Here is a 72,089-nt window from a genome sequence, read left to right on the forward strand (position 1 = left end):
ACAGGTAAGATGAAAGAAGATGAGGATCCTCTTGCTTACATTCAGGACATTCAAGAACGTTGGAACCTTGAAACCCACGAGCCGTGGGAAAAAACGGTGGCATTATTTTACCACATTTTATGTCAAGGGTTTCCCGAGTAAGTACAGAGGCAAAAGAAGAAGCAAGTGGGAATGGAAGCAAAGCCATGGGCTGAGATACCGTTGACAATAGTGCATCACTGTCAGCTGTTGCAGGAGAAAAGTTAGAAGAGAGATGAGGCTAACAGACTTGAGGAACCTAAATTAGTTCAGAAGAAATTGTCAAAACATACCACAGAAGGGGAGGTATTGACAAGTAGAGAAGGGCTGGGAGAACAGCAAGCAGTGAGTACATTGCATGCGAATAATCAGCATCTGATGAACAAGGAGGGAATGATTTCATGCCACGATTTAGAGGCATGGGCTATATAGGAAGGGGTGGGTTCAGAACGCGGAGAATCAGAATGAGCAAGGAGGGTTAAACCAAGGGGGATTGATCAGATGGGCTCCTCCTGTATGTTGGACTTGTGGTATGACAGGGCACATTCCGCCTGTATGCAGTAAGCAAGAGAATGTACAGAAAGGCCAATTCTCAAGAGGGGGAAAGCTTGTCTTCCAGCATATAGCTAACAAATTAGGGTAGGGTTCAGCCAAGATCAGACAGTGTATCAGGCACAAGTGCTGCAAATGCAACAGGCACAGCAGCCACAACAAGCATAAATGAATCCATTTCAAGGGCCATCACAGCACGCACCTTTGGAGATATAGCAGAATGCAAACACAGGACAATTATTGACACTTTGTATAGGGGGTGTCACTGTGGTAGGAGGGAATCCCTATACAGGTACAGGGGTATGTATGTATGCACAATAGGACAGCTCACAGGGCGACTGGATTTTTTCAGTACTATCAGTGACACCAGACCCCCAAGAGGAACTGAGGGTTGATGTGATGATAGGAGGCAAATCCTTTTCTTTCCTAGTAGACACTGGGGCTACTCGTTCATGTATACACAAAGGATAATATCCAATGTCAGGAATTGCCATGAATGCTCAAGGATTCTCTGGTATTACGAGTCGAGTCCCATTTACTGATGAATTACCGGTCTCTATTGGAGAATGTGATATGCCTGTTCCATTGTTGTATTCACGGCAGACACCAGTTAACATTTTGGGAAGAGATTTTATGACAAAACTTAATATGACAATGGGCCTCATTACGAGTCCGGCGGTAACCGAGGCGGTAAAACCGCCTGGTTACCGCCGGACTGTATTACCATTCTGCCTGCATGATTCCCGGAATTACTGGGGCATTACAACCCCGGTTTTCCGGGAATCACTGAGGCGGAATGGTGTTAATCCCCATTCCCATTGAGCCCTATGGGACTCAATGGGAATTGGGATCATGGAAACACAGGCAGCATCTCGTAATACTGCCGGTGTTTCCTCGTCCGCTTGCAGGAGTCGGGATCAGGCGGTACAGAAACAACGGTGGCGGCAAGTTTACCGCCACCGTTATTCCCAGATCGCCTGATTTGTAATGAGGCCCAATATCTTTTACTGACAAAGGGATAGTGTGTTCCACTCGTGGAATAAACTACATGAACATGGGTGAATTTATATTGACCTTCACAGGGCAAGTGGATCTGCGAGGCACACCAATAGAACCAGAGGTTTTTCTTTATGGGGTGAACATTTTGTTGACTTGGTTACCTGGCTTAGTGCGAAGGACTATGAGGATACCTGAAAAACTCTTTTTTAGACCAGAGATAGACATGGACGAAGAGGGAGGACAGACAATCCCTCTATAATTAGGTGCAGCCATAGTATGAGCGGAAATGGCGATGCTAGAAGGAATGGATGATGAGGGTAGACAATGGAGAACAGTGATAGCTATTGAAGAGGGGTGCAGGCTGACTGACACTTCTGATGATGACATCTTTAGAGTTGACTCAGCAGATGATGAAGAAGTGTTCTCTATGACCATTATATATTGGATTAGAATAGAGAAAAGGGAGATCCCACTGTGAATGGCTACAATGTGGCAGCGGGCAGCATTTTGTGACCAAGACTTGTAGAAGGTGCCAAGTGTCTTATGGACTACCGGCCCTTATAATGTAGGCCTATTAACGGGATTAGGGGAAGTCAAAATAAAGCTGAAGCCATGGGTGATTTTACCTCGAGCAAGACAGTAGCCCATGTCTCGAGAGGCTGATGAGGGCATTGTCGAGACTATTTCAGCACTGATGGAACAAGGTATTCTGGTATTCTGGGGAGGGTCGTGGAGATTCATATAAGATATGATACCGATTAACCATATGGTTCAAATCCAGTGACAATACTATGCAGTATCCCAGTGGAAGACTTGACTTCATTTACATTTCGCCAGACTCGCCTGAAGAACAGTAGGCCTACAGATGGACCTAGGCAATATGGATTTGAAAAGTGCTGTGTTACAGTACATAGATGACATTTTAATTTGTTACACTACAGAAGATGAGTGCAGACATGACTCAATTCAGTTGATGGCTATTCTAGCAAACAAAGGATATAAGGTAGACAAAGAGAAGTTATAGTACTGTCAAGAAGATGTGTTATACATAGGACAGTTGACTTCACATGAGAGAAAGAAGGTAACACCTGATAGAGCTGAGGCGATCATGAAAACTCCAAAACCTCACACCGTAAAGCAGATGCAACCGCTTTTGGGGATCTGTAATTATGTGTTTGGCTACAGTTTGTATACAAGACCCCTATTGCAGGCTTTAAAGAAAGCACAGGTAGGCAAGGAGACAATTGAATGCACTGAGGAGATGGAGGAAGGATTTGAAGAGTTGAAGAGTTGAAGAAAGCAATATGTACAGCACCTGTTTTAGGAATTCCCAATTATGCTGAGGAGTTTTTCTTATTTTTGCACACAAGTGGGACAGTTATGACATCAGTGCTTACACAGAGGACCACATTAGGGCAGACACCTCTGGCATATTATAGTGGGATGCTAGACCCAGTTATGAAGGGACACTTTCCTTGCAAACAGTCTTTGTCAGCCCCTGCATTCCTTCTGCTACTACTTCTGCTTTTTTGTTTACTTCACTGTCCCTGTATATACTCATATTTGTATGTGTTGTTGTCTCTTTGTGTTTTGTCTGTAATGATTATGTATTAAGTGGGTTTTATTATCTACTTATTACATGTTTCACAGTATGCAAAACTTTAATAAGAAAGCAGTTATTTCACTATTCAACATGACAAGATTATGAATATTGCACCTTCATCATGTATGCTGCACACACTGCCTATGTTTCTGCATGAGTAGCTTAGTATACTGTATAGAACTTCATAACAGAATGCTATTTATATCAATGCATTGCTTAATGCACTAATTAGCTCATGATATTTATCCCAATGATCCTTGACAGTTTTTGGTCAGCATTATAAGAATCCCTTGTACAGAGTTTTCATGAAAAGTAAATGCACATGTGATGTCATCAGTGATGCCATCAATGACATTTGTGATGTCATCTTTGATGTCCTGGGTGTTAGTGTTAGCAGTGCACGGTGGCACGAGTTATGGTTGCTTATCTTACCATAACTGCCGAATTTCAGGGGTTTTTCGGTTTTACTTTGAACCATAACGTCCCTTTAACAACGTTTTTTTTACTGAATTTCATAGTTTTTTCTTAGTGCAACTTAACCATAACGTCCCTTTAACAAAGTTTTTTCACTGAATTTCATAGTTTTTTAGTAGCACAACTTAACAATAATAACTTTGACTTTATGTACATACAATATGAAACATACTGAATCCTTTCTACTGAATTTGACGGTCCGCAGACATGTTCGGACAACAGTACCACCACCTAAAAAATCTGGGGGGCTATGTGTGATAGTTATATCATAACATAGGAACATTTAACAAATTCACAAAACAGCACACATACAAAGTATATGTAGTAATACTTAAAAAATGTAAGCCGTATATGTAACACACTAACCATTCACTTAAATACAATATGTTTTAAAATGGAATATACCAAAAGAAGATAAAGCGTCTTCCACCATAATTACCTCACAGACGCTCCACAACCAACAGCAAGACCAGACGTATAGACTATTGATTACATATCTTCCAGACATAGTAAGTGCACTTATTTTTACTCATATATTTATAAACTTTCTATTTTCTATATTAGAAAAAAAAAACATATTACGTTTTTGTTTTCTCACAGAAATGTGTAGTACTTTCGACTGGCTAGAGGAGCATTTCCCACGAGAGGAAATGTTAGAAGATAGTCCACCTAATGGTACACACTTTACTATATAAACCAATTAATAAATATTATTTTGTATACATTCAACATATAAATTTTTTTTATTACAGACCATACAAAAATTCCAAGCATCTCACAACAACAATCAGAGAATATCACTCTACAACAGATTAATCAAAAAATGGACGACCTTCTGCAAAATTTGATGGATTTGAAAAACTTTGTGGAAAATCATGTGAAACCACCAACAGCACACCATTGTCCAACCTGCACTTGTCCCCCCTCACCCTATCCCACTCAGTTAACCCCAAACCCTGTCTATGGACCAAAGCGTTTCGATGAGCTTTCCTTCCCTTCTTCACCTGATCCCAGTTATCTAGAAATCCCTAATTCTCCTGTTTTTGTTTCCGTTTCTGCCCCACCTTCCCAGTCACAATTGTATATATATATGAAATAAAGTTACTTTTCTTATATTCTGTTGTAGTTACTTTCAGTTCTTTGTGATGAAACCAATTTAGGTGTCCACAGACAGCGCGGTTGTTCAGAAATGTTCGTAAAGAAACGAAAATGTAACTGTCCTGAGGACACTACATCTGTCCGTAATGTTCTCATGCAAGTTGACAATGTTCTAAGAACACTCGTAGTGTCCTGAAATGTTCATAAATAAACGAAAATGGAGGTGTCCTTAAGAACACTATGCCTGTTCGTAGTGTTCGCTAGCAAGCATAAACTGTTCTAAGAACACTCATGGTGTCCTGAATTGTTTGTAAATAAACAGAAATGGAGGTGTGCTTGAAACGCTATGTCTGTCCTTATTGTTAGCAAATAAATTAAACTGTGCTAAGAACAAACGGCTGTCCGTAACTGTTCCTTTTACATGTGACGCACTTTTAATTAGTTCAGGACCCGAACACTGTCCGTAGAACATCAACACGCATGCGCAAAACAATGTCCGTACATTGGGTTTCCTGCATATGGCCGCTACCTTAGCGAACATGCTCACAAAACCATCATGTGACCGCGCCCATGCTCATCTCGTGCTCTAAATGCGGACACTGTTCGTGTCCCCGAACAGTTGAAAAGTACATTTCCAAGTAATCCACAATATTTCTCATTAAAAAATCACCATACCACAAATCCCACATACTAATCCTAACTTTCCACATAGTTTTTATGACTTTTTGAACCTTTTTTGATGTTCGATCTGTCTTGCGGATGGCACGCATGTCCGCGACCCACGCACAAGCACCCCTATATAAGACCACACCCTAGAGCGCATTCTCATTGTGTTTCTGACTATTCCACAAAGCACACTGCATTTTGCTGCATACTTTGCAGATTTTGAGATTTCCATCTCCAAGCCTATGAAATCCATGGCTCGACTATTACCACATGGTGCTACATCTGCCTCAGCACCACCCTCACCCCCTCCACCACCACCATTTCCCCAAGGGCCTGAAGAGGGGAACAGGAGTGAGGATACATAGGAGGAAGAAGAGGATAATGAGAATGAGGTAGAGGAAATCCCTACTAGCCGCCCGCTGCGTGATTCTTAGGTGTGACGGTTGTTTACCGTTCATGGGAATGGTCCTAAGGCTTGTGCGAACCGTGTCACCTGCAACGAGTGCAAAATGGTACTCAGTCATGGGAGGCATGGTTCGTATAGCTTTGGGACTACGACCATGAAGCGACACCTGAACTCTTTCCACACTGGGGCCATTTGCAAGGTTGTACCTTGCGAAGAGCGTAGTAGGTTGATTGCCTCTACTTCATCCTCCGTTTCTGATCCTGTCACCACAAGGAACACCTCTGTGGGACAGCGTCTTCCTCAAGCTGCCTCACAGGCCATACAGAATTCTGATGACCCTTACCTTTCAAGGGTCACAGTTGTATGTATGTACTGTGACACAGTACTCTGTAGGGGGGAGCGACTTCGGAGTGCTTTTGAGACTATCGTCTCAGAGCACGAGAAGACCTGCTCACTACCCAAATAAAACCCACTCTACATCATCCTCTCTCAGCTCGCCCTTTCTTATCCCTATGGTTGGTGTCCCCCCCTTTACCCTCTTTTCCCCTCCTCTCCTAGTGTGTCGTGTGTAAAAAACCAAAAAAATACAAAATAACAAAAATCAAAAAAAAAATAAGGCTCTTTTCAGAGCCGCCTTTCACAGTTAAAAAATAGAAGTAACGATAAAGAATGCAGGGCCCTTTCTATTTCTTGAAAGTCCACGGACAGTTTGCGAAAATAAAAGAAATTGGGGTGCTGCCCTATTTTAACCATTGCTTTTTTCTCTTGGGAGAAGTGGTGGCTCTGAAAAGAGCATTTGGGAGGTGTTTGTATGTCAAAAATTATAAATACTTAACACCTACTTCAAAATAGATGCTGCATTTCTAAAAAAGGTTGCAATGCATTTTGTACATTTCTCAGAAAAATCTGATTGCCAGCGTAAGCAAGATGGAATCCATCTCTGCCAAAAATGTATGTACTACGAAACATAATATTTCCATTGTGAAAAGAGAACATGCAAACATCTCTTAGGAAAGCACAAACAGCCTTATTGACATTATGCCTTGCTTTCTCCATTTGTGGACCACATGAGAAAGAACGAAGCCACATTTGTCTCTGCGCAATCCGTGAAAAAATTACTTTGGAGTTTGGAACCATATCCATGATCTTCTGAAGTCCCTCTTTCATTGCAAATTGCAAAGAAATTCCAGACACATGTCCTAAACTGTTCCCTCCACAATGAATTACAATTATGTCTGGATGTTCCTCTATCTTCAAAGTTGCACAGAGAGGTAGCAAGTCCAGCCACTTCATTCCACACACTCCATGCCAGTGAACTTCCACATGTGGGAATCCAAGATCTATAGATACTCCACAGCTTTCTGCATGCACCTTCAACCAATGTATCCACGAGTCTCCCAAAATCCACACAATCTGTTTTTTGAAACACTCAGCCATAGCTATCTGTTCTTCTCTCACCAAAAAGAATATCAGAGAAAACCTCTCCTAGCGCAACACACTAACTAAACTTTACTGACCAATCCCTTGCTACATTCAATCTCATTTGCATGCCTCCCCACCCCAAATTCCACATGACCACCCACCAATCAAATCCACGACCTCTACATGTAACTGCATCATCATAGATCAGCACTGCAAATGTACTGTGAATCTCTCGGACTACAAGTCTCATACCATTGGCAAGCACGATCTACGAGAAATACTAGACAAATCTCGAAGATTTCTACTTGCAGCTTCGTCCATATCCATATGCATGAACACAAACTACAGGTATGCATATTTTCTATAGAATACATGAACACATTTTATAACTGACTTTTACCTTGTATAATCTGTAAAATGAATCTACAATCATTTTTTCATTCTCCTAAAATGAACTGTGACTTACAAACCTTTATACCATTTCATTTCTTCGTACACACACACACACACACGCAAATAATGTTAAACTAAGCTTTTTCAAATAAAATATATAGACTACATATAATCAAACAAAATTACATGCACACTCTATGATCAAATCTCAAAGAATAATATTTGTACAAACACATATTTGGTTTTACTTATTTTAGTTTATATAATTACTTACATTTATATAGGACAAGCAGGCTATGACATTCACTCACTATTACATGGAAAAGCAGGCTATGACATGGACTCACTATTACGTGGAAAAGCTTAGTTGCAGGAATAGTGGTATACAGTGGTACATTACGAATTTAACAAGCTATAGTGAATATATTTTCTTTCCTACAGTTAGTCATAAAATAGTTTTAATGGTTTTAAGGAAGGTGCTGAGCATTTCAATTTAAAAAATCTATGTCTAAATTAAAAAGAGTGCTATATACAAACCAAATTACCAATTTCTTTCTTTTACAATTGCAGTGAAGACCATTCTCCTGAAAAGAAGCAGCCAAAATGGAAATACAAAGAACAATTAAGAAGCAAACGGCTCATTTTAGAAAAAAAGTAAGTAGAATGTTACCTTAATATTTTAATTATTACTCACACTGTAAGCTTAATTCATGCTATTTCTGCGGCTAAAAATGAGATTCTGCACCATTCTGACCAAAAATCCCCCCGTCTTAAACAGTGATTTACTGGCACAATGGCCCACAAATTCCTATTTTTCGACACACAAATTATCCTACTCAGCCTCTAGAATTTAGATCTTGTAGAAAAAACAACTGTTTTAATTGTATAGCTTTAGATATACTATTCATACTTCTCCACACCACTAGCTTACTTTTTTCTGTCATCTGAATCCCAGTTTAGTAACACATTAATTGAAGAATAGCCATCCCTACTAGTTGTACTTCCCAATGCACAATCACACACCATTACATACATCTTTATCACCTTACTCAAACACTCATGAACGCACCACACATGCATTGCAGAACACCCCAACCCATACCTACCTTCTGTATTTTTTTCAACAGACCCTAAAGAATGCCTACCAAAAAGCAACTGCGTATAAAGGGACGCAGAAGTAGAGCAAATGAAAAGAAAAGTCTCCAACATAAACATCCATCTATAGCAGAATTTGTAAAGAAAAGTTGAAACACAACAGCTAATACAGTCATGTAGTGAAACAGAAGATGTTTCTAGTACAAAAACTTTCCCTCCTCTATCAAAAAGTAAAACAACCCAAAAAACAATTAACAGAAAATCAACTATCACTACAAATAAAACTTCTTCTATAAATCTTGATATAGTACAAAGTAAGCATACCAAGAAAAGTATTTTAGCCAAAATGTTCCGTCACAAAGTACTTCAAAATCTTATGAAAACAGGAGAGAAACCAGGTTCAAGACTTCAAACCTATCGTAGGAAAGTAATCTTAGAAGTGTTGATAGACAGTGCACTTCTTCTCAAAACAAAGTTATTTATTTTAGTGTTAAACAGAATGAAACCACTAACAAAACTAATAACTAAATTACAAAAAAGACTTCTCAATAAATGAAATGTCAACAGAAATAACTTCTTAAATATCTGTGGAGGTGAATGGAGTCACACTACAACCACAGAACCATACTTTAATAAAGAAGCCTACAAACAAAAGCAAACAAATACAATTGCCATACATAGCAGTGGTCGAGGTTATGAAACAGTTAATAATACCATAATGGAACAAGAAGAACTCCTTACAAATATATGCCCTGAAAACGTAGATTTACCCCTCCATTCAACTGAATCAGAACATCTAGTGTACAAGTGGCCATGCACGTCAATGTGTAACATTCCCGAAAAAAATGTTCAAGTCTTTACGCAAATTCCTCAATCAATATGTGAAAAGCAAAGACAAAATCAAAATTAAACTACTGCAAAATATGGATACTTGTCCAATACGCAAGTACACAGTACTACAAGGACATTCCTTGGCCTGCATTAGAGGACCTACTTGCAAAACACCCTTACATGATATCAAAAGGATATCAACACATCATGCAAGTATAAGAAATCTAGTTTATAAACTGAACTATGCTAAAAGTCCCGCTTTAGTACTTTCCAATTTAAATAACATTCTTCTACAAGTTACAGCAAAAGACCTCCTAGAAGAAATCGACTATATCCAGACAAAATATTTTGGAAGTGAAACCCACTTACAAGATGAATTAGCTGTCAAACAACTTCGTAACAATTCTGCACATGGCAACCTTTCACTACAGACATACAAAAAAGAAATACTAAAATTTGAAAGAACTTCAGCTAAAGTACCAAACCACGTGTGTGTATGTTGCCGCAGACCTTTATTTAAAAGTAGCACAAAGACTATAGATCTATCATACAAAGTAGAAGACAATGATGATTCTAAATGGTTTGAATTAGCTCTCTACCTTATAGCAGAAAATAAATACGAAATAACTTACCCCATAATACTTTGCAGTTACTGCACTACAAAACTTGACAACAACCAAACTCATTCACGTGCTATCACAAATAACTTGGAATTGTATCCACTACCAAAACCCCTTCAACAACTTAATTTATATGAGAGCACCATAATTCAAACAGTGCACCCATTTCAAGCAATAATACACCTTCAACCAAAAACTGCAAAAGTACCTCCCTCTGAATTAGTGAAAGGTATTCGTGGAAAAGTAGTGTATTTACCATTAGATCTAAAAGAAAATGTGCACACTCTTGGAGTGCAACGTCCAATGCAACAATCTTTAATTATCTTGCTAAATGGAGTACCTACAAAAGACAAAAAAAATTGGCAACGACTGGTAGATTTACATAAAGTTAGAGAAGCCCTACAATATCTTAAAGTGAACAATGAATATTACAAAGAAGTTAATATTGAAGAAAACTTGCAAGATACAAGTGAAATAATTGAACAGACACAAGAAGCTGGTCAATTTGAGCTCCTAGATCCTGCTACAATATCAAACACTTTAGACCATTATACAATTCATCCATTGCACTCTAATGACACCATAGAAGATGCACTGGAAACGTACCAAATGCGTCAAACAAAAGGATCACCAATCAGCATATGGGAAAAAAGTATAGAAGCACGTGCTTTTCCTCTACTCTTTCCTACTGGCAAAGGAGGAAGATATGATGATAGACCTATTCAAATATCAGCATCAGAATATCGCTCATTATGAATGTATTCTGAAGATCCCAAATTTTGACAAAATGTGGAATACATATTCCACCTACTCTTTGAAAGTGAACTATCAACTTTATGTTACAGAGTTGCACACATATTAAAATCAGGATCACACTTTCAAAATATGACAGCTACACAATTATAACAAACAGTTCAACAAAAAGATGAGGTTTTACAAGCAAACCTTACACATCTATTAGCAAATATGTGTGGTACTAAAGAGTACTGGTTTTGCAACATGGAGATGTACGTTGTATGATCAGAAACCTTGGCCCACCCACTTGGTTTGTTACATTAAGTTGTGCAGAATATGCATGGGAAGATGTACATGCTTTCCTACGCATATCAAACGAAAACAAAACAAACATAGATATACTAACACCTGGAGAACTTTGTTCACAGGATCCTGTTAATGTTTCACGATATTTTCACCATCACTTCATTGCTATGCTACATTTTATTTGTAACAAAACTGTTGCTCCCCTTGGAGAAGTGCAACACTTCTTTTGGAGAAAAGAATACCAAGCCAGAGGAGCACCACATATCCACATGCTTTTATGATGCTTCTAAATTTGGTCAGGACAGTGATGCCACTGTTTTCCAGTTTATTGAAAAATATGTCACTTGTGAAATTCCATCAGAATCCTGAAAATAGTGATCTTCATGCAAAAATTTTACAATTCCAAAGACACAAATGTGGCAAATATTGTCGTCGCAAATAGAAAAACAAAGGGAAATACTACACCAAATGCCGATTTGGTTTCCCTAGACCAGTCACAAATACAGGTCAAGTGAACAACTCATGTGTTCAGTTAGACATAGTGTTAAAGGTAAGTCACCTAAAAATACATATTGCATAAAAAGAAAAGAAGAAGAAAAATATATCAATGATTACAATGCAATCATTGCCTACTTATGGAATGCAAACATAGACGTGCAGTACATTGCAGACAATTCTACTGCAGTTGCACGATATGTCACGGCATACTTAACCAAATCAGAAAAGACAGAGCTCCAAGACCTCTGGAATGACCTGTCATCAGATAAAACAGTGTCTCAGAAATGATACAGCTTGGGCATAACAATGCTGTCCCATAGAGAATGTGAATCCCATGAAGCAGCTAATCGATTAACTGGTACTGCATTGTATGGTAAATCTGCAAATATAGTATGGCTAAGTCTTGGTCCAGCTAAATCTAGAAAAAGAGTTCTAAAATCTTACGAAGATATAGAAACAATAGCCAAACATGATCGCAACAGCCAAGACATTTTAAAAAACAATTTATTGGACACATACTACCCAAACAGGAGTACCACTTTGGAAACCATGAGTCTATACCACATCGCCCAAAACTACACATACAAAAATAATATAAAACCTGATGAACAAAACTGTAAATACAAATTGACAAACTGTGAAGGCAGCTTAGTAAAACTTACCAAACCAAATTTAATTAATCATATCAAATTGTCATTAAAGACTCCTCAACATAAAGAAGTATATTACATGTCCCTGCTACAACTCTTTAAACCAGGGAGAAAAGAAGAAGAAATACTAGATAACTATGACTCATATGAAGACGCTTTCAAAGTAAATGAAATCAGTATAACTGATGTAAAATGTGCACAGTACAAAACAATGTTGCACAATGAACAGCAACATAAAGAAGAACTCCATGCCCAACTAGATAAGGACACTCCTGACAGTAGTCAACCATCTGTCACAGGAAGCCAAGAACCACTGGGAGACCCACTAATAACAAATGAGGCAGAATTATCTATGATAGAAGTACAAAACACCATGTGTATGAAGATAAAGAAGACTTAACTATACTAGAATCAAAGCTAAACAATGAGAAACGTAGCATTTTTCAAGAAGTAACAAAAGAAATTGCAGATGGTGTACAACATGAAAACAAAGAATGCACCTGTCAAAATTACAAACCTATACTATTGTATGTCAGTGGTGAAGCTGGTTCTGGCAAAACATTCCTAATCAAAATCATCAGTAAATTCCTTCAACAATTCACAAACAACAAACTGTCAGCTATTGTCACTGCCCCCACAGGTTTAGTTGTCTACAACATAGGTGGTGTCACTTTACACTGATTACTAATCCTGCCAGTAGAACACCAAAACAAATTAGATTATTGCAAACTTTCTGCAGAATCTGCAATGGAACTACACAGAGTATTAAAACAAATGAAAATGCTACTAATATGTGAAGTGAGCATGGTGTCCAACCTAATGTTAGCTTTGATTCACTCCAGATTACAGGAAGTACTCAAAACAAACTATGAAGAACTCTTTGCAGGAAAACACATTATTGTTTTCGGAGATCTTCTTCAATTGACACCTGTAAAAGGTGAGCCTATTTTTAAAACATTAGGACATAAACTCTGGTGTAAAACTGTTGTCAGCATTGGAAATATCAACCTTTGGCAACATTTCCAATACAGAGAATTAACACAAAACATGCGCCAATCTGCCGATCTCACTTATGCCAATATCTTAAAAAGTATCAGAGTTGGTATACTTTCTAGAGAAGCAGAAGCAATATTGAAAACCCAGCACATTCATGCACTTTATGGTGATAATACATGTGCTACAGATGTTATGGAACAATTACCCCACAACAATGTAAATTGTATGGCCTTAATGCCAACTCTTGCAAGCTGTTTCAAATTCAATTAAATCATGTTAAGTAAAGAAATGCAACCAATAATGGAAATTAGCGCTGCAGACAAACTAGATGTACATGGAATGACACTACCCATGTGTGACCAAGCCACAGCAAGACTAAACAGTTTAGAAAAATCAATCTCAAACACAGCAGGCTTGGAAAAGATATTAAAATTATCCTTAAACTGCAGAGTAATGCTGAAACGTAACATTGACGTAGACCAAGGACTAGTTAATGGAGCACTGGGTACAGTTGTTGGCTTTAAAACATACCCACGTGACAACAAAATTCAGTTTGTCAATATTCTCTTTGACAAACTTTCAGAAGTTAAAAGTATAGGACGCTCAACAGCTCGATTCCTTCTCTTCAAAGACATGTATGTACGCAGAGAACAATTTTCTATAACTCTTGCATACGCAGTCACCATTCATAAATCACAAGGTGTTACCTTAGACAAAGCAATGATAGACATTGGTAACACAGTCTTTAAAGAAGGCATGAGCTACGTAGCACTATCACGCTTACGTACACTTTACGGTCTATTTCTAATCAACTTTGATGCAAGTAAAATAAACGCTGATATTCCTTGCATTTTAGAATACAATAGACTTCGTTCACTATACACCCCCCATCTACAAACATATCCTGTTCCACAAAAAGGAAAATGTTTTAAAAGAAAACTGAATCAAACAGAAATGCAACAGGATGTCACTGCAAATCCTCCAAAAAGAGTAAAAGAAACTATAACTTCATCAAGTACCACAATCAAAAAAGAATCAATTAGGGAAAGTAAACCAGGTACTTCTTCAAAGAAGGAAGACAAACTCCAAAAAAAGCAGTCAGTTAGAGAACTACATGGTCCATTTAAACTGTCAAATATAGTTGGTGTAAGTTGCTACGCAAATATAGCAATGAATATTCTATTTCAATTACCACCAATTGTTGAGAACATTTACTTACACAGTGCAGACCCACTGTGTTTGCAAATGTTAGTACTTCACAGAAATGCAGCAAACAATCCTGACAACACGTATAGTGTTTATGGAATAAGACAACAATTGGACTACTGTGCTGGAATGGTGAAATTCACTATAAACTCACAGGAAGATCCACAAGAATTTCTAATGTACTTACTACAATTACTGGAAAACAAAAACATGCCTATAAATGAAATCTTCCAGATTTCATACATGTGGAAACATACATGCACTCTCTGCAACAATGTGACACAAGAACAAATCCCCAATGAGCGTTTTGTGTATATATCAATACCTAATTGTGAATCCATTCCATTTCAGCAACTTGTACAACATGCAAACCACGGTAGATTATGTTCCACCTGCAATTCAGATAAGCGCTCCACGTTAGTAATACAAACACCTAGTAAATACGTAATACTAATGCTTCTATGTTACAATGCAGATGGTACCAAAAACAACTGCAAGCTGACTCGATTCACACATGGTCAAATATCACTTGGTAGGAAAACCTTCACAACAATAGGTATCATCTACGAAGCAGGAGCCACAACCAACTCAGGACACTACACTGCATATATAAAAAAGAAATGTGGATGGTTTGAATGTAATGATAGTACCATTACTCTAAAGCAGAGATCACCAGCAAATCTTACATACGCTTATTTAATGGTCTTAAAACCAAAATTTGATAACTAAACTGTACTTAAAGCTTAAGTACACTTGTAGTAAAAAAATATAAACTGTCACAATATTCCAAAAGCTATCTAACTACCCAAAGATGCTACAACAACTAAACAGATAAACTAGGACTACTCAAATAAATCAAAAAATAGACAGTTAGAATATGCCAATTGGTATCTAACTGTCCCAAAATTTAGAAATATTCAAACAGATAAATCAATACCATGAAATGATATCAAAAAATAAACAGTTAGAATACGCCTACTGGTATCTAACTTCTCCAAAACTGTACAATATCCAAACAAATACCTAATATCTTACTGCTCCCAAAAACTGGAATAATCCAATGTATAAAGCATTAGCCAGAAACAACAAGTAAACACTGAAAACAAACAAACAAATAAACTGTAGCATAACAGGAAAAGTTTTTTTTAATCCAACATGGATTTTTTTTCTCCCACAGACCCAATTATTTTAGCAACAAACACAGAAACTGAGCAAATTGTACAGTACTCTCATTTGTCATCGACTAAATATGAGGGTAAAAAAAAAGAAAAAATGTTGATTGTACAATGTAATAACTCTTTATAAAATACTAATACTAACATGCTATTTTCTTTTATCACAGAAATGAACAAGAAAAACATGGACTCCCTTTACTAAACCAAATACATTGTTCCTTATAAATTTGTTTTTGACCCAAAGTTATAAGCCACTCTGAGTGTGATATGCTGCGGTGCTTCTGGCCAGGGCATACACTCTTGGGTGCATGGCATATGACTATGTCACACCCATAGATTCAAGCATTGCAACCATTTTAATGTCCGCGGACACAAGGAAGGCCCTAGAACACATTCAACTTGCCAGAGGACAATATGGACAGCATCCTCAGGACACCCCCATTTTCTTTGTGTATGAACATTTCAGGACACCGCGACTGTTCTTATAACACTTTCAGCTTGCCAACAAACAATACAGACAACGTCTCCAGGACACCCCTGCGAACATTCCAACACCCCACGAGTGTTCTTAGCCACTATGAGTGTGATATGCTGCTATACTTGTGGCCAGGGCATAGACTCTTTGGTGCATGACATATGACTGTGATATGCTACGATACTTCTAGCCTAGGGCATAGACTCTTGGGTGCATGGCATATGACTGTGATATGCAGCGGTGGTTGTGGCCAGGCCATAGAGTGTTGGGTACATGGCCAAATGGCCATGCACCCAACATTCTATACCCTGGCCACAACCACCGCAGCATATCACACCCATAGATTCAAGCATTGCAACCATTTTAATGTCCTCGGACACAAGGAAGGTCCTAGAACACATTCAACTTGCCAGAGGACAATACGGACAGCGTCCTCAAGACACCCCCATTTTCTTTGTGTATGAAAATTTCAGCACACCGCGAGTGTTTTTAGAACACTTTCAGCTTGCCAACGAACAACACACACAACATCTCCAGGACATCCCCTGCTAACATTCCAAGACCCCACAAGTGTTCTTAGAACACTTTCAACTTCACACCAAATCCATTCTGTTTATTTACGAACATTCCAGAACAGCCGTGTTGTCCGCAGACAAATCGAACACAACAAAAGCATCTAGCACATAAAAAAATACAACATTGAACCTATCTCATACTCCCCCACCCTCCCCAAACACTCTTACACACCAACACACGCTACTAAATACAATTTTTAATTAAAGTTTCACCGCGCTGTCCGCGGTCGTCAGCGAATGCAAGATGGCGGGCGCGACAGAAAATCTGACGCACATCACGCACCACACCACCCAATCAGCGAACACGTTGCATGTCCGCGGACATGACGCAAGCCCATGGGCAAATCAGGGTGCTGTCCGCGGAGCGAACAGGGAAGCCCGTCCGCGAAGCAAACACAGATATCACACATTTTTTTGCCTTACATTTTGGTCATTTTTTTAAAAACTACTGGACAGATTTACACCAAATTTTCAAAAGCACACTTTCTGGACCAAGCCGCCGCTAATTTGGTGTAAATCCGTCCAGCGGTTCGGGCTGTAGCCGTGTGCAAAGTTTTTCCCCATTATGTCTATAGGAAAAAACAAAAGTTTTGGGACCCCCCTATAACTTTGCCACTCCTGGACCAAGCCTCTCCAAACTTTGCAAACAAATTCAGAGTGGACCATATACTTTTTTTTCAAAGTTTGGTGAGGATTCGTCCAGAGGGAGTGAAGTTATAAGCCACCCAAAAAGTGCTCTTCCTATGGAAACACCAATTTAACCATAACTACATGGACGCTACCGTATCTGGTTATCAAAAAATAAACTTTTTACAAAAAGACATACATCAGAAGGATTTACAGGGTAATTCATAGAAATTTGCACAAAAATGATGCACGCGGCTGGGGCACAGTGTCCCCGTGCGATACACTGCGCCAGCCGCGTGCGAAAAAATCCTTTTCATCGCACAGCGCATTCATGGATTTTAGCCCCCGAAACCAGCCGTAGTGCAGAGTGGCGCAGCGACCCTGCAGCAGCGCCAGTTACACCCCCAAGAACGCAATTGCGCAAGGAAAAGCCTTCAAAATCCCCAAAGGGGAAGCAAAGGGCTGCGCTAACCCTGGACCAGTTCACAGGGCTGGCAAACAGCAAACGCCAAGCGGGGAACGTGTATTTCAGTGGTTCGCGGGAAGTTCCACACGCGATTGTCCTGTCTACGTGTGCATCAGGGGTGCATGGGAAGTAACACACACAAAAGCAGCAGGGTACGTGTATTTCAGGGGTGCGCGGGAAGTATCACATTCAAAAGCAGCAGGGTACATGTATCTCAGGGGTGCGCGGGAAGTATAACACGCGATTCCATCAGGGTACATGCATTCCAGGGGTGCGCAGGAAGTATCACACGCAACAACAGCAGGGTACATGTATTCCAGGGGTGCACGGGAAGTATCACACGCAAAAGCAGCAGGGTACGTGTATTTCAGGGGTGCGCGGGAAGTATCACACGCAAAATCAGCAGGGTACGTCTATTTCAGGGTGCGCGGGAAGTATCACACGCGATTCCATCAGGGTACGTGTATTCCAGGGGTGCGCGGGAAGTATCACACGCAAAAGCAGCTGGGTACGTGTATTTCAGGGGTGCGCAGGAAGTATCACACGCAATTCCATCAGGGTACGTGTATTACAGGGGTGCGCGGGGAGCACCACACGTAAATTGCACGTGTGAGTCCACCCAGGTGTTCCCTCTACACCCTCCACGGCCCCTGCAGGTGGCCCACACCACAGGGGCCTACCCTGCACATGTCCTGCAGGCACCCCATCCACCATGGCCATGCCCCCCAGCCAACCCACATGTCACCTTGCACTACTGTACACCAACGCATGTCCCCATGCACCCCAGCCACCAGGGGCAGCCTCCACCAGGCCCCCACCCATGTCTCCCATCACCCCTACCCCCCAGCAGTTCAGGGGCAGCCTCCACCAGGCCCCCACTCATGTCTCCCACCACCCCCACCCTCCAGCCACCAGGGGAAGCCTCCACCAGGCCCCCACTCATGTCCCCTATCACCCCCACCCCCAGCAGTGCAGGGGCAGCCTCCACCAGACCCCCACTCATGTCTCCCACCACCCCCACCCCCCAGCAGTGCAGGGACAGCCTCCACCAGGCCCCCACTCATGTCTCCCACCACCCCCAGCCACCAGGGGCAGCCTCCACCAGGCCCCCACTCATGTCCCCTATCACCCCCACCCCCCAGCAGTGCAGGGGCAGCCTCCACCAGGCCCCCACTCATGTCTCCCACCACCCCCAGCCACCAGGGGCAGCCTCCACCAGGCCCCCACTCATGTCCCCTATCACCCCCACCCCCCAGCAGTGCAGGGGCAGCCTCCACCAGGCCCCCACTCATGTCTCCCTGCACCCCCACCCCCCAGCCACCAGGGGCAGCCTCCACCAGGCCCCCACTCATGTCCCCTATCACCCCCACCCCCAGCAGTGCAGGGGCAGCCTCCACCAGGCCCCCACTCATGTCTCCTACCACCCCCACCCCCCAGCCACCAGGGGCAGCCTCCACCAGGCCCCCACTCATGTCCCCTATCACCCCCACCCCCCAGCATTGCATGGGCAGCCTCCACCAGGCCCGCACTCATGTCTCCCTGCACCCCCACCCCCCAGCCACCAGGGGCACCCTCCACCAGGCCCCAACTCATGTCCCCTATCACCCCACCCCCCAGCAGTGCAGAGGCAGCCTCCACCAGGCCCCCACTCATGTCAAACTCATGCCTTCCTGCACCCCCACCCCCAGCCACCAGGGGCAGCCTCCACCAGGCCCCCACTAATGTCCCCTATCACCCCCACCCCCCAGCAGGGCAGGGGCAGCCTCTACCAGGCCCCCACTCATGTCCCCTATCACCCCCACCTCCCAGCAGTGCAGGGGCAGCCTCCACCAGGCCCCCACTCATGTCCCCCTGCACCCCCACCCCTCAGCCACCAGGGGCAGCCTCCACCAGGCCCCCACTCATGTCTCCCATCACCCCCACCCCCCAGCAGTGCAGGGGCAGCCCCTCCAACAGGCCCCCACTCATGTCTCCCATCACCCCCACCCCCCAGCAGTGCAGGGGCAGCCCCTCCAACAGGCCCCCACTCATGTCTCCCATCACCCCCACCCCCCAGCAGTGCAGGGGCAGCCTCCACAAGACCCCACTCATGTCCCCTATCATTCCCCACCCCCAGCCACCAGGGGCAGCCTCCACCAGGCCTCCACTCATGTCTCCCACCACCCCCAACCCCCAGTAGTGCAGGGGCACCCTCCACCAGGACCCCACACATGTCCCCCTGTACCCCCACCCCCCAACAGTGCAGGGGCAGCCTCCAACAGGCCCCCAATCATGTCTCCCACCACCCCCACCCACCTCCCAGCAGTGCAGGGGAAGCCTCCATCAGGCCCCCACTCATGTCTCCCACCACCCCCACCCCCCAGCCACCAGGGGCAGCCTCTACCAGGCCCCCACTCATGTCCCCTATCACCCCCACCCCCCAGCAGTGCAGGGGCAGCCTCCACCAGGCCCCCACTCATGTCTCCCTGCTCCCCCACCCCCCAGCCACCAGGGGCAGCCTCCACCAGGCCCCCACCCATGTCTCCCATCACCCCCACACCCCAGCAGTGCAGTGGCAGCCTCCACCAGGCCCCCACCCATGTCTCCCATCACCCCCATCCCCCAGCAGTGCAGGGGCAGCCTCCACCAGGCCCCCACTCCTGTCTCCCACCACCCCCAACCCCAGCCACCAGGGGCAGCCTCCACCAGGCCCATACTCATGTCCACCAGCCAACATGTCAACACAATCTAGATCCCTGGCCCTTATGGTCAACCTCCAAATGCCAAACACCCAGCTGAGTATTGAATCCACCCACTTAGAAATGGCAAAAACATGATATAACCACAATTGCAAGTTTGGAAATGAACACATGTCCCTCACATACACCCAATGGGTGTCAGTGAATGTCAAAACACATATCATGATATGCATGAAACCAATGAGATGATACTACACATTGAAGTTTGAAGAAAAATATGTATTAAATGCAACATAAATTGAACCAAAAACAAAAAAAAACAATAATGGAAATTATTTAAAAAAAATAAGCAGGTACGTGAAATAATGCAAAACCACAAATCATAATGCAAATGAAAGGTGTCCAAAGTCACAGTCCACAAAAGTAAATCCAATGGAAAATTAAAATCGAAAACCATTGCTCCATGTGGAAATCATAATAAAAATGAAAATCCAAAAGTCAACTACATACAGATAAACAATCCAGGGTCCATGATCCCAACAGAAGAAATGAAACCTATCTAATAACACTACCTTAGAAAAAAAGAATATAAACAAAAATCTGGCCCATTGTCCAAAAGGTCCAAAAAAAATGCTAAACCAAAGGAAACATAACACTAACTACAGAACGATTTACAAGGGCAGCGGGCTAGTCCGACGGCTCACTTTGGGATGTTCCGGGCCAGGGCATCATCGAACTCCCACTCAATGTCCCGGAGGCGCTCCTCCTCAATGGCCCCGAGGGTCCGCAGGGCCGTCCACATGTTCCCCCAAAACTCCCTGCGAATTGCCTCGAGGCACTCAGCCCGCCTCAGGGACCTCCGCATGGAGTTCTCCGCCCTGACCATCGTGAGCCATGCCTCTTCCGCCCGCTGCCGCTCCGCATCTATGGCATGGCCCAACCGCTGTCACACGGAAGACATTTCCCGTCAGGGGTTCTCCTGCCCTCTGGCCGATGCCTGCCCCTCCGATGTCGAAAGCCCCAAGCCATCATGGCTCCCACCACATTACTGCTGCTGCTGTGCCTCTGCCCGTGCACTGTCTCCTACTGCCTGCACATCCTCTGCTGGCTGGGGTGCAGTCGTTGATGTGGCCACCCTTGCTGGACGTCCGACTCCCGACTGTGGCAGGGATGCCTCCTCCACCAGCCTGGCCGCACCGTCAGAGGCAGCTCCACAGGGCATCCAGGTGACTGATGGGTGGGAAGATGGCACGGAGGACGACTGGCGCATAGGGGGTTCAGTTGAGGAGGGGGTCTGAGCAAGCCCCATCAAACGGAGGAATCCAGCCTGGGTGACCTGTCCCAGTAGGCCGACGCAGTCAACGAGCCATTCGAGATGACGTGCAGTCTCCTCATGAAAAGACTGCAGGTCACCTCGCATGGCCCGTTGACACAACGCCACACCAGTCAGGACAGGCTCAACCCGGACCCGGATAGCCACGTTTGCAGGCAGAGGAAGGCCAGTTGTCATGAGCTCATCCCCTGACTGAAAACAGGTCTGGACGTAGGCATCCCTGCTGGTGCAAGATGATGCAGTGACAGGATCAGGGATAGGATTGCACATAGGCACCTCCGCGGCAACCTGTGCTGCCTCCTGTCCCTGGTCCTGCACTGCACCACTAGCACCAGTGGAATCCCCACCTCCAGACCCCGTCTCTGTTGCTTGCACGGCCTCCTCCTCCACCAAACACCCCACCAACCTGGATGACTCCGTGCCATCTTCCCCCGTTGGGCCCTGTGGGGTCCCAGCTGCCCCTTCTGCTGCCGAGGAGTCCAACTCCGACCTCCGCCTCTTGGGCTTCCCCCCGGCAGCTGTGGCCTGGGATGCGGCACCGGACTCCTCACTCCCCGACAAGGTCACAACCTGGGAGGGGAGCCGGGCCTTGCGTCTCCGGCTGGCGGTGCGATCCCCGCCGCTGTGCTCCACAGCACCTTCTCGGCCCTCTTCATCAGTTGACGCTGCAGACAGGGAGAAATAAAACACAGGCATCAGGGCACTGTACAATGGACACATACACACATGACAGTTGCACATGAGTGGCATTGGCAAACCTCAGACATGGCATCACAATTGGCAACACACATGTCATTTCTACATGCACACATGAGCCATACCACAGCCACATCACAACTGCCAGCACCATCCATAGACATACAACAGCATGAGCAGGCAAAGGTGAGCCAGACATCACATGCAACACAGGGAGTGCACTACACATGCACGCACACCACCACACTTGCATGCATGTGTACACCTCAGCCAACTGTCGCAGTGTTCCGATGGGCATCCATGTCACATCTGCCAATCAGGCTTCCACATCCCGCTGTCACATGCATCCATGTTGCATCACTGTTGCACCCTTGTCAAATACCCACACATATGTACACAGTGCTGATACATGCAGCTGAAAACACCATACATGCATGACATCACGAACATGCCTACTTACATACACATTCATACAAACATGTTTACCCACACAACTGCATTTAGCATGCAAGCCTACACACACAAGCACCATCCATGTCTCACACATGACAGCGCTCGCATGTGTTAGCCTCACGGTCCTGTACACCCCCACCCATACTCGGCCCCATACAAACAGATGTGCAACCTGCACACTACTGCCACATCACCACACGGCCAGCTTACAATCATGATGCATGTACACTTACCGCTCGACTCCAGACGGGTCTGCCTCTCAAGGACCTGGATGTCCGAGTGTCAAAGTGCGTAATTGGTGGAAATGGCCTCATTGCGTATGCGCGTCCGTGACGTGTGTATAAAAGGTACGTGTAGAACGCCATTTCCTTGTACGTGCTTTTCGTGGAGAGCGAGCGGGTGAAATTTCTACTTCTTGTCGGTTCACGTGCGATTTACTTCATGGCGTTTCCAGTTCGTACTCCCTGTTACCTCTGACAGCTTTTTCTCTTTTCCTCTTTTTCCTGGGCCTGTTTCCTCAAACAGCGTTCCCTTCTACTGTTGTCCTGTCTCCTCAGACAGCATACAATTCTTCTTTTGGCGGGGGTGTTGCCAACGCGCACACACGCATATTTTTCATGCTTTTGTTCCTGGCAGACGGTGAGTCGCGCACGTATTTCACATCTGTGCTAGCCCCGTGTGTCACGTACCCCTTCAGAGGTCATTCTAGGCTGCATGTGACACGCATACGTTCATTCTTGTGTTTCTGGGTGCCACAGCATAGTGCACGTTTATTTTTCCACGCGGTCTAGGAGGGGTTGCGCGCATCTTACTTCCCTTTTTTGGGGTGCCTGTGCGTTGCATGACCCGTCATCTTTCCCCAGGGGTGACATACAGCCTTGCTAGAGCACTAGGGTACGATTACCATCTGGTACCCAACACCTTTGACCCCCAATTGCCCAGGACAATAGTTCACATCGACTCCCATACGCACAATAACATCAGTGCCATGGCTGGGAGGCGAACAAGCCGTAAGGGTGGCAAAGGTGGCCGAGCCCCAAGTGGTGGCCGTGGTGGATCCGGTAGGGGACGTGGCCATGACTTGCAGGGTGCCCCTAGCCCCCCATGTGTGGAGGAGCAGTCAGGGACACCCATGCTCCCCCCCCTGATTGAGGTTAACGTGGCTGACACCATCCATGCTCAGCCCTTGTTGGACCAGCCCACTGTGGAACCAGACATGGCAAGGGTGACTCCATGGCTGACTTCCAGGTCAGCAGGTCTAGGCCACGTCACCGGTGAATGTTGGTGTCATCAGGCCACGTGGATATGGGGCAGCTATGTCATCTGCTGCCCCGCGTAGGCAGGTTGGGGAGGCTGCAGGGGCAGCTGCGGCTCCATCCACCCCACCTCTCACACACCCAGCCTGGACAGTGTCGGTCCAAATCCATCATGCTGACATTCCCCCTGACACCATCACACTTGAGCTAATGCCTGCACCAACTCCCATGCTAAGTGTGCAATCCCACACTCCTAGTACAGAGTCCACCGGGGCTCCTGCCCCTAGTGTCCAGAGCGGCGTAAGAAACTCAGGATCCCAACCACCTTCCAAGCGGAAGAGGAAGAGTGCTCGTCCAGTAGAGGCTGATGCCCCAGACACGGCTACACAGTCCGGCCCATCAAGGAAGCCCAGCTTCAATGAGGCCGAACTGAATGCACTTGTAGAGTATGTGTCCGCACATGACCGGGAAATGGTGATTGTTGCAGGATCCAAGACCACACATGCACAACGTCAGGCACACTGGCAGACCATTGCGGACATCATAAATGCGCTTGGAATTGTGAGCCGCACAGCTACTGAATGCTACAAGCGCTGGAATGACCTGAAGCGTAGGGCAAAGAATAAGCTGGCCTCAAGTCATGCCGCAACTCTAGTGACTGGAGGTGGGTCTCCAGCAGACCACATAGAACTCACGCCACATGAGCAGGTTGCTGGGACCTATGTCACGGAGGAACAGATCCAAGGCGTGGGAGAACTGGCATATTACGAGGCATTGTCCGGTGAGTGCACATGTGTATGTCATCCATGTGCATGGTGTGTGTGGGAGGGCTTCTGTTTGGGTGCCAGGTGAGGGTGTGTGTGCCTGAGTGGTTTGGGTCACCCATGTGCCTCTTCCTATACATTCTGCGCACCAGCATTTGGGTATAGCAGCATCCCTTCTGCCAACATTAGACATCCAGCCCAACACCACGCCAGTTGCCCTTGGAGTGTAATCTTGCCACAACATTGTTGCTTATTTACATCTGTTTATTCAGGCAGATTGTTTGCATACCACCACATTGACTCAGGATTTCTCAGTCCTATTGCCACATGTCTGACATGGCTATGGTACAGTGGACTGGCTTTGTTTCCTGTACATGATTTGTTTAGACATGTCCCTGTGCTATAGGACCATTTTGGACTGGCAGCTGCAGGTTAAACATTTGAACCATTTCAATGAAAAAATCAATTTCATTAGCAAACTGGACTGAATGAACAATTGGTGACCCCCTCTCCCTCTTCACTTCATGGCTAGGGTACATGCAATCTGTGTGATGGCATGTGTATTTGACCTGCCAATCACTGGCCAATGTGAGATGCCACTGCTAGGCAGCATGCAGCAAATGTGTTCATCTTCCATATTTGTGTCATCAATGTGTGCCATCTGCCTACCCTTCACACGCAGTGACGGTGCATGCATGGGAGGGTTTTATTCATGTGGGACATGTGTCAATCAAGTACTGTTTCTGTAGCCTCTCAGCCCTAATTGTGTGTCATAGTGCTAATGCCTGTTTCCATTTGTTTTCTTTTATGTCTTTGCAGGGGATGACACACTTGATACTGCTGGGGTTGTGGAGATGGTGCAGACCCAGGAGATGTCTGAGGGCCAACCGACCACCAGTGAGGGACGTGGTGTGGTGGTGGGTGAGAACCCACAACTGCTGCAGGTCGTGCTCTCAAGGGGTGTCTCTGGCTGCACCTCCCCCGAGCTATATTCAGGTTTCGATTCGGATGATGAGACCTATGTGCCGTCGCAAGTGAGTGTTCGTGGGAGGGATTCTATTCTGTCCGACCCACCTGCACCAGGGTTAGAACCCTTAATGGAGATGTCAGTGTTGGCAGGTACGCCTTTGGTGGTTACGGATGCAGGGTCACACTCCGCGACATCTGATCCTGTTCCTGGGCCAGCATATCAGAGGGGGAATGCAGTCCTGCAGCCTCAGGCAGTGCCGGCACATCAAGGCGCAGTTTGCCTTGCCCCAGACAAGTGTGGTGCCCGCCGACGTGGTGGCCGTCAGCCACCTGGCAATACCGCATGGGAGCAATCTATATGGTATGGCAACCCAACAGGCAGCATCATCAGAGTTGATGGTTCAGGCCATGGATAGGGTGGCCACTTCCATTGTCCCCCTCGAAAGGCTGATGGAGCGACTACAGCAGGCAACCGACTCCATCTGCCAGTCACACAGGGAGGACATGTTGGCGTCCGACAGGGACAGGTGGGCGGCACTGGCGACTCTGCAGGAAGCCATTTCCATAGAGTCCCAGGGCCACAGGGAAGCCCTGAGGGTGGAACTCCTTCACCTCAGGACGACTCTTGTTGAGCTTGAGGCTTCAACAAACAGAAGGACAGAACAGCAGCTGGAGCGTCTCACACGTACGCTCTCAGCTGAGATGCAGGCAACTAGGGCAGAGGTCCGGGCATCCCGTGAGTTGTTGCATGGGGACCTCCGCACACTTATCCTCCAGAACGAGACCTACCACACCCGCATGCTTGCAGCCATGGAGGAACAGACTAGGGCTTTGCGTGGGCTGCCTCCCATAGTGCCACCACCTCCTGATGCAGCTGCAGAGGGTGAGGAGAGCGACAGCAGTGATACTCCCACAATAGGGTAGCCGTGTAGGCCATGAGCCCATGGAGGTGTTTTTTTTTTCACAAGATCCACACAGGTGGGTTTTGGTGTGCATCCTGTCCTCGGACCTCCTGGGTGGCCTCCCCCACCCCCCCCAGGCCCATTAATGGCCATTTTTTTTTCTTTTGGGACAGTGTGTTGCCTTGTGTCGCTCCCGTGGGCATACGCTGCATTGTGGCTGGGCACATGCAGGCCTGTCATGAATTTGGGCCATATGCTTGGGTTTTTGTGACACACACCCCTCCTGCTTCCCGTTTCCATGGGCTTGCAAAGGGTGTGCCCAAGTGACATTGATGTACATGGTGACATTGGACTCCCATTCGATGTGTGGGCAGTCTGTAGTCAATACTGTGTATATATTCATAGTGCATATTGTTGTATTGTACAATCATGGTGTATTGATATGTGCCTCTGCATCCAACTCATCCTCCTAATTTGCAGGTCCATTCCTCATGTCTTCACAATGCGGTCCACCTTGGAACTGAAGTCCATGTTGTAAGCAGGGAACCTACACTCTTGCGTGGCGCTAACACTGTATACTTGGAAGTGTTCAGAGGGCTGGCATCATCAGGTAGTGAGGCTAGCAAATTTTTAAGTCTGTAAAGTCATGTTTAAGGTAGGTTGGAGGTTGTGTAGGAGATTGGTATTCCTGGTAAGTATTTGGTAATGTGTGTTGTAGGTCCTGTATTACTGTGAGCATTTCATGTGTGGCCATGTTTCCATTAGGGACACTGTAGCTGGTGACACTTGGGGCATGTTGTGGGGATTCATTTGTTTCCTCTCACATTGCATGCCATGGTGTGTTGTGTGGCTGTGCCGGGCAGGGGTTGGGTGACATGGCACTGTTTTCATGTAGTATTTTGCGAGTGGGTATTCATTTCTGCAGCATGGAAGTGTGTCTTTTGATGACACTGCATTGGTGGTGTTTTTGTAGGTAGGGATGCCCACATTTTGACACTTCCACATGAACAATCTCAGGCTGCTATGGTTCTGACAGTTGACTGTCCCTTTGTTCGTCTTAATTGTCAGGTCGAGTCATCATTGCTTATCAGATGGTATGTGCCAGGGCTGTGTGCACTCCACTGGAGTGTGATTTCTATGTGAAGTAATTAGCCACCAGCTGCGTACGGGCTGCCTCACCCCATGCCCTCTCCCCTCCCATGCGCAGCGGGCGTGCATGTGGTTGGGGATGTGGGGGCACCACCATGTCCACAGCCAGGCCCCGGCGTGTTGCAACATTGTGCAGGACACATGCTGCCACTATGATCCTGCACACTACTGGGGGCGCATATAACAGCTGCCCGCCAGAACGGTCAAGGGAGCGAAAGCTCCGGGTTGCAATATGGGCTGTGTTGTATCTTACCTCTGGTGGCGTGATGGGGTTCCGAATTGGTGTCATCATGTGGGTCCTCAGAGGGTAGGCACTGTCCCCTGGTGAGGAGGTGATGGGTATCATTAGTGGTTTAGTGACATAACTCTGCATCTGACATGCATGCATGTGCAGTGGCATTCATATTCACCAAGCTGCCATGTATCGCCATGCCGCCCAGCTTCTAGGTCCCGGCTTAGGGTAGACATTCAGTAAATGAAGCTGTCGTGGGTGGACCCTGGATAGTTGGCATATACTGAGGTGATGATTCACTTGGCATTACATACTACCTGCATGTTGATGGAATGCCAGTGCTTGCGGTTCCTATAGATGTGCTCAGATGCCCTGGGGGGACGTAGTGCCACATGGGTGCAGTCAATTGCACCTAGCACTTTTGGGAATTGTGCCACACCGTAGAAATCGAGGGCGGCAGCCTGCCTTTCTGCAGGTGTCCTGGACAGGTATATGTGCCTACGGACTGATGGGCGTGCAGTGATGATGTTCAAGACCTGGTGTAGGCAGCGTGACTGCGTGGCCTGTGACACCCCACCCACTATGGCACTTGTCTGCTGAAATGATCCTGTGGCCAAGACAAGAAGTGCAGTACATTGAGGACCTTCTCCAGGGGGCTGAGTGCTTGGGAGCACAGGGTGGGTGATGTGAGGTCATCTTCCCACTCACTGACCAGGTCCATTATTATGTGTGGTGGAAACCTGTACCTCCCATACACCTGGTCATCAGGCATCCCAAAAAGGCTGGTTCTGGGAGTGAAAATTCGGGCCCTCACTATCCTCCTCCTCCTCCTTTGGTAACCCACGGCCACTGCTGCTAGGAACGGTATATTCATCCTGGAGTCTGAGCTTGTTGAGTTGTTTGCGCGCACTTTTATGCTGCGCGGGTCGACGTACGCCTGCCTCATGCTGGCGTACGTGTTTCAGGATTGGACCATTTATTTTTCGGCACGTCGTAGGCGAACGTGTGAATCTTCCCGCCCACCCCAGGAATACACATAGCACGCTATCCCAGGCCCAGTCACAAGTAAATATTCCCGCCCACCCTTGGAATACACGTACCCCACTCTCACAGGCCCAGTCGCGTGTGGAAGTTCACGCGCACCCCGAAATACACGTACCCAGGTCAATCGCATGTGGAACTTCCCGCGCACCCCGAAACACACATAGCCAGGCTAATCGCGTGTGGAACTTCCCGCACACCCCGTAGTACACGTACCTAAGCTAATCGCGTGTGGAACTTCCCGCGCACCCTGTAGTACACGTACCCAGGCTAATCGCGTGTGGAACTTCACGAGCACCCAGAAACACACGTAGCCAGGCTAATCGCGTGTGGAACTTCCCACGCACCACGAAGTACACGTACCCAGGCTAATCGCGTGTGGAATTTCCGGCACACCCCGTAGTACACGTATCCAGGCTAACCACGTGTGGAACTTCCCGCACACCCCGTAGTACACGTACCCAGGCAAATCGCATGGCTGGGGGGTGGGGTGCAGGGGGACATGTGTGGGGGCCTGGTGGAGGCTGCCCCTGCACTGCTGGGGGGTGGGGGTGGTGGGAGACATGAGTGGGGGCCCGGTGGAGGGTGCCCGTGGTGGCTGGGGGGTGGGGGTGCAGGGAGACATGAGTGGGGGCCTGGTGTAGGCTGTCCCTGCACTGCTGGGGGGTGGAGGAGCAGGGAGACATGAGTGGGGGCCTGGTGGAGGCTGTCCCTGGTGGCTGGGGGGTGGGGGTAGTGGGAGACATGAGTGGGGGCCTGGTGGAGGCTGCCCCTGGTGGCTGGGGTTGGGGGTGGTGGGAGACATGAGTGGGGGCCTGGTGGAGGGTGCCCCTGGTGGGTGGGGGGTGGGGGTGGTGGTAGACATGATTGGGGCCGTGGTGGAGGCTGCCCCTGCACTGCTGGGGGGTGGGGGTGGTGGGAGACATGAGTGGGGGCGTGGTGGAGGCTGCCCCTGCACTGCTGGGGGGTGGGGGTGGTGGGAGACATGAGTGTGGGCCTGGTGGAGGGTGCCCCTGCACTGCTAGGGGGTGGGGGTGGTGGGAGACATGGGTGGGGGCCTGGTGGAGGCTGCCCCTGGTAGCTAGGGGGTGGGGGTGCAGGGAGTCATGAGTTGGACACGTTTAGGGGACTGGTGGATGGTGCCCCTGCACTGCTGGGGAGTGGGGGTGCAGGGAGACATGAGTCGGGGCCTGGTGGAGGCTGCCCCTGGTGGCTGGAGGGTGGGGGTTGTGGGAGACATGAGTGGGGGCCTGGTGGAGGCTGCCCCTGGTGGCTGGGCGGTGGGGGTACAGGGAGACATGAGTGGGGGCCTGGTGGAGGCTGCCCCTGCACTGCTGGGGGGTGGGGGTGCAGGGAGACATGAGTGGGGGCCTGGTGGAGGCTGCCCCTGGTGGCTGGGGGGTGGGGGTGCAGGGAGACATGAGTGGGGGCCTGGTGTAGGCTGCCCCTGCACTGCTGGGGGGTGGGGGTGCAGGGAGACATGAGTGGGGGCCTGGTGGAGGCTGCCCCTGGTGGCTGGGGGGTGGCGGTGGTGGGAGGCATGAGTGGGTGCCTGGTGGAGGCTTCCCCTGGTGGCTGGGGGGTGGGGGTGGTGGGAGACATGAGTGGGGGCCTGGTGGAGGCTGCCCCTGGTGGCTGGGGGGTGGGGGTGGTGGGAGACATGAGTGGGGGCCTGGTGGAGGCTGCCCCTGGTGGCTGGGGGGTGGGGGTGCAGGGAGACATGAGTGGGGGCCTGGTGGAGGCTGCCCCTGCACTGCTGGGTGGTGGGGGTGCAGGGAGACATGAGTGGGGGCCTGGTGGAGGCTGCCCTTGGTGGCTGGGGGTGGGGGTGCAGGGAGACATGAGTGGGGGCCTGGTGTAGGCTGCCCCTGCACTGCTGGGGGGTGGGGGTGCAGGGAGACATGAGTGGGGGCCTGGTGGAGGCTGCCCCTGGTGGCAGGGGGGTGGGGGAGGTGGGAGACATGAGTGGGGGCCTGGTGGAGGCTGCCCCTGGTGGCTGGGGGGTGGGGGTGGTGGGAGACATGAGTGGGGGTCTGGTGCAGGCTCCCCCTGCACTGCTGTGGGGTGGGAGTGCAGGCAGACATGAGTGGGGGCCTGGTGGAGGCTGCCCCTGGTGGCTGGGGGTGGTGGGAGACATGAGTTGGACATGTTTGGGGGCCTGGTGGATGGTGCCCCTGCACTGCTGGGGTGTGGGGGTGCAGGGGGACATGAGTGGGGGCCTGGCGTAGGCTGTCCCTGTACTGCTGGGGGGTGGGGGTGCAGGGAGACATGAGTGGGGCCTGGTGGAGGCTGCCCCTGGTGGCTGGGGGGGTCGGGGTTGTGGGAGACATGTGTGGGGGCCTGGTGGAGGCTGCCCCTGGTGGCTGGGCGGTGGGGGTGTAGGGAGACATGAGTGGGGGCCTGGTGGAGGCTGCCCCTGCACTGCTGGGGGTGGGGGTGCAGGGAGACATGAGTGGGGGCCTGGTGGAGGCTGCTCCTGGTGGCTGGGGGTGGGGGTGCAGGGAGACATGAGTGGGGGCCTGGTGTAGGCTGCCCCTGCACTGCTGGGGGGTGGGGGTGCAGGGAGACATGAATGGGGGCCTGGTGGAGGCTGCCCCTGGTGGCTGGGGTTTGGGGGTGGTGGGAGACATGAGTGGGGGCCTGGTGGAGGCTTCCCCTGGTGGCTTGGGGGTGGGGGTGGTGGGAGACATGAGTGGGGGCCTGCTGGAGGCTACCCCTGGTGGCTGGGGGGTGGGGGTGGTGGGAGACATAAGTGGGGGCCTGGTGGAGGCTGCCCCCGGCGGCTGGGGGATGGGGGTGCAGGGAGACATGAGTGGGGGCCTGGTGGAGGCTGCCCCTGCACTGCTGGGGGTTGGGGGTTCAGGGAGACATGAGTGGGGGCCTGGTGGAGGCTGCCCCTGGTGGCTGGGGGGTGGGGGTGGTGGGAGACATGAGTGGGGACCTAGTGGAGGCTGCCCCTGGTGGCTGGGGGGTGGGGGTGGTGGGAGACATGAGTGGAGGTCTGGTGCAGGCTGCCCCTGCACTGCTGGGGGTTGGGGGTGCAGGGAGACATGAGTGGGGGCCTGGTGGAGGCTGCCCCTGGTGGCTGGGGGAAGGGGTGGTGGGAGAAATGAGTGGGGGCCTGGCGGAAGCTGCCCCTGGTGGCTGGGGGGTAGGGGTGCAGGGAGACATGAGTGGGGGCCTGGTGTAGGCTGCCCCTGCACTGCTGGGGGGTGGGGGTGCAGGGAGACATGAGTGGGGGCCTGGTGGAGGCTGCCCCTGGTGGCTGGGGGGTGGAGGTGGTGGGAGACATGAGTGGGGGCCTGGTGGAGGCTGCCCCTGGTGGCTGGGGGGTAGGGGTGGTGGGAGACATGAGTGGAAGCCTGTTGGAGGCTGCCCCTGGTGGCTGGGGGGTGGGGGTGGTGGGAGACATGAGTGGGGGCCTGGTGGAGGCTGCCCCTGGTGGCTGGGGGGTGGGGGTGCAGGGAGACATGAGTGGGGGCCTGGTGGAGTCTTCCCCTGCACTGCTGGGGGGTTGGGGTGCAGGCAGACATGATTGGGGGCCTGGTGGATGCTGCCCCTTGTGGCTGGGGGTGCAGGGAGACATGAGCGGGGGACTGGTGTAGGCTGCCCCTGCACTGCTGGGGGCTGGGGATGCAGGGAGACATGAGTAGGGGCCTGGTGGAGACTGCCCCTGGTGGCTGGGGGGTGGGGGTGCAGGGAGACATGAGTGGGGGCCTGGTGGAGGCTGCCCCTGGTGGCTGGGGGGTGGGGGTGGTGGGAGACATGAGTGGGGGCCTGGTGTAGGCTGCCCCTGCACTGCTGGGGGGTGGGGGTGCAGGGAGACATGAGTGGGGGCCTGGTGGAGGCTGCCCCTGGTGGCTGGGGGGTGGGAGTAGTAGGAGACATGAGTGGGTGCCTGGTGGAGAGTGCCCCTGGTGGCTGGGGGTGGGGGTGGTGGGAGACATTAGTGGGGGCCTGGTGGAGGCTGCCCCTGGTGGCGGAGGGGTGGGGGTGGTGGGAGACATGAGTGGGGGCCTGGTGGAGGGTGCCCCTGGTGGCTGCGGGGTGGGGGTTGTGGGAGACATGAGTGGGGGCCTGGTGGAGGGTGCCCCTGGTGGCTGGGGGGTGGGGGTGGTGGTGGACATGAGTGGGGGCCTGGTGGAGGGTGCCCCTGGTGGCTGGGGGGTGGGGGTGGTGGTGGACATAAGTGGGGGCATGGTGGAGGGTGCCCCTGCACTTCTGGGGGGTGGGGGTGGTGGTAGACATGGGTGGGGGCCTGCTGGAGGCAGCCCCTGGTGGCTGGGTGGTGGGGGTGGTGGGAGGCATGAGTGGGGGCCTGGTGGAGGCTGCACCTGCACTGCTGGGGGGTGGGGGTGGTGGGAGACATGAGTGGGGGCCTGGTGGAGGCTGCCCCTGCACTGCTGGGGAGTGGGGATGGTGGGAGACATGAGTGGGGGCCTGGTGGAGGCTGCCCCTGCACTGCTGGGGTGTGGGGGGTTGGTAGACATGGGTGGGGGCCTGGTGGAGGCTGCCCCTGGTGGCTGGGTGGTGGGGGTGCAGGGAGACATGAGTTGGACATGTTTGGGGACCTGGTGGTGGGTGCCCCTGCACTGCTGGGGGGTGGGGGCACTGGGAGACATGTGTTGGTGATCAGTAGTGCAAGGTGACATGTGGGTTGGCTGGTCGGCATGGCCATGGTGGATGGGTTGCCTGTGGGACATAAGCAGGGACGCAGGGTAGTCCCCTGTGGTGTGGGCTGCCTGCAGGGGCCGTGGAGGGTGTAGAGGGAACACCTGGGAAGACCCACATTGCCAAATCACGTGTAGCATTCCCCGGCACCACCGAAAAACACGTACCCTGCTGAAATTGCTTGTGAATCTTCCCACGCACCTCGGAATACACGTACCCAGGCCAATCGCATGTGGATCTTCCCGCATACCCGAAGTATACGTACCAAGGACAATTACGTGTGGAACTTCACGCACATCCCGAAGTACAGGTACCCAGGACAATCGCATGTGGAACTTCCTGCGCACCCCGGAGTACACATACGCAGGCCAATCACATGTGGAACTTTCCGCGCACCCCGTAGTACACCTACCCAGGCTAATCGCATGTGGAACTTCCCGCACACCCCAAAGTACACGTTGCTAGGCCAATCGCATGTGGAACTTCCCGCGCACCCAGGAACACGCACACGTTATTTTTCACACAGCGGGTGTCCGTGTTTGTCGGTACCCCTTTGCATCTCATTTGTCCTAGAGGGCCACTGTATGGCCCATTCATCATGGTTGTATATGGGTGCTTTTTGTTAGCGCACATTTTGCCGCACATTTTTTTCAGTCGCAGGGGCGCTACTGCCGGCGTACTTGTTTGGCCATGTGCGGCTCTTTGACCGTGCGCTGGTTTGCCCTATTCGATTCCATGAATACGGGTTGTAGGCGAGTGTGTGGGCGTTCCGCGCACTTGCCTCCTGTACTTCCACCGTGACGCCCATATTTTCACGCGTTGTTCCCCTTTCCGAGTGTTACGCCCCGTGTTCTGCCTACTTTTGTGATGTGCGCCGCGCTAAGTGCGATTTTGCAGTGGCGCATGCTGTTGGATGACCGGCGCACATTTTTAGCGCACATCCAATGATTTTCTCGTTCACGGACTTCCATGAATCGATGTGCGCTGGTTTCCCTGCGATTTTCGCACTTTTACTGCGATTTTCGCACTTTTACTGCGATTCGCACTTTTTGGCACCTCTGCGCGGGAATTTTCAGCGCACATTATTTCCATGAATCGACCCCTTAATCTAAATTAAATATGCTAACAATCATAATACAAAAGAAAAAGAGTAAGCATAAAAACAAAACAAAATATAGCTTCACACTCTATACACATATATTATGTTATGTTACTTTGCATTTATATAGCGCCTTGTGTATCATTGGATTGATCTCAAAGCGCTGGTAGGTTGAACGCCCTCGGGAACTGTAGTTCAAGTTATTTGAAAGAGAGAGGGGCATAAGGTGCGTGGGTGCACCGGATATGTGTGCAGCCGGTGTGACAGTTGCATGATAGCTGCTTCTTAGTGGTAGGGGTGGTGTTTGGGAGGTCAGGTATATGTGTTCATTCTGGAGGGTTGACACCCAGTCTGATTTCTGGCTGCGTTAGGCCTGAGGAGAACACTTAAGCTAGCTGTGTTTGCTAAGCTAGCTGTGTTTAATTAGGAAAATGAGGAGTATGTGGTGGGTGTTAGTATGAGAACAGCTATACCGAATGTTTCATAGTATCGCTGTGTTCTAATTAAGTGGTGGTGTATAGGAGAGAGTAAGCGTGGTAGTATGATATGAAGGTTATCAGTAAGGCGCTTGAGATCGAGAATTACATCCGTACCATCTATTTTATCTGTTTTATTCACTCTGTCCATTCATTCCACTTTGTCTGTTCATTCATTTCACCTGGTTCATCGTTTAATTTACTAGTCTTTCCATCCTTTCCATCACTCAATCCTTCATCCACATAAACTACTCCATCCATTCCATAGATCCATTTCATCCTTCCCATCTGTTTTGTGTGTTCCATCCGTTCCATCCTTCCTATTCATTCGATACGCTTCGTGTGTTCCATTCACTCCAACAGTTACATCCGCTCAATCCGTTCCATCGACTCCATCTGTTCCATCCACTCCATCTGTTCCATCCATTCCATCTGTTCCATCCATTCCATCTATTCCATCTACTCGTTCTGTTCCATCCACTCCATCTGTTCCATCCACGCCCTCTGTTCCATCCACTCTACCTGTTCCATCCACTCTAGCTGTTCAATTCACTTCATCTGTTCCATTCACTCCATTTGTTTTATCAACTCCATCTGTACTGTCTAATGTATCCATTTCATCCACTGCATACATTCCATCTACTTGATTCGTTCCATTTGTTCCATTTGTTAAAACTACTCCATCCATTCAATCAGCTCGTTCGTCTCATCCGTTCAATCCACACATCTGTTCGATCCATTCAATCCCTACCATCCACTCCATCTGTTCATCCACTCATGCTTTCCATCCACTCATCCGTTCCATTCACTCCATCTGTTCCATCAACTCCATCCGTTCTATTCACTCCACCTGTTCCATCCACTCCATCCCTTCCATCTACTCCATCCATCTCATCCACTCCATCCGTTCCATCTACCCCACCCATTCACTCCTTCATAACGATACACGATAATAAAAGAAGAGCCAACTATCCAAACAAACAAATGATTATGTCAGGTATCGCTCTCTTTAGGATGAAATGATAATGATATCTAACATAAGAAAGGTTAAATTAGAATGGAGGAGGCCAAGGGAAATAGTAATCGTTAGAGGTTTACTTTGAATGACCATGTTGGAGAAAACAGAAAGGCCCAGGAAAGTAAGAATTGCCAATAATGAACCATCTAAATTGAATAGAAAATCCTTCCTCATACTACTACACACAATCTCAGCCTAAACAATAGCACCGGTTTCAAACTATGATGTTACATCTTTCGAGCACCTGTATTACGGCAATTATTAACATTGTGTCATACCCGGTTATCAATCTGTCCCAGAATATTTCAAATAAAATCAAATCTTCCCTGACCACAAATATCATGAAGAGGGTAGCTCTAACAAGCCATGTGCCCTTGCAGCTCATCATTAGATGTTTTAATAATTGATTTTCTGGATTTTTACATATGTTACACAACATGGTGGTCATATTCCCTTGCCCCCTTTTAGCTAAGACCTCTCCAGTGTGCAACATATTCAGATGGGTTCTAAGAAATGCATTTCTGATCTTCCAGTCTGGGAACATGACAAGATATCTCGGAAGAGTCCCCAGTTTCTTTTCCACTTGCAGGAATGAGTTTGGAGGTGTTATAGACAACATTTTTTCGATTGTTAAGATCCAATCCATCACCTTGAATTATTTTTTGGCCTTTAATAGGTTGCTTATTAGAGTCCCTAAGTCAATATCTGTTTTACCAGGGACTCAATAACTTTCAATTCCAAGGTTAACATTTTGGATTTGTTAGGTATGCCCCAATGTCTGCATACAGCATATGCTACTCTCAGAGATCGTAAGCCCAACTCGAATCTCAGACCGAACATAGGTAGACTCATTGGACTTTCCACACACCAGCCCTTCCATTCTTTGCCAATTTGTGCTCCAAAGAGGGGTTTAGCCTCCAACCCAACCCATAGAAGATCACTGAATAGCTTTAGCTTTATAATATTTAATCAATGGTAGCAGAGAGAATTCACAATATTTGGCTAGCACCTACTTCATTTCTGGCACTAGCTGTGCAATTTTCCCCTGCACATCCGCCTACACCTTGGAAACTGAGGGTGATGCATACACAGAAAATCCTACATAAATAACTTCCTCCACTCTGGGGATCACCTGACCACCCAACACCCACTGCAAGAACCCAACTCTATTATGTTGATGTCTGAGGACGACTATCTTGGATTTAGTTGGATTAATAGAGAGTCTGATTTCTTTGGCATACTCTCCCAGCTTGTGAAGGAGATGCTGTAGCCCAATGGCTGTCTTATCTAGCAGGACAACATCATCAGTGTAGGCCAGCCAGCATATTTTAGACACATTGATTGCTGGACTGGCGAGGGCTGATGATTCCAAAAAGTCCCCCATTTCTGCCAGATATAAATTGAAAAATAGGGATGCCCCCAGACAACCCTGTCTGACTCCCTTCTCAACCTTGATCGGGTCCGAAAGATTACCTTACTCGTCGAGCCTCACTCTCAGTGTGGTGTTTCTGTGAAGCTCAATTAACATTGAGAGGTAAAGCTTGGGAATGCCCCATTTTCTGAGCTTCTGTCAGAGGCATTCCCTGATTACCTGGTGGAATGCCTTAGAGAAGTCTACCCAGGCCCCAAAGAGTGGCATATCTCCCCTTCCTCTAGAGTTCTCACTAATAATGTTAATAGCCAACCTGTTCAAGCGGGCTGAATGCCCCTTTCTGAATCCTGTTTGGACTTTCGGAAAGATTTGCTCACTTACCACCCACTTTGCCAATTCACTCAGCAGGATCTTCATGATTAATTTGCTTTCTATGTCAAGGAGGGCGATGGGGCCATCGTTTGCCGGGTGTGTTCAGTCACCCCCCTTGAACAGAGGGATAATGGGAGCAGTTTCCCATGATTGGGGGATTTGTCCTTCTCTCCAGGATTTCTTTAAACAGCCAATAAAGCATTTTTGACTAAAAGAGTAACGTTTATCTTTAATGTTTGATATGTTAGACCATTTGGTCCTGCTGCTTTCGAGGTAGAGAACCATGCGTTCAAGTCTACTACATCATGTTCCTCGAATGGCAAAGGCCATGGAACATCTTCATCTGGATTGTGCCCAGATATCACAACATTTTTAAAGTGATGGGTTAGATCTGTCCATCTTGATTCATGCACCAGGTTCCATTGGCTACTATTGTGATCTTTCTCCAGCTCCCGCAGGACTGCCCAGAAATTCCTGGAATAGTTTTTACTAATGATCTTTAATGTTATGTTATGTTATGTTATTTTGCATTCATATAGCGCCTTATATGCCATTGGTATGGTCAAAGGCGCTGGTAGGTTGAACGCCCTTGGGAACCGAAGTTCAGATCAGTAGAGAGAGTAGTGAGAGTCAAAAGGTGCATGTGGGCACCGGGTATGTGTGCAGCTTGTGAGGTAATCGTGTAATAGCTGCTTCTTAGCGGAAGGTGTGGTGGTTGAAAGGTCAGGAGAATGTGTTAGTTCTGGCAGGAATTATCCAGAACAGATGTGGCTGCGTTACGGCTGAGGAGAACGTCTGGCTGGGGGGTGTAATACCAGGAGTGTTTACTTAGAATGATGTGGAGTGAGCGGCGGATGTTGGTATGAGAACAGTTATACCGAATGGTGTCATAGTATCTCTGTGTTCTAGTTGAGTGGTGATGTAAAGGAGAGAGTAAGCGTGGCGGTGAGATATGATGGGTTATATGCTCCTTCAAAAGTTCTCTGCATTCCAAACAATACTATATACGTCACGCAATTCTATGCGCTCCTGTCTGTTCCGTGAATTCCTATCCACTCCATGCACCCCACTCTGGTCTATACACTGGTCCCCTCCATGTATTCATGCATTCCAGCCCGCCCCGTGTGCTCTAGTCCGCCCCGCGTGTTCCAGTCTACCCCACGCGTTGCAGTCTGCCCACGCATGCACTATTGATCACCCCACTTTTGTCGTTGCATGCATCCTTGTCTGCCCCACACATGCACTCTTGTCTGCCCCACGCATGCACTCTTGTCTGCCCCACGCAAGCACTCTTGACTGCCCCATGCTCTACGCATTCAGCAGCTCGACATACTCATCCATTCCACGCACTCATCAGTACTGGATGCAATCTGTGCTCCTTCGTTCTACGTACTCATCCACTCTACGCAACACGTCCGTTCACTCTGGGCACTCGTTCGCTCCAGGCACTCATTCGCTCCAGGTACTCATCTGCTTTATGCCCGACTGCGTATTATGCATTCATCTGTTTTACACACTCACCCCCTCTATGCACTCATCCCCTCTACGCACTCGTCCCCTCTGCACACTTGTCCCCTCTGTGCACTCATCCCCTCTGCGCACTCATGCCCTCAACGCATTCATCCACTCTACGCACTCATCCCATCTACGTACTCATCCTCTCTGCGCACTCATCCCCTCTGCGCACTTGTCCACTCTGCGCACTCATCCTATCTGCGCACTCATCTCCTCTCTGCACTCATCCTCTCTGCGCACTCATCCCCTCTATGCACTCATCCACTCTACACACTCATTCCCTCTATGCACTCATCCTCTCGGCGCACTCATCCTCTCTGCGCACTCATCCCCTCTACGCACTCATCCCCTCTATGCACTCATCCCCTCTACGCACTCATCACCTCTATGCACTCATCCCCTCTACACACTCATCTCCTCTACGCACTTATCCTCTCCACACACGCATACCCTCTCCGCACTCATCCCCTCTCCGCACTAATCCGCTTTAGGCACTCTTGGTTTTACACGCAATCAACAGCAATATCCTGTTCTATATATTCATCTCTATGCTCATCTGTTCTATACCTTCATATGTTCTGTGCACTCATCGTCACCATGTATTCATACGTTCCATACACTCATTCGCTCCATACACTCATCCGCTCCGTACACTCATCCGCTCCATACACTCAGGCGCTCCATACACTCAGGCGCTCCATACACTCATTCGTTCTATACATTTGCCAGGTCTGTACATTCATCTGCTCCAGCAATCTACAGACTCTCTGCACTTCCGTATTCATCCGCTATCTATACTCATGCCCTTTACATACTCATCCGCTCGTCTGTTCTATACTCTCATCCGGTTTATGCTCATCCGTTCTGTACGTTCATCTGGTTTACACACTCCTGCGTTCTACTCGCTTCTCTGTATTTACGCACTCATCCGCACTACACACACATCCGCTCTACACACTCAACCGCTCTACACACTCATCCGCTCATCATGTTCATCCATTCTATACACTCATCCGATCTACATATTCATTTGATTTCCACACTCATTCGAACTATGTAGTTATCTGTTCTTCCACTCATGCATTCTTCTACTCAGCGCATTCATCGTTCTACCTGCTTCTTCCATTCTAACTAATTCATCCACACCATTCACTTCGTTCATTCCTCAAGCATTTTGTCCATTTCAGGAATTTAAATCTCGTTACTGTTTCCGTATGATTTACTTCTTATTAACCATTTCACTGCTTTGATCTAATTTATTCGTTTAATTCTGTTTGTCCTTCTAGTTTATATTAGGCGTTATTAGCTGTCAATTTCTTGCATCAGGTAGTTTGTTGGATTGCAGTCATTGAGTTGCTGTTAGTCTGCCTGGGTTAGCTTAGTACGGGTTGGTTTTAGGGGAAGAGCCAGGTTTTCAGCAGTTTGCGGAAAGACGTTAAATCCTCAGTTAGGCAGATGTGGGGTGGGAGAGAGTTCCATAGCGTGGGGGCCAAGGCGGAAAATGATGATCGGCCTAACCTGACTGAGTTTGTCTTTGGTATGACTAGGAGGCTGGCTGAGCTTGATCTTAGGGTAAAAGGGGGGGGGGTGATAGGGTTTTAGCTTGTTTTGAAGATATTGATGTTCAGATTTATGCAGTGCTCGATGGGAGATGCATAAGGTTTTGAAGGTCACCCTTCGGGCTACTGGAAGCCAGTGCAGCGTCTTAAGGGCTGGGTAGATGTGGTCTCTTGGGCCGAGCGGAAGTAGCAATTTGGCTGCCGCATTTTGTGCCCTTTGGGGTTTATTCAGTTGGTACGCGTGGACTCCGAGGTATAGGGGGTTTGCGTAGTCCAGTCTTGATATAACAATTGATTGGACTGCGGAGAGTCTGTTGGGAAAGGAGAGATATGGAAAGATGTGCCTAAGGGTTTTAAGGTGGTAGTGGCAGGACTTTGAGACATTGGGCCTCATAACGACCCTGGCGCTAATGGGTTAACGGCGCTGTAAAAGGCTGCAGCGCCGTTAACCCTTTAGCGCCTGATTACGAGGTCCCTTTGCGGGACCCGACCTTAACGGCTGGTCTACACCATGGCACCTTGGTGCTAAGTACGGTACCACAATTTACGGTACCGTACTTAGCGCCTTCCCCATTCCCATTGATCCCTATGGGGCAAAAATGGTTATGGGGAAGGGCTATGGAGGAAGGGGGAATTACCGCCCACCAACCTTGTAATGCGGTGGTAATTCCCCCTTTCTCCATGGCGGCATTGGTAAGTTACCAGCATGGACCATGGTGCTATTAGCACCATAGTTTTCTGCCTGGGTCGTAATGAGGCCCATTGTTGACTTGGCGCGAGAGTGTTAGGCCAGAGTCAAGGGTGCATCCAAGGTTTTTCACTGAGTTGGAGGGGGTCGGTAAGTTGTCCATGGCGGATGGCGAGGATAGCGGGTGTGGAAGAAGTTCTGAGTTGCCACATACCATGATTTCCATTTTGGAGGGTTTAACAAGAGGTGGCTTTGGGACATCCAGAGTTCTATGTCCAGGAGGCAGGATGCTAGGTCAGGTCGGGAGTTGGGTTCTGAGTTCAGGAGTTTTAGAATTAGTTGAGTGTTGTCGGCGTAGTTGTAGCACAGGATGTTGTGTGAACAAATTATTGTTGGGAGGGTGATCAAGTAGAGATTGAATAGGAGGGTGGATAGGCATGCTCCTTGTGGGACTCCCGTGTCGACTGGTCGGGCTTGGGAGGTATAGGTGGAGAGTATTGTTATGTGGTACCTATCTTTCAGGAATGAAGCTATCCATTTAAGAGCGGTTCCACGGATTCCTAGGGAGTGGTGGCGGTCTAGGAGGATTGAGTGATTGATTGTGTCAAAGGCGGCGGACAGGTCAAGAAAGATTAGAGCAGTGCATCCCGCGGAGTCTGCTGTCATTTTAAGGTCATCCCAGATTGAGGTTAGGGTGGTTTCAGTTCCGTAACAGGCTCTGAAACCTGATTGTGTGGGATCTAGGAGGTTGTTGGCTTCGACAAAGACATTTAGTTGGGAGTAGGCGGTTTGGTCAATGAGTTTGGCAAGGAATCTGGTGTTTCAGATGGGGCAGTAGTTTTTTGGCTCGAGAGGGTCGAGCAAAGGTTTTTTAATTAGAGGTTTGATATGAACCATTTTGAATGTGTCGGGAAAGATACCATAGGATAGGGAGGCATTTATGATGGATCTTGCATGTTCTCCTGCGCAGGTGGAGGAGAACATTTCTTTGAGGGTTGTGGCAGGGCAAGGGTCCAGCAGAGAGCCAGATGGTTTGCGGGCAGATAGAAGTTTGAGAAATTGCTCTGGAGATATTGGACTAAAGGATTCGAACGTTGGTTGCATAGTGGTCGCAGATGATGGACTGGACGGTATGGGAGGCGTATTGTCTGGTGGATGTAAGAGAGCTAGTTTGGTGGCTAGAGTATTTGTTCTTTCGATAGCCGTGTTTTAAAAGTGGAGGGAGAGTGAGTGGCACAGTGATTGTGAGGGGGTCAGGATGGTCGTGGTGCAAGCCGGTTTGGTGAATTCGGAAATTATTTTGTGGAGTTCTTTGCTTGGATTTTTACAGTTTAGGATTCGGGAGTTGTAGTGCGCTTTTTTTACTTTCCGGATTTCGGATTTGTACTAATAGAGGTGTCGGGCCAAGGTGGCCCTGCTCTCCTGGGTTTTGTCTTTCTGTCATTTGCGTTCTAGGTATTTATATAGTTGTTTAGTGGTCTTCAACTCAGGAGTGAACCATCTGGGGAAGAGGCCACGGCGGGTTGATGGTTTGCAGGGGGGTGTGAGCCGCATCAGAGATTCATTGAGCCGTGTGTCAAAGGTGTCAGGGGTTAGTTGTTTATTGAGTCGGCAGGTAGGCAGTGGCGACTGGAGGAGTGCGTCGGCTAGGTCCGGCACGATTATTAGTTTTTTCGAGCATTTTCGTAGATTTGGAGGTTCAGATTCAAGTACAGGAAGGGGGTCGGGTGAGCGAATGGTGAATAAGAGAATTAAGTGGTCGGACCAGATGATAGGAGTGGGTGGGTTTAAATGAATCTGGGTGTTGGAGCTAAAGATGGCATCGAGAGTGTGTCCTTTATAGTGAGTCGGGCCATTTATGTGGGGTTGGAGGTTAATCGCGTCTAAACCGTCAACCAGAGAGTGTGTCATAGGGTTGGTGGGGATGTCGAGCCATATGTTGAAGTCTCCCAAGAAGGGTAATGTTAGGATGGCTTAGTTGAAGGGTGGCAATAGAGTTGCAGAAGTTGTTTGTGAATTATCTATCATAGCCAGGGGGTCTGTAGATTATTAGGAAGCTATATGAGAGCGACGGGGAGAGGGATAGTTTAACGAGGAGAGATTTGCAGGAAGGAATGGAAGGTTGGTTGTCGATGATTGAGGCGCTGAAGTGTGACTTGAAGGCGAATGCAACTCACCCTCCTCTAGAGGGACGGTTCAGTGGGATGAGGGAGGAGCCAAGGGGAAAGGCTTTGTTGGCGATTGGGGCAAAGTCGTCAGAGAACTAAGTTTCGGTGATGAAAACCAGGTCTGGTTTGTCAGAGGTGAGAAGGTCAAAGATGCAGTGTCTGTTTTTTGCTACAGATCGGGCATTAAATAGGATGCAGTTCACATCGGCAGGCGAGCTTGGTCTCAGAGATGGAGCGGAAGGGGGTGGTGGCTGTTAGGGAGAATTCTCTGTTTAGGCTGAAGTTCCTAACCTAGTGAGTCCCCCAGCAGCTTTGCTGGATTTCTGGAGTTTGTTTTTTTCCATCCTGCAAAGAGTGAGACTCTTTTTCTCCCACTCTTGGACATGTATGTGTGTAATTCCTTTGAATGTCAATGTGTTCTATGGGCTATGGGGTCTTTTACTCCATAGGGTCTCATATGTTTTTCTATGTGTGTTACACCGCATCCTACGTGCAGTAACGCCGGGGCGTCCTAGCGGACCTCCACCATAGACTCCATACCCGGGGACTGACTACCGTCTCCCCGGGCATGTAAAGTCACCATTGGCTTTACTAGACCTAAATTTACTAACAGAACTAGTACAAACCATCTTATTGTGGACGTACTAGTAGGGGTAATTCGATTACTCTTGGATCTGTTATTCGAGGGGGCACTGTCCCGTCCCCCCTCATCAAGTTTTGGCTGGTGGCAGTGGAAACTACTTGTTAGGTTCGACCCCGAACATAACCCTATGGGATTCGTCCCATTGTTGGAGATTGATACTTTTTCTCGTTAATCTCTAACGTACCACCGGTCTACTTATCTCAAATAAGTTTATCGGATGGTATTTTCTGCCAGAACTCGTTTTTTAAAATGGCGTCTGTGTTTGTCTCTGTGACTCCTAAACCAAAGGTTGAGCCCTTTGTTCCACTTTTGGCGGGCCTCTGTACAGAGACCCTCCAAAGTGGTGCCATTCTGTCTGGGTTACCACAGGGGTGTGGGAGGGGGTTTAGGCACCCTGGACCGAGTTGCCTTGCCAACTCCGGTCGCACTCTGGAGTGATTGGCACAAGTGGTGAGCCTCCCCACTCACCACTTAGCATGTGTTGATTGACAGCTAGGCTGAATGAATGGGGGTTTTCTGGATAAAAGCAGGGCTTTTGGGACTGGATCTTCAGAAGTCGCCACAGGACCTAAGAATCCGACGAGGGTAACGCTGAGCCGACCTGCAACGACGACACCTCCGGTGGAGCCCTGCTGAACCGACTCACCACTTCCCGACGACAGAGGAAGGGACACTGGGGCCAGCATAACTGTGAGGGATAAATCGTTTTTTCAGGCTGAGGATGTTGCTAAGGCACCCAAATGCCTCACCAAGTTAGCTGGAGGGCCTGTGCAGATGCTTCCCCAATTACCAGTTCTCATCCAGTGTAACGACATGACTGTGAAGATACCTGTCAGCATACAGAGTGAGGTACCAGGACGCGTACTGTTGGGTAACGATTTGAAAACTCTCAGAGTTGTATTGCATACTCCCAGACCTCCTAGTAAACGGTCACAGGAGCTAACCAGACCCACAAAAGAGAGGACCATGCGCGGTACTCTTCAGGAGATGATGAAGAAAGAAATCACTCCTGCTCCACTGGAATTGTCGGCCGCTGTCTCCAAGAAATCAGAAGCGAAAGGGCAACCTAAGACTTCTATCCCGAAACCAGTAGCCAGCATTCCAGTGCAGCAAACACGGACTTCCCAGCGGTTGTCCAAAGTTACACCTGTAACTCCACCTCCAGCTGAGGCTGAGATGGAGGTACGACCCTGTGTGGTAGAATTAGACTCTGAGGAAGAGCTAATGGAAGGCAAGGAACACATTGGAGATCTGGATCCTGTTGACCATCCTGAGCTGCAGTCTTCACTGGCAGAAGGTGGACCCAGCAGGGCAGACTTCAGTGAGGGACAGAGAGAATGTCCAACTCTGGAAGGTCTTCGCCACCAGGCAGAAGCTCAGGCTGAAGGGCAAGAGCCTAGGAAATACAGGTTGCACTGGGAAGATGGCCTCTTCTACAGTGAACCGACCAAGTCTGCACCTGGAGACTACAAACGACTTGTAGTACCCCAAGAGAACAGACCACAGTTCTTGCAGTTAGCCCACGAGATTCCTTTGGCTGCTCACTTGAGTTTCAAGAAGACTAAGGAAAGGCTCTCTCTCTACTTCTATTGGCCAAAGATGGGGGTCGAAGTAGAAAAACACTGCAGGAGCTGCCACACCTGCCAGACCTCTGGTAAGGTTGGCTCCAAGAATGTGGCACCTTTAGTGCCTCTCCCAGTTGTGGGAGTCCCATTTGAGAGAGTAGGGATTGACATTGTTGGTCCCCTTAATCCTCCAACCTCCTCAGGCAACAGGTTTATACTTGTAGTAGACCATGCTACTAGGTATCCTGACGCAATCCCTATGAGGACTGTTACAGCTCCGGCTGTGGCTAAGGTCCTCCTTGGTATTTTTACTAGGGTCAGGTTTTCTAAGGAAGTAATCTCTGACAGGGGGTCAAACGTTATGTCCCACTACATGAAAGCCATGTGGAAAACCTGTGGAGTTACTTACAAGTTCTCAACGGCCTACCACCCCCAAACCAATGGGTTGGTAGAACGGTACAACCAAACCATGAAGAGCATGATAGGTGCTTTAGAAGAACCCCTTAAGCGTAAGTGGGACCTTCTACTGCCATGCCTTTTCTTTGCATATAGAGAAGTCCCTCAGGAGGGAGTAGGTTACTCTCCTTTCAAACTTCTCTATGGTCATCCCGTCACAGGTCCATTGGCCTTGATTAAGGAGGGGTTGGAGAGTGCTCCTTTCCCCAAGCCAGTCAGAGTGACTGACTATGTGATAGGTCTCCGGAGGAGAATGTCGCACATGATGACGGAAGCAAGCGATAACTTGAAAGCTGGACAAGCATTGATCAAGCACTGGCACGATCAAAAGGCTAACATGGTTGAGTTTGCTCAAGACCAGCTCGTTCTCGTTATGATCCCAACAAGGCAGAGGGCCTTGCAAGATAAGTGAATGGGACCCTTCAGAGTTGTGGGTAAACTCGGAGAAGTTAACTATCTGGTGGACTTGGGCAATCCCAAGGAGGCTCTGACCGTATGAATGAATGGGGGTTTTCTGCATAAAAGCAGGGCTTTTGGGACTGGATCTTCAGAAGTCGCCACAGGACCTAAGAATCCGACGAGGGTAACGCTGAGCCGACCTGCAACGACGACACCTACGGTGGAGCCCTGCTGAACCGACTCACCACTTCCCGACGACAGGGGAGATCTCCCTGCCGGAGATTCTCTTCCCCTGGCTGGTGGAAACAACAAGTCCCCTTTGCTTTTTCTTCGCCTCAGGACGCAGTGGTCGAATTGCCCGTGCAGAGCACCCCAGCAACCGGATAACCACTACCCCTGTAACGCGACCAAAAGGTGGTGCCTTGTGACGGAGCACTCTGCGGCTGGTCTCTTCCCTGGTGGTGCACCGGACTTCACTTTTCTTCGATGACGAGATCATCTCTACTCTTGGCAAAGACCCGACGTGCATCCACCACCAGGAACAACTGCCCCCGCCGGAGCTGTCTCTCCACAAACAAGGTACCGTGTCCGCCTGGTTTCCCTTTCGATCGGTTCGAGTGAGGTGCCTTAATCCTCTCCTTTCCGTTGGGTCACCTACAAGCTTTCTCACGTATTGTTCTGAACTGGTTCAATCTGCCAATAACAATTTGCTACAAAGACTCGAACGCATCTCCACTAGAGACTTTTGGGACATATCGCCTTACCTCTCTCCGAGTGGGCCTGGCCTCTGAACTTTATGATCTAGTGTGGTTCTTGCCTTCTTGCCTTGCATTTTTCCCGAGAAGTATTGAACTGTGTTGATTTCGTAACCTGCCTATTTTTCTCTCCCATCCTAACTGATATTAGAGTGCCATCTAGGTTGAGGTATACACCTCTGTCTGAAAATAAGTGATACCGGTAGAACCTAGACTTGTCGAAATATTGTTAGGGGGATTGATTGTTTCTTCTTCGTAGAGTAACTGTGTTTGATTTGTTTGCCGTGATAGTGCCATAGTGTTTTTCATAGATGTTCCGTTATAAATAAATACCTTAATATCTTTACACTAAAGCCTCGTTACGTGTTTGCTTGTCTTACTGTGAAGGATTGCCCTATCTTGTATACTCCACATACTGCTTAACTGTTCTTGAGAGAAGTCTGACTGCTCCGCCACAGCTACCAACAGTGAATCTGTGTGGTGCGGACTGCTACCAAGTGGGTTTACTTCCAAACACCTGTAGTCTTAAATCTTTTGCAGTGGTCCCGGAGGGAACTGCACAGGTTTCCGCCTAACAGTGGCGGAGAGAGTGAAAGCTGGAGAGGGAGCGGGGTAGTGTGGGTGATCATCATTGGGAATAGTGGGCACGCAGAAAAATTGGTGCGCTTTGGGCACGATTGGGTGGTTGCGTGTGTTAGGTTGATCGGGTTTGGCCCAGGGGATTTGGGGGTGGGTTGTGGGTGGTTAGGAGTTTCAGTTGCAGTTGATGAGAAGTCGAGGGAGACAGGTTTCAGGAAGGGTGAGGCCATGGGAGAAGGAGGTGATTGGGGGAAAGAGGAGGTGGGTCGAGGCAGGGGAGGCGAAGAGTGTTGATAGATTGAGGGGGACCAGGTAGGTTTCCTCTTTAGTTTCTTTGTTGCAATTGGAGTGTGGGAGAGGGTTGGTGGGTCAGAGGGGGAGAGGGATGCGGCTTTGGTTCTTGCTAGGGCTAGGAGTGCAGTTTTTAGGGAGGGGAAGGGGTGTGGTTGGTGGTGGAAGGTGGTGGGGGTTTGTGGACAAGGCTGGAGGTGGTTGGTTGCAGGGCTGGATATCCCCTGTATGATAGTGGGGGGAGCGGGGATGGATATCCTTGGTTGGTTGGTGGTGGGGTTCGGGGGAGGAGTGGTCTTAGGTTGGTTGGCTCGCCATCATGCCCCTCTGGCTTGGTGTTTGGAGCGGGGAATGGTAGGGACTGCAAAGGAGGGTGAGATGCATTGGGAAGGGGGGGCGGGATGGGAGGGAAGGCAGATCAGGGAGCGGGGGCGGTCCATGGTGGTCGTTTCCAACAAACTCTGGTGGCGAGGGTGCATTCATGCTTAGAAGCTGTTAGTTAGTTTCAAGTTAGTTTCAAGTGCAAATTACAGCTTGTTGGACTTTATAGATTCAGCGATATCACTGGCTGAGAGTGGTCCTGATTTCAGGGTTCCACGAAGCCGGGTGATATTATTCACTTATTCTAGGTTTTGGTGAGTTATTTGTACTAGCTTCTAGATATAAGGCCATTTTGAAGTGTAGCTAGACCTTAGGAAATGCTAATTAGGCGGCCTATTTAGTTGTCGCTACAGCACAGTCGGCTTTTCTAGAAAGCTGGAATACAGGTAAACTATTAAGGAGGAATGGAATGTAGCAACACCACAGGTATGGTTTTAGTTCGACTTTTAGGAGGAGTTTAGGCAGGCTTTTTAATTTTAGTTCTAAATTGAGTGGGGGGACGCTGTTAGGCACACTTCGAAGTTCAATTTGCACAGACGATATTAGACTATTACGTGCACTTCTAGATTCAACTGTACACTGAGATGATATTCACAGAGGATATTGTGCGCACTTCTAAATGCAACTTTCACAGAGAATATTGGGCACAATTCTATAGTCAACTTTCACAGAGGATATTGGGCACACTTCTAAATGTAACTTTCACAGCAAGGCTATTTTGTAGATTTCTAAATGCATCTTTTACAGGAGGCTACTGGGCACACTTCTAAATGCAACTTTCACAGAGGATATTGGGCACACTTCTAAATTCAACTTTCTAGGGTGTCTATTGGGCACACTTCTAAATGCAAATTTCCAGAGCGTCTAGTGGGCACACTTCTAAATGCAATTTTCCAGAGCGTCTATTGGGCACACTTCTAAATGCAACTTTCCAGAGCGTCTATTGGGCACACTTCTAAATGTAACTTTCACCGAGGATATTGGGCACACTTCTAAATGCAACTTTCACAGAGGATATTGGGCACACTTCTAAATTCAACTTTCTAGTGCATCTATTGGGCACACTTCTAAATGCAACTTTCACAGAGGATATTGGGCACACTTCTAAATTCAAATTTCACAGAGGATATTGGGCACACTTCTAAATTCAACTTTCTAGAGCATCTATTGGGCGCACTTCTAAATTCAACTTTCCCGAGCGTCTATTGGGCACACCTCTAAATGCAACTTTCACAGAGGATATTGGGCACACTTCTAAATGCAACTTTTCACAGGGGATGCTGTGTGCACTTCAGAATTCAAGTTTCACAGAGAGGTTATTGGGCACACTTCTAAATGCAACTTTCACAGAGCATATTGGGCACACTTCTAGATTCAACTTTCCACAGCGTCTATTGGGCACACTTCTAAATGCAACTTTCACAGAGGATATTGGGCACATTTCTAAATGCAACTTTTCATATGGGATGTTGTGTGCACTTCAAAATTCAAGTTTCACAGAGAGGCTATTGGGCACACTTCTAAATGCAACTTTCACAGAGGATATTGGGCACACTTCTAAATTCAACTTTCCCGAGCGTCTATTGGGCACACCTCTAAATGCAACTTTCACACAGGATATTGGGCACACTTCTAAATGCAACTTTTCACAGGGGATGTTGTGTGCACTTCAGAATTCAAGTTTCACAGAGAGGTTATTGGGCACACTTCTAAATGCAACTTTCACAGAGCATATTGGGCCCACTTCTAAATTCAACTTTCCAGAGCGTCTATTGGGCACACTTCTAGATTCAACTTTCCACAGCGTCCATTGGGCACACTTCTAAATGCAACTTTCACAGAGGATATTGGGCACATTTCTAAATGCAACTTTTCATATGGGATGTTGTGTGCACTTCAAAATTCAAGTTTCACAGAGAGGCTATTGGGCAAACTTCTAAATGCAACTTTCACAGAGGATATTGGGCACACTTCTAAATTCAACTTTCTAGGGTGTCTATTGGGCACACTTCTAAATGCAACTTTCCAGAGCGTTTATTGGGCACACTTCTAAATGCAATTTTCCAGAGCGTCTATTGGGCACACTTCTAAATGCAACTTTCCAGAGCGTCTATTGGGCACACTTCTAAATGTAACTTTCACCGAGGATATTGGGCAGACTTCTAAATGCAACTTTCACAGAGGATATTGGGCACACTTCTAAATTCAACTTTCCAGAGCGTCTATTGTGCACACTTCTAAATGCAACTTTCACAGGGGATATTGGGCTCACTTCTAAATTCAACTTTCAGAGATGATATTGGGCACACTTCTAAATGCAACTTTCAGAGAGAATATTGGCCACGCTTCTAAGTTAAATTTTTAAATTTAGGCTATTGGGCACACTTCTAAATGCAACTTTCACAGAGGAAATTGGGCATACTTCTAAATTCAACTTTCCAGAGCATCTATTGGGCACACTTCTAAATTCAACTATCCACAGAGTCTAGTGGGCACACTTCTAAATGCAACTTTCACAGAGGATATTGGGCACACTTCTAAATGCAATTTTCCAGAGCGTCTTTTGTGCACACTTCTAAATGCAACTTTCCAGAGCGTCTATTGGGCACACTTCTAAACTTCTTAACATTAATTAACACAGCATCCGTCTCCCCACTGACCAATTTTTAAATTCCAGATTTAGGAGACTGCACTCTCTCCTCAGTACCTCTGGATTTGGCTTCAGAATCCTCAGTTTTCTCAACTTCTTCCTTAAGAGTTTTTTATGCATGCAGGTCTCCTCATTAAATGCATGGCAATGGAATTTTTGTTTGTCCCCCGTCCCACACTTGGGGGTAGAACTGACCATAAAAATGTCTCTGGATTACAATTATTTTGCTGGATATCAGCTGGGACATTCAAGAGATTTTTATTCAGTTTTGTGCCCCACGATCCATGGTTAGAGACACATACCCTTCCCCTATTGAGTGTTAAAGCCTGGGACCGATTATCTTGTTTTCTCATGGCTATGTCTGAGAGGGCCAGCTCAAGCCGTGAGTGATCGCTCCCTCCTCCCGGCTTGATAGACAGTGAAGTACTTTGCGTGAATAAGGCTGCAGACAAAAAATATGTAGTCTAAGGTCTATGAAGACTTCCCTTTGTGCCACGTTGGGGCTGGTGGAATATTGGATATGGAGTTCACCAGATTCTTCCCTTATTAGGGATTCTCCATGTTCTCAGAATGTCCTTTTGCTGTGTTAAAGGGATGCATTGGGAGTTCAAATCCCGTGCAAGAATTGCATGGGTACCCCCATATAGGAGTTTGATCTTTTCAAACAATACTGACAAGACACCCAAAAAATCATGCAGATCCCCCGGTGGGGTTCCAGTAGACATTGACCATAATCATCTGGAAATCTGGCTTGTGATCTCACACTCAATTTGCAGGCTTGAATGCCTATTTTATTATGGTGAATGAGGGAGATTTCTCTAATTAAGCAGTTTGAGAGCCAGCAATAGACCCCATGAAGGCCTGCCTCTTTTTTTGCATGGCTGGTAAGGAGAAGACTGTAAAGCCTCAATTGCGATATCATTGGCAAGCCAGGTTTTCTGGAGGACTCTTATGTCAGTCTCTCTAAATAAGACCTCTCTCGATTTTTTAGATGTAAAGGCGTTAGGGCCCGGCGTTTTCCTGTAAATTGTTCTTCCTAAAAAGAAAACCCCCAACCCTAATTTCTGTAAGACTTGGGTTAGATTTCTACAGATTGCTGAGAGAGTCCTTACGCCCATCCCGGGAGCACTCTACTTCCAATGTCTCCTCAGTACCCAATATTGACTTGTGTGCATCTTCCTTAGCTGATTGCCACCCTCTGTTTGCTTTTTCTGGTGGGCTTTGGGAGACCAATAGGTCAAGCTTCTCTAAGTCTCTAGAGGCCCCCAAAATTGTTTCTTGTACCTTCCTTTAAGTTAATCCAATTTCTACCCTAAGGCTATGATTATGCAAACTATATTGAATTTCATGACGATATACACTGCATTAAATAAGTGCATTTTCAGGAAGGGAAATTATCTTTATTGAAAATTGATCAAATTAGTGGAGAAAGACATTCCGGCACTGTAGTAGTGAGGCATAGAGCAAATGGTGAGTTTGAAATTGTAGCAAGTACAAGACCACTGTCTCACTTTTCAGCGCAAGCAGTGTAATTGATGGCGCTTATTGTCATGCTTGAGAATCGTGAATGGCAAGAAGTGACAGTGTAAAGTGACTCCACCTACATGACGTCAACCGTACAGTCAGGGCGAGCACATTGGAAAACGAAGGGCTCCCTCCGAAAGGACACCACTCCAGTGAAGCACACATCTTTATTGGACAGCCTTATTAAGGCACTACAGCTCCCAGGCGCCATAGCGGTCATTAAATGCGCCACTCATACTAAACATATTGACTTTATTTCTTGCGGGAACAAAGCTGCAGATGGAGAAGCTAAATGGGTTGTGTATTCACCAGATATCTCAAGTGTTGACACTCTAGATGTAAAAGAGAAAGTGGTCATGCTTATGATAGTAAAGGAAGGATTTAATCATTTACTGAGAGCTCAATTAATGGAGATTCAAGGAAGTGTACCACTGAAGCATTATGGCGACAGGATAGCACTGTAAACCCAGTGATGCCAGTAGTGTTGTTAAAGGTAGCGCTTGGACAGCTGCACTACCCTCGGCACGTAACTAGGAAAAGTCTTGCTCCAACAATTGTGGAAGACTGGTATATTTCAAAATTGTTAGAACATGTTGCATTTTTTGTAGTAAACTCCATTGTTTGTGAAAACTTTTACCACTGGGTATACACTGCAAAAGATTAGAGGAGTAATTCCTCTAGAAATTGGTCCTTTTCAGCATTTACATAATGACTATGTTGATATGCTGCAGATGTGTAATGGATACAGGTATTTGATGGTGGTGCTGTGTCCTTTCTCCAGGTGCATCAAAGCAGGTCCATTTACATAACCTGATGCCACTTGCACAGCAAGGTTTTTAGTATGTGAAGTGGTGAGATGCGATAATGGGCAACATTTTGTCAATGAAGTGTTCAAACAGATAGTACTAATGTTGAGTGTTAAGCACAAGTTTTCTTCTGCTTATCACCTGCAAACTAACAGTATATGTGAGAGATTGAACGGCCTCCTTAAAGAAAGGATTGGTAAACTTAAGCTAAAGCTGAAAAAGGAAAGGCTGCATTGCCTGCCCTTAACTTGTATGCCCTAAGGAATCAGCCTGGTTTGAACTATCACCTCACACCCCACAGGTTAGTGACAGGAAGGAGAATGATAACATCTTTGACTCCTCCATCGAGGAGTAGAAGTGATGCCCAGAGTACAGAAAAAAAATAGGAAATGAGTTATGTGAATATTTCACATGTGTGACCTCTAGCATCTCTCTCATTTTGACCAGCTCAAGAGCCAGGGGTGTCGCTCTCAGAATACAGATGAAAACAATTCAGCAACCAGATCTTCAGAAATACTATCAGTACCTAGAAATATTGTTGATGATGCTGTGTTGATTCAAAACTTCACTAGCAAGTGGTACAAGCCAAGGTTTGATGGCCCATTCATTGTTGAAAATGTTATTCCCTCAGCAGTAAAGGTGCAAGGCAGATGAGAGTGGATACACTTCAGTGACATCAAGCTATACACCGGTGAGACCATCGCACCCTCAACTTTCAATCCAGAAGCAAGACAAGAATAAGAATGTCAGCGTGTGCAGATTTGATTGATGACAAAGTAAAAGGATGACAAAGTTATCAGTTGATTAAAAATGCAAAGTGCATTTGGACTAGGACTCACTCTGGACACTCCTTATAGATATTACAGCAGGCATGAAACCCGTGTCAAGAGTCATAGAGATCTTTTGAAATTGGACTTGCCAATGTATCATGATTATGCATAAACAACAACACTTGATTGAGAATTGGAAACATAAGCAGTACCCCGATTTGTTTTTATTTGTCTCTATGGTCCTCCCAGAGAGTGATGTGTGTCGTCTCGTACTTGCTGTTTTTGTGTTTATTCTTCAAACTTGTCCTGCCCTTGTTAGAAGAGATGTGGACATCCATACTTTTTTACAGGAGCCTAAGAATGGCCCTGTGATCAGAAGGCTTGCAGAGGAGGAGCCAAAAGCCTCTACCGGAAGTGCTTCCCCCGTTCTACCCATATGTTGGGACTACAGATAATGACCAGGGAAACACCTTTAATGATGCCAATAACACAAGCAGCCTTTGAAGCAAAGTGTCCACTAAGGAAGCCATTTCTTATGTATCCAGAAGAGCTGATAATCAATCTCCTGGGAAAGATCCCCGAAGAACGAGAGAAAATGAACGAAAGAGCAGATTGGTGATGTCACATGGCGTAAAGTGATGTGTAGAGAAGAGATGATAGTAGAAAACATAAAGAGAACATATAGAACCTGATGACAAAGTAAAGAGATAAAGTAACTTGTTGCATGTGAAGATGAAGATTACATGTATGAACGCACGGAAGGAAAAGCAAGCTGTTTTATAATTGTACAGAGCCAGTAACGCAAATAGATTAAGTGATCATAAGAAGCTAGCTATATGTAGTACATAGATTGCAGACAGTGCGCCAAGGTATATGTGAAGCATAACAAACAATAAGGTATGTGAAGCATAAGAACTCTGAATGTTCCACGTTGCGATATAGCAAACTTGAATTCCATGGACAGAAAGCCTGAACGTGTGTTGCAGTTGATAAATGAGAGCTAAGAAGTAGAGAGAATCAAGGAGGATTAGCATGATGAGTGACATGAAAGGCCAGGGCAGGTGAGAACCAGTTCTCAATTCAAAGGATACAATTAATGAAATAGAGGAGCCAAGTGTCTGCAAAGGTGCAGCTGAAGGACAATGAGTGCCACGTTTTATTCATTTTAATACTGTCTAACATTAAATTGGAGCTCGAAACATGGTCTGTAGACATGTGACCAAGATGAGAATAGACTCTAGCGAATGACGTCAAGACGAGCAGATGCAAGTAAACCCATACTCTCTAATATTCTCAGGAGTTGTTAAGAACTACATGGCCATGTTCAAAGGTAATTGACTGGCAGACAGTAAGAGTGATGATGGAGGTCTGGCTAATTGCGTGGGAAGCTATGTTCAAGACTAGCCCACCAGCACCTGGAATGCCAGCGTGAGTGTTGCTGTCGAGTGGAATATTCCACTAGGGTACAAGCGTGCCAACCAATTAAAGGGGGCAACATAGTAAAGAACCCTATTGTTTGAGAACCAATGGATCATCATGTAATTTGTGACAATGTAGATGACTTGGACTAGAGGAGGGCTCAGATGCCCACCTGACAGTAGAGACCCAATCACAACTTCAACCCCCATAAAAAGTATATGTTGATGTTCTCTCTTACCCTATTACCATCCCCCATAAGTTTGTATACTTTGACACGTAGTATGATATCATTTATGATGGGTTTTCACTTTTTAAGTATATTCTTTATGAAATATGTTAAGATCTTGCTGTGTAACATCTGATGATGTTCGTTGTACTACCCTGTTTTAGATAATTGGTATTAAAACAGTGTTCACCTTGCCAATTTCTCAACCTTATTATTGATGTTTGAGTAATTTCTGCATCCCCATCCTTCCCATGAGAGCACCACCTCGTCTTAAAGAGCCCCCGGTTTCAGGCTGCTCGTAGCAATAGTACTTGAATTATTGCAGCTACCAAATTCATTACAGTTGTCAGAGTAAAGTGTTCTTTTTCCTTCCTTAAATTGCAGTAAAAATGAGAAATATTGACAGTGGCATGATTTTGGAGAAGGAGCGAGCCTAAGAAACTCCAGAGTGGCATAAGTGGTGGGGTCTAATTTGTTGGTTAGTGATATACATATGTACAGTTATGCTTTGTGATTTTTTGTTTCTTCTGATTTATTATGTCATTGATCCAAAGAAGATAGATATCCCTCTGATCCTCCCCACCCCAGTAACTCTTGTAGATTTGCCCCTACCGATGAACCAAAGACCCTTGTGTTAGAGTTCTTTCCATGGGCTGCAACCATTATGTTGGAAAGTCATAAGAGAAATGCAGAGGAAGATAATAATGGGATAAACACATATCAAGGTAGTACAGCACACTTGGGTAATAACATGTGGCACCAGCACATGAAAAAGGTGGGAGAGAGAACGTCTAAGGAGAGTTGCTATGTTTGCGCTCTCATACTGTATGCCATGGGTGCTTAAAATTGTTCATTGCCACAGAAGTAAAAGTGCAAAAAGCTCATTGCATATCACATCTCACACACTGCATGACAAGAGGACAGTTAAATGGTCGAACAGCATCCTGTCATGATGCCTACGTCCAAGGAGCCGAGTCCGACCCAGCAACCCCAGAGGCAGGCATCATTCCCCCCAGGGAAGTGCCAGCGGGCCCATCTGGGGCCCTTTGGACACAGTCCTGGCACCTTAGGCGCCAGGCTCACGTTGGACCCCTGTCCTTGCGCCTTAGGCGCCAGGCTCATAAAGCTAGACATGTGTTCAAGTGTTTCAATGTGCACTTACCTGATGCAGACCATGCTGCTACATCCAGGCCCTCTTGAGGCCTGAATGGAACTATTTTACCTGTGGGACTACTTTCCACCTGGGTGTGGTCAGGGAAGGATACATACCTGAACGGTGGAAGGATACATACCTGGAACTTCTTCCCAAGCTATTTAAACCACGCCCGATCAGCAACTCTTGCTTCGCGTTGTTCTGCTCCTCGCAGCTGGACGCTCACCGTGTCAGCTCCTGCATCTGGACTTCAGCCACACCTGTCAGCATCCTGGGTCACCTGCAAAGGGAGATAAGAGAGAATTGGGGAGAGAAAGAAGACCTTACCTGCTAAAGCTGTATCACAGAGACAACACCCCGACGATCCTGAAAGGGAAGACATCATTTTTAAAAGCATTTTGTTTCGATCGCTGCAGCGCTGCATTTCACTCACCTTTCCTGGGCACCTCCATCTTCAGCAGCGATCATCCGGATCCGCAGCCACTTCCCAGTGCCTAGAGAGAAAAAGACAAGAACACAAGGTGAGAGAAGGAAGGGAATAGGAAAAGCTCAGTTTCTTTCTAAGACTTACCAGTTGGGTCATTCCCATTTCATTTCAGGTCCTGACGCTTCCTGGCATTCCGGACCCCGGCCCCTAAGGGGAAAAAAGACAAAGACATTGAATGAGCGAATGCAAAGACATTACCCAAACGCTCATCCAGAACTTACCTGTCATTTATTGGAACTGCACGTTTCACTTCGGGTCGGCGCCATATCTCCGGCATTCCGAACCCCGGCCCCTAAGGGGAAAAAGACATAAGCGTTAGCGCTTGCTGCAATAAGACAATGAACATTATTATTAAGCTTGAACTTTTGAACTTGCAACAGAACTCTTACAGCGCCTTACCTGAATAGTCAAGCTTATTTGAACTTCCATCAAACCTCAATCCAGTGAAGTAACTGGGTTTCAACGCGCCCATGCATCAGAAGCAGGATGGAGAACTCATCCTTCCAGATCCTAAGGTGAGACTTCACGGGGAATCGTGGAAGGGTATCGTGGAGGGTTGGAAGGAAGTGGGAGGCTTGAGCATTATTCCGTCAGTAGGTAATACTCCCTTTTCACGCACAGGGGAATATTCCTACGAGCCATAGAAGCCAGAGTAGAGGGGCCTTACCTGTCCATCTTCAGAGTCCTTCGCTTCACCATTGAAGAAGCATCAGCACTCGAAGCCAGACCTGCGCCTCCGTGGGAATCAGGTGAGCGTGACAGAACGCGAAGCCTACCCACAATTTCCCCCCCGGGCGCTATGGAGACTTCCGAGACAGATCAGCTAGCCCAGCTTTTGGGAGAATTATGGGCAGAAGTGCACTCACCCCGCCAGGAGACTAACACTCTCAAAAGAGAACTGATCCTATCCAAGGAAAGAACAGATGACCTGGCCAAAAGGTTATTGCAGGCCCAGGCAGGGCACACTCCTTTACCTAATTCCGGAGGTACTTCCACATCAATGGGTTTGAATAACCCGGTACAAATCAATCTACCTGGACACATGCCTTTGGCCCCGCCTGAACGTTTTGCGGGGGATCCCAAGAAATATGCCGTCTTTATGAACCAATGTCGTTTACACTTTCTATGCAGACCTGGGGCCTTCCCTAACGACCAGACCAAGGTAGCCTTTATACTATCTTACCTCAGTGGCAGTGCTGCCGATTGGTCTATTCCATTGGTAAATCAGGATGATCCCATTCTCCAGAATTTTCAGGGTTTCCAGGCCAGCATGGAAAGATTGTTTGCTCGACTCTCTCAAGGACAGGCCCTTGATAACGAACTGCTATCCTCACGACAAGGTAATCAGGATCTCCTGTCCTACGTTGCCACCTTCAATAGACTGGTTGTGGAAACTGGATGGCCAGAAAACAAAAGGATCACATTGTTTCATCGAGGCCTGCGCGGAGAGCTTAAGGATGTTCTACCTCAGATAGTAGATCCACCCCAGGTCTGTGCAGACTACATAGACTTGGTGGTTCAACTTGATCACAGACTTCAAAATAGAAAAGCAGATCGGTTCAAGTACGAAACCCGAGTACCGATCAAAACCCACGCCAACTTCAAGAGTACCGACGTATCCGAACCTATGCAAATCGGCGGTGTTAAAGGACCATTAACGCAGAAGGAACGAGAGAGAAGACAGCAAATGCAACTTTGTCTGTATTGCGGGACTTCTGGTCACTTTCTTCGAAATTGTCCGGTTAAACCACCTAAGAAGGTGGTTGGAGCCAATGATAACGATTTATTGACACCTGATTCGGGAAACGACCTAGCCCGACTAGCGTAGGGGTCCGCTTGCCGAGCTTGAAAACAGATTCTTTGACCTCGCATTTTGTCATGCCAATGGTGCTCGTGGACCCAAAACAGCCTCAGCAGTTGCATGCTATAAAAGCATACATCGACAGTGGAGCTATTGGAAATTACATAGACCGTGAATTGGCTTCCAGGATTAAGCTCCCTCTCCGCCCGAAAGTAACCCGAGATGTCATTACTATAGTAGATGGAACCGAAATAGCCTCAGGGCCTGTAACGCATTCCACTGTTGAAATGACCCTGGTGGGTCAGGATGGACATAGGGAAACAATCGTGTTTGATGTGATCAAGGCCCCACAATTTCAAGTAATTCTTGGAATTCCTTGGTTAGAAACACATAGGGCCTCATTACGACCCAGGCGGTAAGTTACCACCTGGGCCGTGACTTTACCACCATGGCGTAAACTACGTTTACGCCCTGGTGGTTGGCGGACTTACCGACCCATTCCGACCTTGGCGGGGCGGTAAGTCCCCAATCCCCATTTACCCATCCCCATTCCCATTTTTGCCCCATAGGGCATAATGGGAGTGGGGAAGGCGTTAATTACGCCACCGTAAATTACGGTGGCGTAATTAACTCCATGGTCCCTTAGCGCCATGGATTTTAACACCTGCTAAAAGCAGTTGTTAAGTCCGCCATGGCGCTAAGGGACCTCGTACTCAGGCGGTGAGGGTCGGCGCTGTTAACGCCGCCGTAAAACCCTTACCGCCTGAGTCGTAATGAGGCCCATAATCCCAGAATTGACTGGCGAGCAAAGAAGATAAGTTTTCCTGATTGTGAACCAACTTGTTATCCAAGAAATCCAGTTATGGGTCTAGCCTCAGCAACTTCCACCCCTGTACAGCTACCGTCAGAATACCAAGAATTCCAAGATGTTTTTCAGAAGGAACAGGCTAACACGTTACCTCCCCATTGGTCTTATGATTGCCAAATCGATCTGGTACCCAATGGTCAACTACCTTGTAGTAGGATTTATGCTCTTACGGAACCTGAGAACCTGCATTTGCGTCAGTATTTAGATCAGTACCTAGCCAATGGTTTCATTCGCCCGTCCAAGTCTCCTGTCTCCTCAGCTTTGTTCTTCGTGCCGAAAAAAGAGGGCGACCTTAGAACATGTATAGACTATCGCGCCCTAAATCAAATAACGATTAAGAATCGTTATCCTCTGCCCCTGATCCCTGAGTTTATCGACCAGGTGAAAGACGCTTGTGTGTACACCAAGTTAGATCTTCGAGGAGCTTATCACCTGGTACGTATAAAAGAAGGCGACGAATGGAAGAATGCATTCCGCACCAAATTTGGGCTCTTCGAATATCAGGTTATGCCCTTCGGTTTGTGCAATGCACCTGCCGCCTTTCAGTACTTTATGAATGATGTTCTTCGGGAACTTATCGATGTCTGTGTCATTGTTTATATTGACGACATCCTGGTGTACTCTTCTTCAGAATCCGATCACAGAAAACATGTTAGGGCAGTTCTTGAGAAATTGCGCCAGCACAGACTATTTGCAAAGCTCGAAAAATGCGTTTTTCATAGCACAGAAGTTGAGTTTCTCCGATTCATCCTGACACCACAAGGAGTCCGAATTCACTCGCGAAAGGTGGACGCCATCCTCAAATGGCCATCTCCTAGCTCGGTGAAGGGAGTTCAGAGCATGCTCGGCTTCGCCAATTTCTATCGAAGATTCATCCCAGAATTTTCCCGAACAGTCCAACCCATCACAGCTCTCCTAAAGAAAAACAAATGCTTTGAATGGACTCTTGAGGCCGAACAAGCCTTTCAGGACCTGTAAACCAAATTCACCTCTGCACCTGTATTAAAGCACCCGCACCCAGATCTCCCTTATATTGTGGAAACCGACGCATCCAGTTCGGCCATGGGAGCTGTCCTGTCGCAAAGAGACCCAGAAACTAACCATCTACACCCAGTGGCCTTTTGGTCCAGGAAATTTTCTCCTCCTGAAATCAACTACGCAATTACCGACAAAGAGTTACTGGCTATTAAATCTGCTTTCAAGGCTTGGCGTCACTACCTTCTCGGGGCAAGACACACCATCACCGTAATTACGGACTACAGAAATTTACAGTATTTAAAGACGGCCAAAGATCAATCTTCATGACAACTACGATGGGCTCTATTCTTTGCGGAATTTGATTTTGTAATTACCTATCGCCCTGGCTGCAAGAATGGTAAAGCGGATGCCTTATCCCGGATTGGCATGGAAGAACCCAATTCGAGTTTAGAACCTGTGCCAATCATACCTGAACAAAGAATCTTAGGCCTAACTTCATTGCAAACTATTGAGGACATCCAAACGCAAGTAAAACAACTTCTAGACTCTTCAGCCTTGCTGGAATGGAGTCAAAAGGGTCCTCTTACACCGTTAAGGATGATTTACCCTACTTCCAGGAGTGGTTGTTTATGCCAAGTAAAGAATTGCAAGAACTTGTCATTGCCCATCATCATGAATCATTAACGAAAGGACACCCTGGTATCGCTAAAACGGAGGAAAAAATCAAACGCCACTTCTGGTGGCCTTCTTGGAGAAAAGACATAAAGTCTTTTGTATTGTCTTGCGTAATTTGCGCCCGAAACAAGGGTCAAAAGAAAAGGCCAGCCGGCCTACTTCAACCCTTGGATATTCCACCGGCACCATGGCACACCTTGTCAATGGACTTTATAACTGACCTGCCTCCTTGTGCTGGTTACAACACTATTCTTGCAATTGTGGATCTATTCTCCAAAATGGCCCACTTTATCCCTTTAAAAGGTTTGCCTTCAGCTTCCACCTTGGCCAAGGAATTTCTGGAGAATATAGTTTGCATACATGGTTTCCCTTCCATATTAGTCTCGGATCGTGGAAGTCAATTTATCTCCCATTTTTGGAAGAAGTGTTGCCAACTAGCACAAATAGATGTGCGGTTATCCACCAGCCACCACCCCCAGACTGACGGACAAACCGAGAGAACCAATCAGACTCTCGAGCAATATCTTCGGTGCATGTTACACCAATCCGAGTTAAATTGGAAAGACATCCTTTGGATCGCAGAATATGCATACAACAATTCAGTGCATTCTGGAACCGGACAAACTCCTTTTTATACTTTGTATGGTCACCATCTTCGGACCTCTGACCTAGATCCACCTCTGACCCTGGAAATGCCTGCAGTAAATCATTTGCATTCCACAATAACCCGAGCCTTCAAAGAAGCTGCAACTCATTTACAGCAAGCCAAGAAAAAGTATAAAGAAAACGCTGATTTGCACCGAAGTAAAACTCCTCCTTACCAAGTAGGAGACCAGGTATGGCTAGCAACGAAACATTTACCCCTCAAGGGCCCGCGAACCTTCAATCCCAGATTCATAGGACCTTATCCCATCAAGGCTATAATCAATCCCGTGGCCTTTAAACTGGATTTACCGTCCTACATGCATATTCATCCAGTTTTTCATGCATCACTTTTGAAGCCAGTACAACCAGGGACCCGACTGTCCAAGCCTCCAGACCCAGTTCAAATTGGAGGGGAATTAGAATTCGAAGTTAAAGATATTTTAGACTCCAAGGTGTTAAAGTCAAAACTCTTCTATCTTGTTGACTGGAAGGGATATGGACCTCAGGAGAGATCGTGGGAGCCTAGTAACCATGTTCACGCACCTCGATTAATACAAAGGTTCCACCGGAGATTTCCGAACAAGCCAAGACCCCCGGAGGGAACAACCTTGGGAGGGGCCTTGAGGGGGGAGGGTACTGTCATGATGCCTACCTCCAAGGAGCTGAGTCCGACCCAGCAACCCCAGAGGCAGGCATCATTCCCCCCAGGGAAGTGCCAGCGGGCCCAAGCTGGGGCCCTCTGGACACAGTCCTGGCACCTTAGGCGCCAGGCTCATGTTGGACCTCCGAACCCCGGCCCCTAAGGGGAAAAAGACATAAGCGTTAGCGCTTGCTGCAATAAGACAATGAACATTATTATTAAGCTTGAACTTTTGAACTTGCAACAGAACTCTTACTGCGCCTTACCTGAATAGTCAAGCTTATTTGAACTTCCATCAAACCTCAATCCAGTGAAGTAACTGGGTTTCAACGCGCCCCTGCATCAGAAGCAGGAAGGAGAACTCATCCTTCCAGATCCTAAGGTGAGACTTCACGGGGAATCGTGGAAGGGTATCGTGGAGGGTTGGAAGGAAGTGGGAGGCTTGAGCATTATTCCGTCAGTAGGTAATACTCCCTTTTCACGCACAGGGGAATATTCCTACGAGCCATAGAAGCCAGAGTAGAGGGGCCCTACCTGTCCATCTTCAGAGTCCTGCGCTTCACCATTGAAGAAGCATCAGCACTCGAAGCCAGACCTGCGCCTCCGTGGGAATCAGGTGAGCGTGACACATCCTTGGTGTGGAGGACTAAAGCGATGAATCAAAGAGAAGACAATTATGTGCAAGATTTGAAGACAAGAGGGAAGCCATAAACAAGGAATTTAGCAATAAAATATGAACAGCCTGGATTAAGCAGAGAAGGAATCAGAAGGGAGGAAAACAAGATGTCTAATTGTCAATTTAAGAATAAATAAGAGATACAGAGATGTTGGGAAAAAAGGTCAATTGCAATCAACTGAACAGTCCTGACTCCAGAAAGATGGGTTGATGGCTTGATTGTGTGTAAAGCAGCAGCATTAACTGGATATTTCGAGTCAGTTATAGATACTGCAGAGAATGAATGCAAGAATCACTGGTCGTAGATTACAAACTTGTTGACATGGGTCGACGATAAAGGAGGACAATTGCAGAAAATACCTTTAGCAAGTGCATCTTTGTGTTTCAGAAATGATGGTACAAGGAAAGTTGGAGAGAATCGCCAGTGTGGCCGAATTTTCGATATACCAGGCATGAAGTGTGCAACAGTTGTCCAGATGGACCAATATTGGGCTTTTGGGTCCAGCGCCTAGATGAAACTGCCCAAACACGGGGGAGGGATTTTCTCCATAGTTCATATACATGTTCCAGCATTAGTGATTCCTAAGAGTGACCTGAATATTGGAGAGTTTCCAAAAGCAGATGCCCATTTGAGGAGGAGAAGATCAGTCGAATTTCTCAATCGAACTAGAAGGGAGAATTACTTTTCAGCTAAATCGATAGAAGCTTTTGATTCTATTCCATATGAGCATAGGTTGTTCAGCCAGACTTCAACAATATTCATGACTATCTTTATGCCAAGGACCAGAAGATGGTGAATGCAAAGTGGTTGAAAATCACTCGCTGGGAGCTCCTTCAGACAATCAACCCTACCATAAAGGAATGGTAGAACCTCCTATGTTAGTGAAAAAAAGACAATTTTGATAAGGTATAAAAATGATCTTAAACAACTAAAGTTTGATAAATATATGAAATCCAATCAAAAAATGATCCATAATCTTATCAATAAAAACACAGAGAGGTTTGGGTGACGCTGAAAGATCCGCTCTTGAAAGGAATGCCGACATTATGTTCGGCTCTGAGCGGTAAAGCTTGGATTGAACTATACCAGAACAAATACGCTTTGCCCCAGAAATTTAGTGATCTTAAAACTTTAATTACTGTGACAGATCTGCCAACACAATGTCCATGGGGTTTAAATGACATCGTACAGAAAATAGGGAAATTGAAACCCTCAAAGGCTGATGGGCCTGACGGCATGCCCCCGTGTGTCGTAAAAGACGATGCGAAGTTATGGGCAGCAATCATATTAAGGCATTTGGAATGTGTATTTCAATTTAAAACTGTACCGTCATCTTGGATATCCGCTATTGTAATACCAATACATAAAAAAGGTCCCCTGAATGATCCTTGTAATTTTAGACCTATAGCCCTCATTGATGTTTCTGCGAAGATCTTTGTGGCGTTAATCCTGAGAGACCTAAATGACTGTATCGTTAAACAGAACATTCTTTCTCGCTATCAAACAGGGTTTCGTAAAGGAATGGGCACACACTTAAATGCCACTATGTTGGCACATGTACTAAAGCTCACTAGGCAGAAAGATCATGGACCTATTTATATGGCCCTCTTGGGCATATCTGGGGCGTTTGACTCAGTAATAAGACAAATATTATGGGAAAAAATGCAAGGCCTATTGATAACATCACAACTTATAGCCATGATAGTACTATTACACACTAATACAAACTACAGGATAAACATTGATAAAACTGGTACCTTAACTCCTCCGATTGTCACACATATAGGAGTTAAACAAGGATGCAATCTTGCAGCCACTATTTTTAATCTGTACTTAACTGAGATCGGTACCCTATGGTCAAGCTGCAATTCCTTTGCGGTCAAAATGGGTGCTCTGCGTCTAGATTGGCTAGCATTCGCAGATGACCTAATATTATTTGACCTAACTCCGTTTGGACTGCAAAATAAATTGGAATGCTTAGTTGATTTCTGTGACAACCATAATCTGAAGTTAACTTAAAAAAATGGAACATTTTGGTGTTCACAAATAGGCGAAAGATAATTCGTTATCAATGGAATATCAAAGGGACCATCATTCCACGTGCCTTGGGCATGATATACTACATATAATTTGATCAACTCTGATTCAATGGCCAAATGGCAGGTACAAATTGCAGCTAAATCCTTGCCATTGATTGCACAAATGAAATAATACATTTGAAGGTCTGCCAATTCTCTTTGATTCCGTTGATCGAATTTTACACGCTTAAGGTTGAAGCAATTGTTATATATGGGTTAGACTTATGCTCTCTTGAAATTGGGTCAGTTTTGAATAAAATCCAAGGCAAAATATGGAAAGAAGTGTTGCATCTATCCCCATCTATACCAAATCACGCCATAATTATGCATGAACTAGGTCTTACGTCCCTAGCCACAAAATACTTATGGCGAAAATTGGCTAGTTATGCCAAAATAAGTGTCCCCTTTTCCAAATTCCCTATATGAAGATCTTGGAAACATGTTAAACCATGGTTACCCAAAATGTGTTTATGCTGCAGGGCAATTATGTGAAAAGAGCCTTGAAATGATCGCAATGGCCACAGGTGACCTAATTAAATGGCCACAAGTTGTGAAGAAGAAATTACTGCAACATGACTGGGCAGTGACATCTGATAAAACTGGGAATTATACAGTTTATAAGGAATACGCAACATTTTGTCACAAACAGAAACCATTGCTTGCTTATATCAGACAGGATTCATGCCAAAAGATACGCATACCATGTATGTGTTTTAAATTTAACCTTATACCTACATTAGATCGGGAAAAAAATTGGCTCTGCAATGCTTTACTATCTGAAGAGGGCTGCAGATTCTGTAAAACCCAGGTAAACAAATCTTTGAAACACAATGGCCCTCATTACGACCCTGGCGGAAATCGAAAAACGATGGCGGAAATGCAATACCGCCATCGAATAGCGCTCGGTGCGACTATGACCCGTCACCGCAAAGTACGAAGCCATTAGCGACACCGTAGTGAACGCCAACGCTAACTGCACCAAGCACGCGCGCGCGCGCCATGCCAAACCGCAAACACCACCATGGTGCAACGGTACGCCAATTCCGACCCTAGCGGACATGTACCTAACGCCATCAGGCATGGCGTAATGTACCATTCCGCCATGGCGAGAAGTACGGCATCGCAAATCAACCGTAAACGGCCCCACTGAGTGCCTGTACACCGCTCCCTGCCCACAAAGTACAACTCCCCGTAGGTGCAATGAAGCCACAATGCAACCATTGAAATGTACAAGTCACCCATGCATGCCAACGAACAAAAGAAACACAACAGGGGCCAATGGGAGCTGCAGGGCACAGATGGCACGAATACAGAAGCCATCCCAATGGACATGACCACAGTCCCCCACCAAGAAACGCACGCAAACACAGGCACCTGTGACCAGCAATATTCCGAAAATCACATCATTCCACCAGTCCACCTGGCTGACCGGCATCTGTCACACAAAACCCAATCCCCCGCCCCTGAGCATGACAACATTCAAACTGTCATATTGGCAGCCCCCATCCCTGACCTCACTGGGCTTCGTAGGCAAACGCGCCCAGTACAGTACCACGCAACTAAACCCCGAAGCCGGAACCCGATGCAGATCTCCTCACAATACATCGCGCCCCAAATTGGCATATGCCACATCACTTGCAAAGAAAAACGCTACACGGGCCAAATCCGAATAGAAATTTAATGCACATCAAAATCACCAAGCCCATACAGCCATCAGGCCATGAACTCCAAAACACCAATCACCATTGTGGGCTGCTTCCGCAAGAAATGACCAGCCACTACCTGTGTGTCGCCCTGTTCCCCCATGGTACACAGAGCCACAATCACGTACGAAAAGGCAACATGGAAGCGCACAGAACCGCAGGCCCGTCCCAATGGGGAGGCACTAGTCCAGCTGAAAGGCCGAAATGTTGCTCCGAGCCACCAGTACTGCGTAAGGGCATGTGGCCCATTGGCGATCGTCCCATAAGATCATAATGCTGCTCCACTGATTAACACGAAGCAGCAGGTGTCGGGAGTAAAATCCATCTGCAGGAGTGGCATACAGATGGCAGTGGCAAAAGGGGAGGAGATACCTGTCAACCAAAAGAAAAGAAAAAGAACAGAATGGCCATCAGAACTACATTCCAACTACTCACTTCAATGATCACACGAAATCCACAGCCATATGCATGCTAGCCCAACCAAAAGGACATCACCACCCCAAAACCACTTGCGACTCATAACCATCTATATCGAGGTGCAAACACCATCACAAACGAGTGTACCTGTGCATGCGTCTGTCAAAACAGATTCCATCAGATGGGAATGTTAACGTGCATGGACACAAGTGTCTGAGGGCGCCTCGAGACAGGGAGGGCTCAACAAGGCCAGATGGACGATGGTCCCACAATGGCAGCCCTGCATCACATAGCGTAGGGGAGGCGGATAGATCCCAAGAAGCCCTGTACATGGCAAACTCTGTATCAAATCACCTGCCCATGCATCCATCCATCATTCCCTCATCCCGGGATCAAAATGCCTGAATAATTACTCACATAACATTAGAAACATCCATTGAGTCCGTGTGTTATGCAGCCTGCTAAATCCACAGTGCCCCAGCCCGTAATTCCAGTGTTGTGAAGTAACATGTTTTTGGGAACGGACGGCCTCATCGCCCACGTAGCTATTGCGCATCCCAAACTATTCATATCAATCATTGCTCCCTCGCCATGGGCCCTGTCTCAAGGACATAGAACAATAGAACGTTACATTTGCAGTCAGACCTGTGGGCATCTCCTCGCCGCTAGCTGGAAACCGAAAGCGCCGCCCCTCGAATTCCTCATTTGCAACATCACGTCGAAAAGGCATCTGTGGCCGTTTGAAATCACTAATTATTCCATCGAGTGCGGCTGTGTGTGAAAATGGCAACTGCCTTCACCCACGAATGGGACGCCCCGCCCGTCGTTGAACCTCGGTGCAGTGATGCATGAGGGTCCACCGTTACTCGAGTACTACGTTCCACTGACCCCTCACAAGTCAGTTCGCGACTGCACAGATAGTATGTGAAACAATGGGACCACAGCAGAATGAACATATCAACCAATCTTACACGGCCATCGGGTACAAATACATGATTGCAATAGCAAGATACAATTCCCCGAATTGCAGCGTTGTGCGCGGGACGTGCTCGGCCAAAGGGGAGAGCAGTTTGCACAGGTGGAATCAATCACCACAGGTGGAGGCCATACAGCCTGAAAACACATAAATTGCACAGCCAGTCTCCTCCCACAACCACACCGAAATGCTACCGGCAGGACTCGCGATGTTGGCCCTGGGGGACCTGATAGCACTGCAAGCGCTCCGACTCCAAGAAGAAGACGAACACCAACTACAACCAGCCGCACGGAGGAGAGGCAGGAGGAGGAGGAGGCCAAGGCAGGGCCAGCAAGGGCTGCCAGCACAGCCACTACCACCACGCAGACAGCCCGCAATCCCACGCCTCCGAGCACATCCGTTCAACCTCACTGATGAGCAGATCCACACCCTCTACCGTCTGGACCGGGACACCATAACCGCCATTGTGGACATGACACAGGCTGACCTTGTCAGCATGATAGATAGCCCAACCGCCATCCCACCCCTACTGAAGGTGGTGTCTGTACTCCACTTCCTGGCCACAGGCACCTACCAGCACACAGTCGGACAGTTGCATGGCATTTCTCAGCCACTGTTCTCACGGACACTATTGCAAGTGCTCGATGCCCTCCTGAAGCACGCAGACGACTACATCTCTCTACCACGCTCGGAGCAGGAAATAACCAACACAAAAGTGGGATTCCATGCACTTGCCGGCATACCGGGTTGCATTGGTGCCATCGACTGCACCCATGTTGAATTGGTCGTCCCACATGCCATGGAGGCCCAGTACCGCAACCGAAAACAATTTCATTCCCTGAATGTACAGATGGTGTGTGACTCCAACAGGATCATTACACATTGTTGTGCCCGATTCCCTGGATCAACCCATGATTCGATGGTCTTGAGGAACTCTACAATACCACGCTACATGGAGCGACACGCAGGGAACAGATCCTGGCTACTCGGTGAGTCTCATTACATGCATGATGATGTGGGGTATGTGAATTGGCATTGACCTGCCAGGAAGGGGGGGGGGGTGTGCGTACGTATCAATGGCATTCCACATCATACGTTTCTCGTCCACATACAGGTGATGCTGGATATCCACTGAAGAGATGGCTCCTCACACCAGTCCGGAACCCACGGGACCAGCATGAGGAGGACTACAACCATGCCCACTCACGTACCCGTGTAGTCATTGAACAGGCATTCGGCCTACTGAAGGGTCGTTTCCGCTGCCTCAGCAGGTCTGGCGGGGCACTCCTGTACCGCCATGAGAAGGTTGCAAAGATGGTGATGGCATGTGTCATGCTCCACAACATGTGCGTACGTAGAAATGTGCCCATGCCCCCTGACGCAGAACTGCAAGCACCTGATGATGGTCATGATGAGGGTGGGGATGTGGCAGCACCTCATGGAGTCTGCGAGGCACCGGAGGCCCGTGACATTCGTCAGCATCTCATTGATGTATGCTTCTAGCACTCACGCCTGGTGGCTGATACATGGACACGGGACTCGTGGCACTGCGTGTGTCTGGGACATGCACAATATGGACTGTACGCCTATGATGGCCTAGTACACAAAGATCAATGTCCACACTTCTCATTGGTTGATCGTGCACTTTTTATGGCATATGTGATATCATGTTGAACACCCTATCGACCCGCCACCCAAGTGAGCCCAACACACCCCCTCCACCCTCCTACCTCCCCCCCGAACACCAGTGTCCAAAGATGCTCATTGTAAGTGGGCTGTCGCTATTGCATGCCCCCTCTGCGGGTATCAGGGGCACCCCTGCCTGTGGAGCGCAGGTTCCTCCCAGATCTACGTTGGGGGCTGCCCTGGACGGAACTTGCAACGGATGATGTGTCTGCCTGCTCACGTCCATGTATGTCCCTAAGGGTTTGTGAGAGCTCAGTGAGCACACGGCGCACTGCGGCAAGTTCGGCACATACGTCTTTGGACGTCGCATGCAGTTCCCCCCTCAGGCTCTCGGTGCTTCTCTCAATTTGTGCCCTTAGCGTCTCTGTACCTCTCTCCATTTCTGCCCTAAGTGTCTCTGTTGATGTTTCTATGTCTGCCTTAGTGCCCCCACATTCATCGGCATGGTCCTTGAGGAGTGTGGCCAGTTGCTGCTGTTGTTCGATCAACTGGTCGAGGGACTGTTGCCTCTGCTGGGCCATGGCCATTTGCGGGGGTGTCACAG

Source organism: Ambystoma mexicanum, chromosome 2p, assembly GCF_040938575.1.
Source record: "Ambystoma mexicanum isolate Mex_15411 chromosome 2p, UKY_AmexF1_1, whole genome shotgun sequence".
NCBI classification, from domain to species: domain Eukaryota; kingdom Metazoa; phylum Chordata; class Amphibia; order Caudata; family Ambystomatidae; genus Ambystoma; species Ambystoma mexicanum.